The sequence below is a fragment of the Dreissena polymorpha genome, chromosome 2, assembly GCF_020536995.1.
Source record: "Dreissena polymorpha isolate Duluth1 chromosome 2, UMN_Dpol_1.0, whole genome shotgun sequence".
In the NCBI taxonomy this organism is placed as follows: Eukaryota; Metazoa; Mollusca; class Bivalvia; order Myida; family Dreissenidae; genus Dreissena; species Dreissena polymorpha.
The window spans coordinates 40,370,091-40,431,038 of NC_068356.1; the positions used below are offsets into that span (position 1 = coordinate 40,370,091).

General features: G+C 35.7%; 2 protein-coding genes across 5 annotated transcripts; one reads left to right on the top strand and one right to left on the bottom strand.

Moving 5' to 3' along the window:
* Positions 1-11,804: 11,804 nt before the first annotated feature.
* LOC127866723 (proliferating cell nuclear antigen-like) lies at positions 11,805-28,600 on the bottom strand. The gene is made up of 6 exons (XM_052407485.1): positions 28,215-28,600; positions 24,412-24,509; positions 15,437-15,504; positions 15,087-15,231; positions 12,927-13,100; positions 11,805-12,132 (listed from the first exon to the last, which is right to left on the bottom strand). The coding sequence occupies exons 1-6, from the start codon at positions 28,433-28,435 to the stop codon at positions 12,056-12,058; spliced, it is 783 nt and encodes a 260-aa protein (XP_052263445.1). The 5' UTR covers positions 28,436-28,600; the 3' UTR covers positions 11,805-12,055.
* LOC127866719 (calcium uptake protein 1, mitochondrial-like) lies at positions 27,710-60,708 on the top strand. 4 transcript variants are annotated; one of them, XM_052407475.1, is made up of 13 exons: positions 27,710-27,731; positions 31,725-32,122; positions 32,729-32,879; positions 33,876-34,038; positions 34,921-34,958; positions 37,921-37,938; positions 44,733-44,841; positions 45,643-45,725; positions 48,207-48,395; positions 53,602-53,748; positions 54,791-54,899; positions 56,485-56,574; positions 58,099-60,708. In XM_052407475.1, the coding sequence occupies exons 2-13, from the start codon at positions 31,773-31,775 to the stop codon at positions 58,248-58,250; spliced, it is 1,599 nt and encodes a 532-aa protein (XP_052263435.1). In that variant the 5' UTR covers positions 27,710-27,731; positions 31,725-31,772; the 3' UTR covers positions 58,251-60,708. The 4 variants fall into 4 exon arrangements, with proteins under 4 accessions (XP_052263435.1, XP_052263434.1, XP_052263436.1 ...); XM_052407474.1 differs by lacking the exon at positions 27,710-27,731 and adding an exon at positions 28,633-28,740; XM_052407476.1 differs by lacking the exons at positions 27,710-27,731; positions 37,921-37,938 and adding exons at positions 28,633-28,740; positions 42,320-42,331.
* Positions 60,709-60,948: the final 240 nt, after the last annotated feature.

The window sequence follows — 60,948 nt, forward strand, 5'->3', positions numbered from 1 at the left end:
ACAGATAATTAATAATTAATTACGAGAATTAAGTCGCCTTCGCCATAATGGTCGAGGTCGACTTAACTCTGCAAAACTGGATTTCGGCTTCGCCCAACGGTCGCGATAGTATTTATATATATATATATATATATATTATAGGGGATGACTGTTAACAACCCATTTTGCAAGAACACTTGAAAATACCGAAAAAACTGTATTTTTTCAATAGATTGTGTATTTATAAAATAGTTTTTGCATAATTAAATACAATATGTTGAATTATCATATATCAAAGTCAGTTATAAAACCGTAAATGAGTATGATAATATGTACTAGAAATTCAAAATTGATCGTTCATCGTACAAAACTTCACTTGATCTTCCTCATGTGTGCAATTGTAGAAGTAAACACACACAAGACATTGGGCAATGTATCATATAATTAAAACAACTGTCAAAGTACTTGCAATTTAAATGCACAAAAAATCTGTAGCATAAATACATTATTTTTGCAAAAACAACTTTTCTTTTTCACCAAACAGTTTTGTGTGCTTCTTATATGTGATAAATTGTTGTTGTTGTTTTCCAACCAAATTGTTCACATTTTTGACAAAGTGTTTTTAAACAACTGGAACAATTTTCGGACTCCCCAACAATGATATTTCCAGTTGAAACAACGATAAAACCTGCTGAAATCACATATCTTTGATAATCACACGCAAACTACTGACTGCAAACTGTAGGCCAAAAACGTTTCAAGTGTAATCTATCTTATAAATGTAGACCTAAAACGTTTCAAGTTATAATCTATCTTATGAAACGCGTGCATCTGTTATCAAGACAAAGGTCTTTGGTGGAAGTGCCCAGTTAATTGGGGCCAATATCCAGGACTGAGGAGTGTTTTATAGAGAGTAGGATAAGTGAATGAAAGGTCAAATAAGATTCATTTCTAACTATTATTGTAATTGGTTTTACCACTATTTTGAATTTCTGCAAAAATATAGACAAAAATCTGAAGAGATGGCAATAATTAATTTGACTCATCCAATAATTAATTTATAATAGGATATTTGGGTTGTGGTTTATGTTTCTGAATTCAGTACCAGTATCATCATCATTGTCCACCAACATCCGCATTACAACTAGAATGTTACCATGGTTTTAATAAAGTCATGTTAGGAAAATTGCCGCTACTACCCTGGCGGCCATGTTTTAACGAACCGTAACCACTTTCGAACTCAGCAAAGCCAAGAAAAAATCTTCGGACCAAGTTACATGAAGATTGGACTATTAACGTGACTTCTGGAGTGTTAACAAGGTTTTACTATAGCCATATAAGGAGAACTGCCCAGCCCGCTGGCGGCCATATTTTTCAACGGACCGGAACCATTTCAAACTCAACTGAGCTATCAACGAGACAAATAATATGAAAAGTTTCATGACGATTTGACCATAAATAAGATTTCTAGAGTGTTAACAAGGTTTTACTACAGCCATTTAATTAAAACTACCCTGCCCCTTGACGGCCATGTTTTTCGATGAACCGGAATGATTTTAGAAATCAATCGAGATATCATTAGAAAAAAAATGTTTTGACTAAGTTTCATAAAGATTGGACTAAAAATAAGACTTCTAGTGTTTACAAGGTTTACTATAGCCAAATAAGCTAAACTTCCCCGCCCCCTAGCGGCCATGTTTTTTTAACTGACCGGAACCATTTTCGAACTCAGCCGAGATATTATTGGAACAATGTTCTGACAAAGTTGCATGAAGATTTGACAATAAATGTGACTACTAGTGTTAACAAGCTTTTTCTTTAATTTAACATAGTTTTTGACCTCACGCGACCCAGAATCGAACTCGACCAAGATATCATTGGGACAAATCTCCTGAAAAAGTATCCTGAAAATCAGACAATAAATGTGGCCACAAGGGTTAACTAGGCAAAAAGTTGACGACGAACAAAAGCTCACCATGAGAACGTTGTGTGCAGGTGAGCTAAACAAGAGGGCCTGAAAGGCCCAAAGTCGCTCACCTGAGATAAAAATGACCAGTTTTTTGCAGCCCAAGATAGCAATGGAACAAATTTTCTTACAAAGTTTCATGAAAAATGAACAACAAATGTCCCTTGGCGGTCATGTTTTTCAACAGACCTGAACCATTTTTGAACTCGTCCAAGATATCATTGGGACAAATCTTCTGACAAAGTTTCATGAAGATCCGACAATAAATGTGCCCGCAACAGTGTTAACAAAGCAATTATTCATGACGCACAACAGAAGACAGACAATTGACAAAAGGTGATCACAAAATTTCACCATGAGCAATTTGTTTGTCAGAAACACAGTGCCCCCTTCTGCGCCGCTTTGAAGCCATATTTTTGACCTTTCACCACTCAAAATGTGCAGCTTCACGAGATACACATGCATGCCAAATATCAAGTTGCTATCTGAAGCGACATAGAAGTTATGAGCATTTTTCGAAACCTAAACGCTAAGTGTGACAGACAGATAAAGGTTCGATCACTATATGCACTCCTTTAGGGGCATAAAAATATTGTGCTATTAAAGATTGTCACCATGTTTGAAGATGATATTATTAAAACTAATTGAGTAAACTAAATCAAAATATAACAATTGCACTCAGCAAGTGTCATTCAGATTGAACTAAAAAAATGACTTTAAGTATTCCCAATGTTTCACTATAGCAACTATAGACATACAAAAAACTACCACCCCCTGAGAGCCTTGTTTATAAACAAACATTTACTATTTTCAGACTCACCTTGCAATTATATTTCCAATTAAAAAATCAATAAATCCGTTTTAAAACAAATCTTTTATAATGTGGGTTATTAAACAATAAAACCAAATTTATTTTAGCAGAAGTGTCGACCCTTCAAGGGAGAGTATCTTGAGCATACTAGTATGTTGATGAATAGAGTGGTCATTATCTACTGCACTAATTATATAAAGGTAAGCCGGTGCATTTAACTGGAGTCAATGTTGCCATGGAAACAGTTTCATAGCACAGTAGTCTGCTATGAATATTGATTTTCCCAATCCAATTGATCTTAGATGTTCAATCAATACACCAAAACACAGTTGGTTAACTTGGCTTATCAGGCAAGATCAAAGATAAGGCTTTACAGTGCATTAGTTCAAGTACAGTTATAGACGCAATAGGTTTATTAAGTGAACGCAAACTACTGTCTTTATGCACACCACATTTTATGAAGGAAGTCCCAGGTTTATACAAGGGAGTTCACTACATGTATTAGAAAGTATGTACAGGTTATCTTCCTTTAACATTATTGCTTATAGACTGTTCACATGTTTCACTATTTACATATAGAGAAAACTGCCCCACCACCTGGTGGCCATGTTTTTCCACCCATCATGACCATTTTCGAACTCGTCCGAGATATCTATAAAATTGATGTTTAGAAAATTTGTTATGACGATTATGCAAAAAATGTGACTTCTTGTGTTCACAAGCTTTTTTTACTATATAAATATAAGGAAAATGACCCCCCCCCCCCCCACTGGCGACCATGCTTTTTTTACCGATCCGAACCATTTTCGAACTCAACCGTCATATCCAGAAAACATGTTCTGACCAAATTTCATGAAGATTGGACCAAAAATGTGACTTCTAGTGTTCACATTTTTACACTATATCTGTGCATTTACTAAGTTGTTTTGTGTTAACTACATTTCATTTTGACATGTAGAAACATCATTTCGTTCTGTACATTTTTCATTATGCTATGTGCATTTGCAATTCGTTTTGTACTAACAACATTTTGTTAGGTGCATATATCATTTCGTTCTGTGCATTCGTCATTATGTTGTGCGCATTTACCAACCCGTTTTGTTCTAACGATATTTTGTTTGGTGCATACATCATTTCGTTGTGTGCATTTGTCATTATGTTGTGTGCATTTACTAAATCGTTCTGAATTAACGACATTTTATTTAGTGCATACTACATTATTCCGGTGTGTGCATTTGTCATTATGTTGTGTGCATTTGTCATTATGTTGTGTGCATTTGTCATTATGCTGTGTACATGTGTCAATAAGTTGTGTGCATTTGTCTTATGTAATGTGCATTTGTCGTTATGTTGTTTGCATTTGTCATTATGTTGTGTGCATTTGTCATTATGTTGTGTGCATTTGTCATTATGTTATGTGCATTAAGTAACTTGTTCTGTACTAACGATAGTTCGTTCTGTGAATTTGTCATTGTGCATTTACTAATTCGTTCTGTACAAACAACATTATGTTTTGTGCATACATCATTTTATTATGTGCCAACGTCGTTATCATGTTCGGATACATTACACTGGGCAATAAAAGAGATAACACCGGTGCGAAAAAAATTGCGGAAAATGTAACCACGTTGGAAGGCGCTCTCGAAGCTGTTGGCCTTTGCGCCATTTAACTGAGATTTATAGTGAAAAGCTTGATTTCAAGATAATGAAAGAAACGTCTGATCATGAATTTAGTAGAATCGGAGTGGAGACCGTTGTGGATCGCTTATGGTTGCGAAAAATAGCGCCCGATGGTAGTGATACAGTTCATACAAGCCACAGAAGCACGCCAGCACCATCAGCAACATTACAGGTAATTGTAATCAAGATACATTTTACGAAGAAAATTCGGTGTTAAGAAGTTGTTTTTTCAATAATCATAATATCTGAAGATCAAATTTAAATTTTCTTCGTATAATTTATCTTTATTACAATTACCTGTTGCTGATAATTCTGGCGTGCTACTGTGGCTTGTATGAACTGTATCACTACCATCAGTAGCTATTTGTCGCAACCTTAAAGGGGCCGTCCAACAGATTTTGGCATGTATTGAAGCATGTCATTAAATGCTTTATATTGATAAATTTAAACATTTGACTCAAAATTCCCCAGTAAAAAAAAACAAGCATACAATTTAAAAAAAGTAACCTTCAACGGGGCTCGAACAACTGACCCCTGGAGTCCTGGAGTAGTCTTCCGCCTAGACCACTCGACCATTCATGCTCATGCTTAGAGCAGATGTATTTTTTACCTATATAAGCAATCCTCGTAGTTTCCTAAAATATAACTACAACAACAGAACTTTCCAAATTATTCAATCGTTTCACGTCCCACGTCGCTTTATAATTTTCAGGTTTTCAAATCGTCAAAAGATGCATATAATGGATATTTAAGAGCATGGTAAATAGTCAGCATTACTATTTCCTCAAAAATATTATAACAAAAACGAAAATTTGCGAATCTTAAACAACTTTTTTTTTTAATTTTGTCAATTTATCAATCTGTTGGACGGCCCCTTTAAGCGATCCCAAATCGTCTCCAGTCCGATTCTAATACATTCACGATCAGACATTTTTTCATTATCTTAAAATCAATCTTTTCGCTTATCAATCTCGGTAATATGGCGCTAAGGCCAACAGCTCCGATAGCGCCTTCCAGGTCTCAATATACTAAATAATTTCCCTTCGTAAGTCAATGTAAAAGCAAAACTTTAAGCAAAAATAAATGCAACATTTTGCACATAGAGACCCACATAACCATACCATTTTCTTAAAGGCCATTATAAGCGGAATCGATTTATGCAATAAAAAGATATGTCATGTGCAAACCAAGAAAGAACTTGACAAGAATCAAAATCGACTGTTTTTGCAACTTTTTTTCGGTCGTTTCTTAGTGGAATATAACATTTATCAGTGCAATGCTTTACTATAGTCTTCAAGTTTATCATATTTCAGGGATTCAGTATCTCCGAAAGATAAAACCCAAACAATAGTTTGAAGTGTAAAACATGACTTCCTGTCAACTATGATATTTATTTAGAGTACAGCCCTATATGAAACGATTATTTAGTATACTCAACGTGGTTAATTTTCCGCATTTTTTCGCATCGGTGTTATCTCTTTTATTGCCCAGTGTAATGTATCCGAACATGATAACAACGTATGCACATTTCGTTCATAACAAAATGATGTATGCACACAACATGACAAATGCACACAACAACATGACAAATGCACAAAACATAATGACAAACGCACACAACATAATGCCACATGCACACAACGAAATGATGTATGCACTAAATGAAATGTCGTTATCACAGAACGAGTTAGTATATGCACACAACATATGACAACTGCACACAACAAAATGATGTATGCACCTAACAAAATGTTGTTAGTACAAAACGGGTTGGTAAATGCACACAACATAATAACAAATGCACAGAACGAAATGATGTATGCACCTAACAAAAAGTCGTTAGTACAAATGCACATAGCATAATGAACAAGAGGGCCTGAAAGGCCCAAAGTCGCTCACCTGAGATAAAAAGAAATGACCTGTTCTTTTCAGCCCAAGATATCAATGTTCTAACCAAGTAACTGTATCATGAAGAATGAACAACAAATGGCCCCTTGGCAGCCATGTTCTTTTAACAGACCTGAACCATTTTTTAACTCTTCCAAAATATGTCCAAATTTCATGAAGATTGGAGGAAAATGTGTCTTCTAGACTGTTCACATGTTGTCACTATATACATATAAAGAAAACTGCCCCACTCCCTGGCAACCATGTTTTTCACTGATCATGACCATTTTCAAACTCCTCTGAGACATCCTCATAACTAATGTTTTGACAAAATTTCACAATGATGAGGCAAAACATGTGACCTAATAGTGTTCACAAACTTTTTTACTATATAAATATAAGGAAAAAGACCCCCCCCTGACGGCCATGTTTTTACCGATCCAAACCATTATCGAACTCAACTGTCCTATCCAGGTGTGGTCTCCTTAACTTACGCAAATGAAACGGTCACAGGACGGTTACAAGTTATGTAACTTTGTGAGCACTTATGTAATGCAGAAATATTTATTTGACGAACTCTTATTTCCCGTCAGGATGACTATACTGACTGGTTGTTATTCAATTTACTAAAGGAGTTCAGTCAGGGACGCCTAAATACACAACAATTTATTTATAAGTGAAAACCGAGGCAGCTTTAACAAAAATAACTAATTTTTATTCCAAGAACTCGTAAATGAAGAACAGATACAAGCAAAGTCTAAAGAATCTAAGTATCGTTACAAAAATGAACAACATGCAGCAAATACCTGAATGTATGTAAAAAGAAGTTCAAAATCTGTCAAAAAAAAACTTGATATAAATATAAGTTACTGTTAGTCTAGAAAGTGCTTCAAAAATCTAGTTTACAAAATAGGTCTAATTTAATCTAAAGAACAATATTTATGAAGATTAGGAAACTTCAGTAAATCAAATGTAAAAATAAGAAAAAATTACTAAAGTTATTGAAATAAAATAGTCTTTCTAATTTAGAAAATGCCAAATAAAAATTATCTAAACAATAAGAATAATTTAGAAAATAATGCCAAAATGTCTTGATGCTGGTGTTAAAAATAATTTAGAGTTTAATCATTTCAAAATTCCAACCTTTTTCAAGAGCTGTTAACTTATCAAGAAAGCATCAAGGTGTTTTAATCAGCCAAAACAGCTTATTTTATACAGTTCAGAACAGATCAATGGCAGAGTAGTCAATTTTCCCTCAGAACAGTGCATTTATCAATGATCAATATCTTCCCAACTTCCAGAGCAGAACTAAAAATAGATTACTGAACCAGGTTAAACAAGGGAGATAAATACTGGATAAATACTGCAAAATCATGTACATGTTGTCTTTTTTTGAGTAAAGGCTCATCATAAGTGTTAATGACTAAAACAGTTATGTTAACTATGAAAATTCTGTGTTATGAAAGATAACACAATACAGTTAATTTTACATAATATTGACATAACAAGAGTTCCGCGGTCGGAGATGACCGCATTGAAGCCGGATTTTTGATTTAAATGACAGGAAAGTACCTTTCGTGTTTTTGTCAATGCAATACTTAAAGTCACAGTGACCTCGACCTTCAAATGAATGACCTTGAAATGACCAGTGGTCATCTAAGTGTGCTTGCAAACCTTTACGTCAAGTTTGAGATTCTAGGTCCAAGCATACCAAAGTTACAACAATTTTAACATTTTAACATTTAAGTTCACAGTGACCTTGACCTTCAAATGAATGACATTGAAATGAATGACCTTGAAATGACCAGTGGTCATCTAAGTGTGCTTGCAAACCTTTACGTCAAGTTTGAGATTCTAGGTCCAAGCATACCAAAGTTATAACAATTTTAACATTTTAACATTGAAGGTCACAGTGACCTTGACCTTCAAATGAATGACATTGAAATGAGCAGTGGTGATCTTCTAGTACTGGCCAACCTTTATGTCAAGTTTGAAGACTCTAGGTACAAGCATACCAAAGTTATAACATGGAATAAGAACTTTAACATTTTTACCTACCAAAGTTATAAGAACTTTAACATTTTTACATTCAAGGTCACAGTGACCTTGACCTTAGAATGAATGACCTTGAAATGACCAGTGGTCATCTAAGTGTGCTTGCAAACCTTCATGTCAAGTTTGAAGACTCTATGTCCAAGCATACCAAAGTTATAACAATTTTAACATTTAAGGTCACAGTGACCTTGACCTTCAAATGAATGACATTTAAATGACCAGTGGTCATCTTCTAGTACTGGCCAATCTTTATTTCAAGTTTGAAGACTCTATGTACAAGCATACCAAAGTTATAACATGAAATAAGAACTTTAACATTTTTACATTCAAGGTCACAGTGACCTTGACCTTCAAATGAATGACCTTGAAATGTCCAGTGGTTACTTACTAGTTCTGGCCAACCTTCATGTCAAGTTTCAAGACTCTAGGTCCAAGCATACCAAAGTTATAACAACTTTAACATTTTTATATTGAAGGTCACAGTGACCTTCACCTTCAAATGAATGACCTTGAAATGACCAGTGGTCATCTGTTAATCCTGGCCAACCTTCATGTCAAGTTTGAAGACTCTAGGTCCAAGCATACCAAAGTTATACCATGAAATAAGAACTTTAACATTTTTACATTCAAGGTCACAGTGACCTTGACCTTCAAATGAATGACCTTGAAATGACCAGTGGTTACTAACTAGTTATGGCCAATCTTCATGTCAAGTTTCAAGACTCTAGGTCCAAGCATACCAAAGTTATAAGAACTTTAACATTTTTTATATTGAAGGTCACAGTGACCTTGACCTTCAAATGAATGACCTTGAAATGACCAGTGGTCATCTGTTAATCCTGGCCAACCTTCATGTCAAGTTTGAAGACTCTAGGTCCAAGCATACCAAAGTTATACCATGAAATAAGAACTTTAACATTTTCGAGCACGCCGCCACCCCGCCCGCCCGACAACATCAATCTATAAGCCGAGATTTTTTCGAAAAAAATCCGGCTAATAAAACCAAACTTTACTACACAGGAAACAAAGTTTCTGACCAAATTTTATGAAGATTGAGCAAACTAGAAAGTTAACAAGATTTTACTTTAGCCATATATAGCCATATAAGGAAAAATGCCCCGCCCCTTGGCAGCCATGTTGTTCAAGCCAAGGTTACCATTTTTGAACTCATCCAAGATATCATTGGGACAAATCATCTGAGCAAGTTTCATGAAGATCGGAAAATAAATGTGGCCTCTATAGAGTGTTAACAAGGTTTTACTATAGCCATATAAGGAAAAATGCCCCGCTCCCTGGTGGCCATGTTTTTCAACCAACCGACATCATTTTCGAACTTGTCCAAGATATCATTGGGATGAATCTTCTGACCATGTTTCAGGAGGATCGGACAAAAAATGTGGCCTCTAGAGTGTTAACAAGATTTTGCTATAGCCATATAAGGAAAAATGCCCTGCCCCTTGGCAGCCATGTTTTTCAAGCAAACGTAACCATTTTTGAACTCATCCAAGATATCATTGAAACCAATCTTCTGACCAAAATTTCATGAAGATTGGACAATAAATGTGGCCTCTTGAGAGTGAACAAGGCAAATGTTGACGTCGCACAACGCACAAAAGGCGATCACAAAAACTCACCATGAGCACGTTGTGCTCAGGCGAGCTAAAAATGTACATAACAAAATGATGTTTCTACAGCCTCAGGACAGGTAGTAGTTTACACAAAATAACTTAGTAAATGCACAGAACATAAAAGACCGGTGCCATCAGAAGGCAGCATTGGCGTTCCATTACAAAAGCTTCACCATGAGCACATTGTGCTCAGGGAAGCTTTTTTGAGTTTGCGCGCGTGATTAAGGGCTGTGTAACCTTTCTACATGCGGAGTTATCGTTCCCTGCTCTCACATACACAAATCATGGTGAATTTATTGAACCAACGTGAAATAGATTGGCAGCTATTTTCATGAATCCAGTCTTATTCATGAACGCAGAAATAAATTTCCTGTCTGGAAATGTACATGTCTTGAAATATTTCTACAAATGCTGTCAAATTTTAAGAAAAAACAAGATACACAACTCGTGTGACCTACTTGACAGCGATCAGACCCCCGATTCATGAATAAAATCTTCAGGTGTATGACGCACCTTCGCATTGGACCAATATAATCACTCTTATTTAAAATGCCTGTTTATTTGAAATGTATTTAATCAATGGTTTCAAACGGCGCTGGACAGTTAGTTTTGATGCATAATGTAACGTGCTTGCTGCAAGCACAGTTTTAATGTTTTTTCATACGTTTTATCGCATTATCGTATGGAGGTCCGTGAACTTTGCATGGAAAATGCCCTTTACTCCATGAAGATTTCAGTCTTACAGCGTGTCTGATCGACAAGTAGGTCACGCAAGTTGTGTATCGTTTTTTTCTTAAAATTTGGCCCAGCATTTGTAAAAATCTAAGATATGCACATTTCCAGAAAGGAATTCATTTTTGCGTTGAAAAAGACAAATTTAATGAAAATCGCAGCACAATTGAAGTTATTGCTGTTCAAAGCGATGCACCTCGTTTTCGGGTCATTTTGAGTTGAATACATTGTTATAATATTTGATAGCGAATTGTTTTCCCAGAAAAGTTGAATTTTCGTTATAATTTATCATTCAAAATGATGTTCTCACTATTTAATATCATAGCCACACATTAACCACCTGCGAGTACAGCAGTTTTTCGAGGTGTTCAATGGAATTCTGCTTGATTTTGTTCCAAAATTTCTCACGACCTTAATCCTTTAGTGATTATTGACTGTCCTGCTCATAAAAGTACTCTGCACTGATCAGTTGTATCATATGATGGTATATCTTGGTTCAGCTCACCTAAGCCAGCTGTGATACAGTTAAAAGCTATGCATCACAGCAACATAGGTGGCTTATCCAATACTTCGGTCCAGTCCTCCGCAACTTGCATGGCAACTTCTTAACTCTTGTACATTGTAGCACTTTTATTTATGAGAATGTTATCTGGTAGTGTTCAGATTCTTCTGTATAAGAACCTGGCCGTCGTCCTATTTAAAACAGCATCTCTTCATGAAGCTATTCAATGGTTTTCTAAAAATGTTTACTCCTACGGCATATCTTCACCCAAGCCCTGTTTTACGGCGCACAAGCGTCCTTACACAGCATTCAAACATACCTGGTTTTTGTAAAGCATCATCCACAGAGGCACATGAAATACACATCTTGGAGAAATATGAAAAGCAAGCTCATCAAAGCAGGCTGTGATATGATTTAAACAACACACCAACAACCACTTTGATGACCAGCACTTTCAAGTTTTATTCATAAATTATTTTTAATATTTTTTATTAAATATGGAGTCCATTTTCTACAGATCAATAATTAACGTTGTGAAATCAAGGAATACATCAACAGACTGAGTGAAATTCCAATAATTTATGCACAATAGACAACAAAACATTACATGTTACTCTGAATTGTTCATGATTGGCAAAACATCATATTTACACAGAATGTCGCATGCCAATAATTGCAAGTGAACAATCTGATTTGTTAATAGCACTTGTAAGACATTTCATCAAAAGTATCGATTAGTCCCTTATTGGATCAAGTTCAAACTTAAATAATGAAGTCAACTGAAACAGTTGTGTTCATCCATGGCCGACAGGTGCTCAGTCGTCTGCATCCTCCATCTTGGGGGCCAGGTAGAAGCGGAGGTAGCCCATATCTGCAACCTTGTACTCCACAACTGAAATACAAAAGTGCCTTACTGGGTGAAAACGAGGCTTGATGCATTTGCGTTAAGTGTCGTTCCAGATTAGCTCCAGCAGTCTGCACTGGCCTATCAAGGACAATGTTTCTCCACTAAAATAAATTTTCATCATGTAGGGCTACATCCTCTCAAACAATTCCTTCAACATAATGTTTGTTAACCCCCCCCCCATAAAACTTATTCCTCAGAGTTCATTTCTTTAACATTTTATGTGGCATGAAAACGATCCCTCAGTCCAGTTTCATTTGCTCTTCTCACTATATTCAAGTACAAGGAACCATTTACCTAAACTTTAGCAAAACAACATGTAAACATAGCACCCACCATTGTCTGTGGGAACCTATGCCCACAAATCATCATTCAAGAGGGGCATCAGGGTGGACGGAAAAGGAGAAAGGAGCTGGAGGGCCCTGCTATATCATGCAAGATATTTCCCTACTTGGTAAAACAAAGTAGCAGCTTATATAAATTGTTGAATTCCAAATACAAGTTCTGGATGCTGTAGGTACAGAGATTTATATTTGTGCTACAAATCTTTATACCAGTGAGTTTTTAGAGTAAGTCCTTTAAAATTGCACATACACAACTTTTAATCACAATTCTAGCAAATTTGATTTGAGTTTAAGAGTACAAGTGTAGGCTCATCTACAGACAGAATGATGCACATCCATGGTGATCAGATATCCGTTCTTTACTTTTGACGGGGGTTATAGTAACTAATATTGTGACTGAAACAAGCAGTAAGTAAATGCAACCCCTTGTCCACTTACCTAAAGGTACATCAGCAGACATGGATAGTGTCACTTGTCCAGATATGGGAGTAGCCTTGGTGAAGAAATTCAGATAGCGCAAGGCAAAGGTAAGTGTTACAGCCTGGTTCATCTCGATTATGACTGCTTCTTCTTCCTTGTCAGCACTGGAGTTTTGTGCAAGTTTGATATTTCCTGCAAATAAAACAATATATTATAAATATAAGAATCCCATGTTATTTCCATGTTTGCACCAAATGCAAAAGTTGCAGCCAGTTCTTTTCAAAATTGAACTCCTTAGAGTTTACTAATACAAAAAAAAAAAAAAGTGCGATCCTTGAACCCGATTAATTTGGGTAAAATAACACCGAAGATTTAAATCATAGGGCTGTTTCCAGTTCCAGTTATTTTTGTTTGTACTGACACTAGTCATAAACGTTAATACTATGCGAAACAAGAGATTATTGTGTTTCTCAGAAACACAATGCTCCCTACTGCGCCGCTTTGAAGCCATATATGGCCTATTACAGTGTTTGTTTTTGAAGACAAAATAACAAATAAAAACATGTTTTTTTTGTAAAACCACTTATTTAAGCATGATAAAATTCCCAAATTGACCGTTTCATTGACTCGAAAATTCCCAAAATGGACAATTTTGTTGATAAAAATTCCCAATTTGGTCAGACTCCTTTTCCCAAAATAGGCAGAAAATTCCCTGTTGAAGGATGACCTTGACCTTTCACCACTCAAAATGTGCAGCTCCATGAGATACACGTGCATGCCAAATATCAAGTTGCTATCTTCAATATTGCAAAAGTACTCATAAAATGAGCGATTTTGTCCACATAATTTTGGCCTGACCTTGAGGATGACCTTGACCTTTCACCACTCAAAATGTGCAGCTCCATGAGATACACATGCATGCCAAACATCAAGTTGCTATCTTGAATATTGAAATACTGCAAAAGTGTACATTAAATGAGCGATTTTGACCCATGTATTTGACCTTGACGGATGACCTTGACCTTTCACCACTCAAAATGTGCAGCTCCATGAGATACATATGCATGCCAAATATCAAGTTGCCATCTTCAATATTGCAAATGTTAAAGTTGGCGCAAACCAACCAACAGACAGGGCAAAAACAATATGTCCCCCACTACTATAGTGGGGGGCATAAAAATCCCCCAAAAAGGGAAACGCCGCGAAAATTCCCCCTCCTAAAGACTGCAGACCCCTTCCCCCAAAGTAGTGAGGGCCCTGCCAACCCTGGGGCGCCCCTGGTTCAAACATGCGGCGTGGGGATACGCGTCGGCCTCTGCCCCGCCATTTCTAGTTAAATGTTATTTTACATTAACTTCTTTATTTCTACACAGATTAACTTCAAATTCATACTGAACCTCTCTTATGACAATACGGTCAATCTCAACTATGCATGCCCCAATACCAACCCTGGGGCGCCCCACCCACACAAAATTGCTTTTTACTGTAATTTCTTCATTTTTACACAGATTCACTTCACATTGATACTGAACCTCTCTTATGACAATACGGTCAATCTCAACTTTGCATGGCCCCATTACCAACCCTGGGGCGCCCCGCCCACATAGGCCACACCCACCCAAAATTGCCTTCTACTACAACTTATCCATTTCTACACCGATTCACTTCCTATCAATACTGAACTTCTCTAATGACAATACGGTCAATCTAAACTATGCAAGGCCTCATTAGCAACCCTTGGGTGCCCAAGTCAAACATGTGGCGTAGGGATACGCATCGACCTCTGCCGCGCCATTTCTAGTTCACATTATTGTAATTTAAAGCATCCCACCACAGCAAGATGTTTAACTTAAACCAGAGCACCGTATAGCGGCAGCCAATGCTCGGCTGTGCGTGCAGTTTTGAATAAATGAAAGTCTGTCAGAACTTATTAGAGGTCACAGTGACCTTTGACAGTGACCCGAAAATGGGTGTGGCATGTAAAACTCGTCCCGGTGCATCTGCATATGAAGTTTCAAAGTTGTAGGTGGAAGCACTTTGATTTTAGAGCAAATGTCAAGGTTTTAGCACGATACAGACGGCGGTTGCCGAACAACGAGCTGGCTATACAATACCTCGGGTTTTCTCCAAAAACAGTTGAGCTAAAAAGAAAATTCATCAAGCGAAAATAAAACAAACCTGTTCCAAGATCACCAGTTGCAGAAAATTTGACACCCTCCTTGGTACAGCATATTACAACCGATTCTCCAATCTGACTCAGGTCTCTACATATGCGTTGAAATTCAGCCGAGGGCATCTTCACAACACAGCTGTACTCAGTTTCCTAAATGGAACATTTATAATGCAGATTTACAAGAATTTCATGCAATTTTTATGTTTAAAACAATAGATCTTTACATATATAGTTAAATGCATGATTTGTAAAGAGGTCATGTTCAAACCATAATCAACACAAAATGACCAACGCAGATCAGAGCCTCTACACTACTGAACCATCGTTATTTACCATGCAAAACATGAAAACTCACTGGAATACCAAGATGTTCGGTGTCCAGATCTAGTAGCCTGATCTCGTAATCAGACACTTTTTCATTATCTGAAAGGAACAGAAATAGAATTGTCATTTTATTGTTGCCAGCTAGAAAAACAAGAAACCGTCGGAGAGTGGTGAAGCTCCCCAAAGTTGTTTTTTGTCACAATATTGCACTATATATTTAGATAAAAGGAAACGTCTTGTGGGGCATAACTTGACAAAATAAAATGATTGATGGTTGAGCAACTTAAAAATTTCAAAGGGCCATAACTCTCTAAATAAATCATCTTACCAGAACCCACAAATAACATGTGCATCTCCTCAAGGTAGTTAAGCTTCCCATGCACATTGATAACATTATAAGGAAAATCATTTGATAAAATTGAAAGCATCTGCCGCGGCTTATGTATTGATGGAAGCTAGTCAAAACTATATTGATGACCGAGACTTATTTGTATCTGTTTAAATAACGATTGTGAATCTTGGTTAAAGTGATATTGTGGTCCCTTTATATATATTTTTTTTTAATTTAAATGCATATTCATTACGCATATTCATGATTCAAACTTTGTATGTAGTCTTATAATTTATGCTTTGTGAAAAAATGTGAAAAAATAAAATAGCCTGTTTACATTTCTTACAAAAGAACTGTTGTTCAATGTATACCTAATGTTTCAGATCAAATGACAACCTCCCAGGGAGATCATCATGCACTGGCGATGGTCAGGCTCACAAAACATGAAAATTATCATGAAGAAGGAATTTTCCTCTTCAGATATTGAGAGAATTATTGACATTTTCAAGAGTAAAATGAGTTCTAAAGCTGTCAAGTCCAGAACATGTCTGAGTTATGAGCCCTTGAAATGTTCTATGTTTATAAATGTTATTCCTGTGGTAAAGAAGTGTTGGGACAAGGTATTTTAGTTGCATTTGGTACAAGAATGTTTTGCAAATCAGATATATCAGTGCTTTCCACAGGATTTTTGTCAGGCGCTCCGGGGCTGCTAGGGGTGGTTCGGAAGGGGTGTCCCCTCCCGACGTTGATTTTTTTTATTTATTTAACGTGTCAATTCACGTTCTGTGGTGCATTACAGCTTCAAAAGACGTCATTTCTAGGTTGGCACTAAGGAAAAAAATTAGTAGCCAAATTTCAGCACTACGATGACGACCCACATTACAACCTTTTTTGCTCAATGAACGACATTATCATTATCATGCATCTATAGGTATCAATAACGATTGTATTAAATTATCAATGAAGTCGCATTTAAATAAATTATTTGTTACGTGAAATCAAATAATTTCATGTTTTTATTTTTATTTTTCATTTATATTTATTTTCATGCACTGGCATAAACGTTATACAATGTTAGAACTTTCAGATATGCACTGGTCTTTGATTGGGTGGGTCTTGCGTAACTCCTTTTCGCCCCCCCCTTCTCCCAATAATTTTTGCCGTAGTCTGGTGCTTCTTGATTCTTGCAAAATACATTTACTGCAATGTATTCTTGAATTGACATATTTTTCCATAGTTGCAATATATAATTTATTCAAACGTACCGGTAAATTTGTAAGTCTTAAATACTGCATGTACTGAGCGGCTAGACTATATTTAGTCACACATCGTCTGTTTTTAAAAATGCATGCTTTGCATGCGTAGAACTTGGCATTGCAGACGACAGCAATAATTTCTCGCTCTTTCTCGGGTTCTACATGGCATACCAGTATTAATGCATAGTGAATAGTTATTATCACGTGGCTGTAGAAAAACGGTGTATATCAGTGCTACAAATAGACATGATAAAATATACATGCACTGGATTTAATTTGTTACCGCATCAAATTATTAACGTGTTTTGTTTTTCACAACTTACTCGCCGTAAGTAAATTTACACTGCTCACCAATTGCAATTAACTTCACATAATTAATGATTGTTTACAGTACGGTAAATAGGTGTGATGATGATGCCCGAAACCGCCTTTACAGGGGTTTTTTTTAGAGAAAGGGGAAGACGCTGGACGCTGGGTGAAGGGGGAAAAAAAGAGTGCGAAAGAGACACATTAGGGGAAAAAATAAAAACTGTTCATTTCAATGTCCATAACTCATCAAAAGAGGCTTGTCTCGTCCTTTTTGTTCTTAAACACATTTAACACGTATTAAAGTCAAAGTCCTTAATTAAGTTGCAGGTGTAGATCTAATTATGGGAAATGTTTTCAACTATATTTCTGTACTGGGGCCGGGGGACGATGTCAATTTTGTGATTTCAATTTCATGATGAATGGGTTGACGATCTTGATCTGCTACAGTATTGGAAGGGAAAGGAGCAGCAGCTGCCGATTGTCTACTTTCACTTTCACAATGTTCTATGTTGATTACCTCAGAATCCTGATGGGTTATAACGGTTTTCGATGATTCTTTCTTAAAAAATGCCTTAAAAAATGCCTCGATGCGTTCAGTATCTTCCAATTCCGAATGTTTTATTTTGTTTGTGTAAAAACGCCAATTGTGAGACATTTTTTTCTGTTTTCACGTTTATATCTTGGCTTGCACATAGCCCGGATGAAAATTCGACTGCTTTCTGGTAATTTATTGACGAAACACCCTTCTTGCGCAAGACCGGTATCCAGTTAAATAGTCACATGATTATTACGATTAGTTGCCCAGTTTACATAACGTTATTTAAGAGCTATATTTAGAATAACTGGGATTCCCAGATTTTTTGTGTTCGTCTGGAGAGAGAGAGAAAGATCGTTGTACATGGTGCAAATTGGATAATTGTCGAATGCCCAAAGGAAAAATAAACATTTCTTTGAGAGAAAATATTATATTTTGGTGAAAAATGATATTTTTGGTGGGGAAATTGTATTTTGAGGGGAAAAATTCTGGTAGGGGAAGACGCCGAATATCGGCGTCACTTTCTTAGTAAAAAAAACCCCTGCTTTAATGTACTGCTTTATTTACCGGTTTTGTATCACGTGATAATGCTACAACTGTGATTCATTGTTAATAAACCTGCGATAAACGCTTACTACACGAGTAACCGACGTCAATCAAAAATAATAATCGCTATATAACTCCGCTTCCATAAACATTCTCGTAACCGATTGGACGTTAAATATCACAGTTTGGCGACTGGAAAGTTACCCGAAAATTTCCTGTGATGCATCTGTCAGCATACATGACTGTGTAGTGTGTTATGTGGCTTGAATATACGATAAGGGCATCCGGTTATCTCTTATCAGTGGACTATCTATTACCACCTGGAGCTTTTATGGCGATTACATGTGGAAATCGGTACCGAGTTCTCTTTAAAAGTATGGAATATTATATACTTATAGAGAAATATCAGGGTTTTTTGCAATCGCCATTTTCATTCACATTTTAAACTTTAATCGCCAGCTGAAAGATTCAATCGCCTTTGGCGATTTTGGCGATCGGAAACGCTAACATAGCATTTGGTGTGCTAGGACTCTTCAAAAAAAAAAACCCAGTCATTTATTTTATTTTTTATATATTTTGTTTAATTGTTTTAAAACCTTCCCGCACAGATAGTAAAATCCCGACTCGAACGATTGCCCAATACATCCGTTTCAACCCGACTATTACTGTATACTTACTACTTTTCAAGTTTCTATTTATTACCCGATAATCCCGTTTTTATCAATCACTTTCTGGTAAATATTTACGATAAAAGGTCTCAATTATTTCTTTAACACAAACCTTGCCATTTTTTAAGTGACTATTTATAGATTTGATGAAATATTGCCTCTGAATATGCGTCAATCCCCTGACCTGTTGTGTGCTTGTTAAAACGCTCAATACACGCACGCTTTTGTATGCAAATGACGCGACGTTGTACATGCTGCATAATTTTCGCGCTCTTTTTAATTGAGAAAAAGATTCGACACAAAATAAATTTGCACTGCTAATTTGAAGCAAAAATATTTAACGTTGCGGTAACATTTACATTCGGAAGTGTGTTTCGGATTAAAAACACGTTAACATCGACTTACGGGAATAGGTTTCGGATTACAAATTTAATTATTCCCATTTGAGATTTCAACAAATATTAACCGTTGCGTTATAAAGTCAACGACAATTTGTTTAAACACTTTAATACGAGTTGAATAAATGTTTTGACAGAATTATGCATGAAATTCACGTTGTCCACGAGGATCACGGCCGGTTGCCATGATCAGTCTTCTTCCTATCGATTATCGGGCTAAACATTTACAAGTGTGCGTAATTAATTCAACGAAAATTTGTTAAAGCGCATTACGTTTCGAATAAATGTCAGAAAAACGAGATGAATCAGTTCTATAAATGGACATGATGAAATATACATGTACTGGAATTAAATTGTGATCACATAATTGTAACCGGGAGTCATTTGCACAACTTACTCGCTATAATAATTAATTGTTTACCACTTGCAATTAATTTCTCGTATTAATTTTGAGTCATAGGTAACACTTGTTTACAGTAAAAAGGTGTGATGATGCCCAAAACCGTCTTTAATGTACTGTACTGTACTAATTACCGGTTTTATTTTACGTAAATGGTACAACTTCTTGCTAATCAAGCTGGGATAAACTCTTACTTCCTGCCCGACGTCAATCAAAAATAATGGTCGATAGTTAACCCCGACCTCATAAGCATTCGCTTAACTGATTGGACGATGGCTATTCTCTTATCAGTGGATTATCCATTACCCCATGTGGTGTTTATGGCGATTACTTGTGAAAGTAGGTACCGAGTGCTCTTTTAAAACGCTTACAGGGAATTTTGATACACTGATAGAGAAACCTTGATTTTTTTTTGACAATCTCCACTTTCTTTTACTGAAAAATACACTGATCGGAAAATTTCAAGCGCCCCGGGGACTCTGATTTCGAAATTCAAGCGCCCCGGCAAGGGGCGCTTAAATGGCCTGGGGAAAACCCTGATATATGTATATGTGTTGTTATTGTATCAAATACAGTATTCATAGAAGGAAAATATGCCTTTATTGCATTATTTAAGGAAATTTTGATAATATTCAAGTGTTTAACATGCTTTAATTATACTAATGTATTGAACTTTGAATTTCAAAATTTTAAGAAGTTCGCGACTCGTTTTTTTTCCACAATTTTAAGAAGTTTGCGACTCATTTTTTCACAATTTTTAAAAAGTTAGCGACTCAATTTTTCACAATTTTGACAAGTTCGCGACTCATTTTTGCACAAAGTGAGGGGCCAGGGTCGCTTCACAAAGTCAGGAAAAAAAGCCCTGTTATTGCATGTTTAAGTATGCATAAGCATAATTTGGCAATCTCAAAACACGCCATTATCCTCCCTTATTGAAGTATGTGTTATATCCATATGTTATTCATTGGTATAAAACAAAACATTATTCCATGTATTTTCAAATGCGTATAATTAAATTTGTAATCCGAAAACAATTGCCAAGTTTTATTGTTCAAGAAAGCATGCACAAATTAGACCCCATGTACAAAATCATCAACAATGACGTCATCTTATCGTAATGGAAAGCATGGGCTTTAATAGTGGTGCATTTTGACAAACTGAGGCAGCATTGCCTCTCAATTAAAAGCAAGTAGTTTACACTGTATCTAACGCGCAAAGATTGTTGAGATAGGTCAGAATTGGCTTGACATTTACAGTTAATACTTGTATACACCTTCATGTGTGCACTGGTGCGTTTCAGCAGTTCAAAGCAATTTCAAGAGAGAATGTCAACACCCCAAATGACCTGATGTTTGGCAAGTGGAGTTATTGTATATCGCAGTACACAGGTGTTACATTGATGTACAATGAATGTCGGATTAAACAGAAAATTAAAGTGGGTGACAAAAGGGTAAAATACTAGCTTGTACCCGATTTTATCTCAGCAAATTCTCAGATTAAACCATGTTATTTGGGGATTATGCTTGTCACATTTTTGGGAGCCATAACCATAGCCGATTTGTGATATATTGGACAACACAATATAACGGACAGTGATATATTAGGCCTAAATTAAAATTAAGTTTGTTTGCCCTTTACCGACCGACCCACTTTTTACCCCCCGACCCAAAAATTTTTATTGCGATTTCTGAAAACATATTTTTTTTCTCGTTTTTTCGCCAATCATAAAAGAGCCGAATGCAATATTTATTTCTGCGCATATTTATATCCCTGTCCATTCTTATCGCCCCTGACCAATCTAGGTCGCTCCGATGGTTGGAATTTCATAAACCCAGAATAGACAGTAATGCAAGCGTCTATAACCAGCATCGCGATCGGCGGTGTTCCGTGAAAATGGCCAAACGACATTATACTTAATTATTGGTTCGCGAAAGTAGTCTTATTGAATACTAACTATCGAATTTACAATGGACATCATATAATTAGTATGGATTAATGAAAAGAAAGTGTCATTCTACGATGAAGCATACGTTTTAGATACAAATAAAACTCTTTTTTTTGAAAATGTATGAACTGAATGTCACAGAACAAGTGTTTGAAAATTGAAATGCAGTCTACTCCTATAGAAAAATACATCTAACAGTTACAGGATTATTGTTCGAAAATGCAAAATAAAAGGCAAACATGATTAGATTTATATGCAAGTGGATCTGTGTTTAATCAGATTCATGTGCATATTCTGCTTTATTATGCTTGCCACTCTAAACAGTTTACTGTAATGGCATGTTAGTGAAATGTATATTTAAAGGTAAACTTATTTTATATATTAATGTCTATTAGCTAAATGCATCGACAACACTCAAGTATATATGTTTCAAGCGTTAATATATCCACAAACTGAAACTAACACGCTTAATTTATTTCCCCAAATCAAGTTTTCATGCTAATGTTAGTTGCAATAATACAACTCCCAGCTATTGACCTTCTGAGCTATACGAATGTACTCATTAAAGCTCAGAGCATTCAAGAAGAACTAATGCTTATGTTCAGTTTGCCTTTCCGTGAATTTACTTTGCCATGCCAAGACTATACACTAACCGGTCAAACACTTTAAATTGAGGCCTGTAAAAATTTCAACTGGCCTGTGAATTGTTTCTCCTGGTAGGCAAGTCTGGCCTGTTAAATGTGACGGTCTTTCGCAATGTCTGAATTTTTCCATTAAAGGCTTTGGGCTGTCTTTCTACACTCCTTCAATGCTTGTTGCATGCTAATTAAGCCCAATTGAAGGGAAAGGTTGAAGTTAAAAATAAAAGCTGTCTGGCAGTTAAATAATGACAAATGCATTTGAGTAATTAACATCATATTATAATGAACACGTATTTGATGTTATAACACACAAGCATGCATTTGATATTGATATATGCAAGAAACAGCAAACAAGATAATGTAAAGCTACATAGGGCTTCGTACACTGCAACAGTGCTTTAATAACGCTCGATTGGTCATTGTCGGCTCGGGTACTACTTACATGTACCCCGGGTACTCTTAAGTATACTTACATGTACCCCGGGTACGATAAATATACTTAATCGTACCCGGAAAATTTGACGCTAAATCGGTCGTTGTCGGCTATTTTTTTTTTAATTTTAATTATATTGACATTTCAGGTTTTTTTTCCACTTTTTGGGAAGATAGCCCATGGCTTTGGAATTGGGAATTTTATCGGCATTTTCATGAAATTGGGAAAATAAATTCATTAGCATTTTTTTCCACACGAAAAGTCCACTGATTAGGGAAACACTAAATTTGATATAACCCCGATTACAATCATTCAAATTAAAAGAACAAAATCATATAATACTTTGTTAGATGTAATTGAATTAAAATTGAGATAAAATATACATTAGACATCTTAAAAAAAAAAAAAAAAAAAAAAAAAAATTTTTTTTTTTTTTTTTTTTTTTGGTAATTGGGAATTTTTTGCCACATTTTGGGAAAAAAAGTAAACTTTTCGGGATTGGGAACATAGCCGAATTTCGGCTATAAAATCGGGCCAAAAAAAAACCTGCATTTATATCAATTTTCTGTAAAATGGCCTTCTATATTATCGAAACTCATACTCAAAAAGCATGTTGATGCAGTTTTTTTTAAAGAGAAGTTTGTTTAAGCTAATCGAAAGCGCGTTTTACAACATCGGATTTGGGGAGGAAATACTACTCGGGTACAGTCTAATATCGACTTAAATATTAAGTATATTAACCGTACCCGGGGTACATGTAAGTATACTAAAGAGTACCCGGGGTACATGTAAGTAGTACCCGAGCCGACAATGACCAATCGAGCTTTAATAACAGTGTTTTAAATATTCATAGACTATTAGTGTATTAAAAATATAATTTCTCAAATAAAATAAAATAATTTTCCTACCTACCTACCCACCTGTAAAATTTAGCGTCGGTAAAGGGAAAACCAACAATATTTTTATTGTGGCCTTAGAGTTAATTTTCAACTATAAATCAGCGATTTTTTTTCCTCATTTTCTGAGGGGTGAAAAAAAATCAGTTTTGGGGGATTTTTTTTATACTTTTCAGGTGGGGGACTGCCGTCGAAAATAGATTGAGAGCCCTGAGTGGAAACAAAGTTTTCTCTCAATAGAGATTATCTAGTTAACTTGTTTTTGACATGCATAACCAGGATCCTAACTAAAGTCTTGAAAATTTCAATACAAACATGCCAACAAAGTTTCTACAACAAATCACCTTTTAGGATGCAGTTGACCCAATCTTAACCTAGACAAAGTTTAATAAAGATTTGATGAAAAACACTGGAAGGGCACTGAACTAAAAGTTGATGACACACCAAATGAAATAGACATAGGGCAATAACAATAGCTCACTTTGAACACGCTCTTTACTAATAAAGTTTGCAAACATTTTTCTTCTGTTTAATTTTTTTAAGCAGTCATTGTTTTACATGCTCAACTGCCAACTTCTGCTTCACAAAAGGACAAATTCTCTGGTATCATTATGAAGGTCACAATCATTCTAAGCAAGTGATACATACTTGGAGATTCAAACACAAAAGTAACAGTGTCTGCATCGTCGCCAGTCTTCAATGTTATAACATCATCATTTCCAGCACACCGAATAATCTTAGCCATGCTGAAAAAAAGAAAAAGAAATCTTTTTTATATAAGAAAATATGACAGAAAAAGTACAGAGTCACTGTCTACAGGGGTGTCAATTGTCCCAAATGTGAAATTTTGGATAATTACACAGGGATTTCAATAGACGCAGAATCCTGCGTTTTGACGCGAGCAAATTAAAAATGACTCGTTTTTGACGCAACACTTTTTTCTGCCGTGCGTCATTTTGACGCATCAAAAATTTGACCCATGCATCAGTCAGTTAATATCTCGAGTTCCATGGTAATAAATCCCACTGTGCTCCTAATTGAAATTAATGTTTCAGTATTTGAAACTCTGTCTATAATTGAGGGAATACCCCGGGCGTTGTTTATCTTACCTCATCTCCTTTAATACACGTCACCTTCTAAATAGTGCGTGTGCACTAACTGGGTAATTAGCAGCAGCGATAACGTGATAATTGATTGACCATCTGATAATTTCAGGTTTTTTTTGCAGACTTGCAGACGGCACGGTTAAAATAAGTCGGCAAAAGTAATTTAAGAAAAAACAAAATTGATCAAAGGTCTATTAATTACATAGATCCACTAGTAAGTCCAGCGAGTTTTGTCAGTTTGTTAATCCAGCGATAATTACCAGTAACACCCATCTTATATAAACATGAATCACAGTTAATTTTTTATACTAACATATTTCGGACATGTGTAGTATTTGGATAAACAGTAATAGATATACTAGATGTTCCATGCCTTTTGTGTTTTGTTAGAAAAGCTATCATAGGGATGATGATAATATAATGACGATAAATATGTGATGAAAAGGTGCTACCGGTACATATCTTACAGTGATTTTTTTTGCATTTATTTGTTACAGCCTGTGCCATTTGAATTGGGAAAATTAGCGCGATAAACCGTGAAATTGGGAAAAATAGCGCGATAAACCATGAAATTGGGAAAAATTAAGTATTATAAATATTATTATAAGTAACAGAATTAATATTGTTTTTAAGTGCATATTCAGAGGGTTTTCTAGCCATTTTGGGAAAAGGAGTCTGGTCAAATAGGGATTTTTTTTTAATCAATAAAAGTGGCAAATTTGGGAATTATTTATGACAAAAAGGACTAAATTAAGGTTAAATACTTTGTAGGATGTTTAAAAAATAAAGTTGAGATCTAGAGTTAAGAAATCATAATTAAGTCATGAGACTTTAAAAAAAAAAAAAATGTTTTTTTTTTGAAAATTGGGCTTTTTTTGGGGACATTTTTGTCAGATTTTTGGGAAAAAACGTGGAATTTTGCGATTGGGAAGAAGCCGAAAATCGGTGGTAATTTTGGGCAAAAAAAATCACTGTCTTAAATTACTTAAATGCGTTAAGACTTAATTGTTTTAAAAGGAAGTAGATTTTAATGTACCTATTCATTAAAATATGTTGTGTTTTTTATCATGGTATTGTTATTTAATAAAGCAATATAACTTTTTAAGATATTATGTTACTCTTAGAGCATATTTTTATCTAAAAAAATTAATCATACAGACAAAAACACAATTGACGCGCTTCAAAATTGACCCCAGCATTTTTCAATTTGACTCCTCAAAATTTCAGTCCAGGGGTCATTGACTCCTGGTTTTTAAAATCTATTGAAATCCCTGAACATAAAATATAATATTTGGTGTATTTTCTACTTTTTCTGAGTATTTTTATTGTGCCGTTACCAAAGAACGACGTAGTTCGATGGCAAACTGAGTAAATGACAAACGTATGTGGAGTTTATAGCAAAGTTCTTGTTTAAGTGTGAACAATCGACCGAAAATCGCCTTCATTCATTACTGACAGCTGGACGTCTGCAATTACACACTTTCATTTTGGGGTGCTATTTGTGAAACTTTTGGCTGTTTTGGACATACCCGGACGATTTTCATCAAATAAAAGGTGTTTTATCATAGATGGACCCTTCCTGCTGGCAATCTCAACCACATAAGTGTGCATTGTATGATCGTTTATGCTGTTGCATTGTGTTATTCAATACACCTGTGAAATCATCGTTGGATACCTTTACTCTTATTATATATGAAAGGACCAAAAAAAATTCAAGTACCTGTGACCACATCGTTATCGACTTTTTGGCTCCAACACAACGCGGCGTACAAAATATTGGTGTAATGCGACCTGACCTATATAGAGCTGCAACGATTCACCAACAGCTCGATTCGATTCGATTTCGATTTCAGACACTCCGATACCGATTTTTTCGATTCGATTCATCTTTAAACCTAGTTTTATCATATATTCACTCTTATGCCTCAAAATTAACATTTCTGTTCAAATGTGAATTCAATAAAACACATTAAAAAGAAAAACGAATTAGGAATTTTAATATAAAAACTTCTGACTAGAAGATTGTGTTAATTACACAATAATATAAAAAATAAATAAATAATCATAAGAACGTATCTGGAATCAGTTGAATGGTAGTACTATCACATAATACTTTTACCCAAAACCGCAATAAGCATGTCTGCCATTGTGACATGACAGCATCACCTGTTACCTGTAGGACAAATCACATTCTCTGATAAACTTAACAAAATTCCAACAGAAATAGAACTACTTTTCTGGCTCGCGACTTCAGAAGTTGCACTTGTGCGACCTCTTAGTCCTGCTAAATCAACGTTATGTTTTTGTTTGACATGTTGCATTAGATTAGTGGTTAAGCCGGACTTTGCGTACGCCACATCCGTGAAGTACAGTTTACACTTTGCTTTATCAGTAGGGCTACCAAACCCAAAATATTGCCACACTTAGGCGCATCTGATAATTTCAATTTGTCGGAAACAACTTGTTCAGCCATTTTGACGCTTTTTCCGAAAGTAGACCGTAACGCGCTTATTGATTGGATGACTAAAGTAATAAGCAACCAATCGCGCAGGTCCTAATTACAGGTAAACATAAAACCTTCACCTTCCCGTATCAACAGTCAGAATACAGCGTTCTTTACGTATTTATGTATATATGTATATATTTTAAAGAATCGAATCTGGTAGGTTTGGTATCGTAATCGAATCGAAGCATTTCGAATCGATTTTCGATGAATCGGATCGAATCTTTGCAGCTCTAGACCTATATTGGGTCAATTTTCCAATATGGCTGATACAGCGTACAAAACAATACCTTAGTCAATACAAATCAATTATTTCTTGCTTCAATGGTACCATTTGGATGAGTTTGTGGTTAAGATAAGTAAACTTTAATAAGTTCTTGCAGTTTCAGTGTTCCTTAACCCTTGCATGTTTGATAACATTTTGCACCCATGGACAAGAGACAGCGCATTGTAACTCAGCCTAAGCTGAGAGTTGAATTATTGCAACTAGTCACAATACCAGACGAATTCATAAGCATTAAATTTAAATAACTATGGAAGAATAGCTTGCAAACGAAGGTTGTGCTGGCACTTTTACACACGATTAAAATTGAGGCGCGTTACGTTACTTGCAAGAGAACGTCACGAAAGGTCCAAGGAATAGTAAGACACTGAACAAATATCCGAAATATATTCGGACGTTAGTGAATGGTTGTCTCATTGACATGCTTATTCATAACTACATCAAGTATTCGAAGGCGTTGTTAGTTTACACTAACATCGGTCGTAACAAACGAATATTCTATAAATGTTAGATACATTAAACAAGTAAACAATATTAAATATGGCGGGAAAATTGCTACCTTCCTAAATTGATTCCCATGGAAAGATTTCTGTCGCAGCGGTAGGTGTCAAATCCTTCGCTCCTCAAATTCAACGACACTAAGCTTACATGAGAACTGTCCATCGCTTGCAATGTGATACCACTCGCGTTGCAATCCCATTTTGCTTCTTGAAGTAAGTCTTTGACGGCATCTATGATTTTCTTCCACAGGGAACCCTGCACTAATCTGGCTTCGAACATTTTTTATAGTTTAATAACCGTAAAAACTATCAACAAAATTGTGAAAAATTCACTTCCAAACAATAGTCCCAATAAATAGATACGTTACAAACTTTCGATGTAAAACGATGATTAAAGATTTCTTTGTCCCTATATGTTTCGGCTGACCTACGCAGAAATAATAATGACCGATTCCCGCCACCTATTTTTAGGCGCCAACAATCAATATCATTATTTGATTGGATAAAACAACAAGCACTTGTTCTCGCGATATTTGACGAGTGTACATTCGGATAATTTCGGGTTTCTACATTGTTCTTTGAAAGGTAAACATAATGAAATTAGTTGTTGCTCAATTTAGGAAGTTTCGTCAAATTTATACCAAGTTTGGTCGGCAAAGTTATTTAATAACATGTATTCATTTGATAACTGCACGTGTTCATTTAATAAACTAGCCACGGACATATATCAGAACTTATAAATTTAATAATAATTTCGGATAGTATATTTTCGGACCAGTTAATGAAGCCCTGTTTAAACGTTTAGTGTTGTATGCAGACGTGCACAACAGATTTAATTTGGAATACATATTTATAGTGCAGAATGCCACTACGTCATGAACAGTGCGATGTGTTTATTTTGCTGCTCGACTATTTTGGAATATGGAAGTTTTATAGCCCTATTCGTCTGAGTCAAGAATTTGATGCAAACGTGCACAACAGATTGAATACACACTAATATCCTACCGCAACCCAAATTCGACGACACCTAAATTCGATGATGTTCTATTTGTATTGATTAAATGGATGATCATTTCAAAGAAATACAGCCGAGTTTGAAATTATTATTTTGTACTATTAAACATTTCATTTTTTCTTTCATTATTTGCTAAATATTGCTTCATGTAACAGTTACATCGTCGAATTTGGGTCACACTGGGATACAATTGTCAATAGTGCAGATTGTGTAACTTCTATTTACATGCGTCTATAAAGTTTGTATTCCCCCGGATTGAATGATCGGGGGTATATTGTTTTTGGCTTGACTGCCTGTCATTCTTTCTGTCTGTCTGTCATTCTGTCCCAAAACTTTAACCTTGGTCATAACTTTTTCAATATTGAAGATAGCAAGCAACTTGATATTTGGCATGCATGTGTACCTCCTAGAGCTGCACATTTTGAGTGGTGAAAGGTCAAGGTCATCCTTCAAGGTCAAACGTCAAAAATATGGATTCAAAGCGGTGCAGTAGGGGGCATTGTGTTTCACAAACACAGCTCTTGTTTTATATAGCTGTTATAGCATTGGGGAACTAATGAGCATCTATAAATCTGCATCCAGATAATATTCACATCATGCTTATAAAGTTAAACACGGGTTTATAAGTTATTGGACCCTATTGATCTGTGCTCAGTTTAGTTACATTGACATGCTTTTAAACTGTCGTAATTGCATTATAGTGCTCATTGAAACCAATCAATCTGCTTCAACACATGTAGTGAGCTTCTTACCTATTTACTGCATCAAATAACTGATGGACTTTTATTTATCTGCAATATTCGCTTGTTCTTACATGGGTAGTATATCGTTGGGAACTAATAAGCCCCAATTTAATAATTATCTGTGTCCAGAAAATGTTTTTTACATCGTGCGTTATGGTAATATGGTTATATTCGGGTTAAAAAATTATATATATGGAAAAATCCCAAACATCATCAGCATTTTTCCCCCTTTGACCGCTTTGGCAGTTGGGGGATATGAGGGATGAGAATGCAGAAAGCCTACTAAAGTTAGGTCTGTTTTGTGCTGCTGAGAGAAATTCATCAATGGGAAGGGATGTCCACTCTTTTACTTTTTCCATCCAGCTTTTCTTTTTTCAGCCTTGATGTCAAACTCACTCTTGCATGTCCTGCAGAACAGTAGAAATCCTGATTTTAACCGTATAAGTGCCCTGTGAAGGCTGTCAACGCATGCAGATTAATAGAGCTTATTAGTTTTCAGTCGCATTTTAAAACCATAATTTCCCCGTTTAAATTAGAATAAACCCATTTAAGAATCTGATGAGATAAGGCATCTAGATTTATAGGGCTACATTGGTTGTTCGTCGCAATCATTTAAACCAATATAAAACCTAAGAAATGCCATGTGAAGGTTATCTCACCCATGCAGGTAGATAGGGCTTCAGTAGTTATCCGTCGCATGAAACCAATTACAGAACCTGCTAAAACTTTTTGGACGCAGATGGTTAGGCTTCACTATGTATTAATTAAATACAGATTGGATAAGCAACCTCTATGTGTCAATACAATGAAGATTGACATGAGGTACATTAATTATTTCATGCACTTGAGATCTGATAAGCACATGTTAACTGCAATTAGCTGCAAAATCAGCCTCATATAAGAACCTTCTAAGATTCATACAACGCAGATAGAAAGGGGTGCATTAGTTATAATGTAATCTCTTTCAATAATTCATTTAAAACTTGAATCTAGTAAGAAAGGTCTTTAATTAAGTTGAACTTTCTTTTTTATGGGACTACAAATGCATGAAAATAAGTATATAAGTGGTAAAGGGTTAATTTTATCGCATACATGTGTTTTCAGTTTAACCAAAATTTGAACACATATTTATTGGGAGTCTGTCCAGGAATACTATTGTCCTAACATTCCCACACGTAGTGTCAGTAGCTTGGCTAAAATGTTGACTATAGCAAATGTTTGAGTCAGCGGCAGTCCTGAGTGAGCTTAAGAAGCATATTATGAATCCCAAAGTCTTGCAGTGCAGCCAGCTCATGTTTAAATGCCCTATTACACTGAAAACAGTATGAACCCTTTACGGTAAAGGGTAAAGTTTACCACTTAAGATAGTTTTTTGCGCATTTGTCGTCCCATAGAAATTTAAATTTAATTAAAAACTTTTAATATTACTAAACTCAAGTTTTAAAGGCTTTATTTCCAACCCTTTGATACATATGTACTGATGAGCAGCAAACAGCGTAAAAACTGAACAGAATATGAGTTTTTCGCAGGCTTTTCTGGTTTTATGCTGTTTGCAAATAGCCATTTTCACTTTTCTTCTAAGTGGGAAATGGTTAGGTTTATATAGAGAATTTTAATTGTGAATTTGATTTTACAGTGAATTTAGCTTAGTTATAAAAAAGTAAAAGACAGTTTGTTTTTTATTTATTAGAAGAATGGTGAAGCCTTGCAGCTGAACTTGTAAAATGTAATAGAATGCTAATACAATTCCTCATAATGGAAGTATTTTCTAATAACCAATTCAAAAGCTTCTCTTTCATTTATATTTTCAGGTTTTAGAAAGTGATAACTGATTGAAAATAATTCAAAGTCCTACGAAAATGCTGTTTCAAAGATGTTGTCCATCACGGGCTGTTCTTTGTGGCAAACTTTGGACTGTTCCACTATTTGGAAGCCGAAATGTGTCCATCGTGTGCACATCAGTCTCTGTTAGAGATAATGTTTGGCGATTTAACTATAGAGAAGGTGGCAAGTACAGACACATTCTGCTAAGGACACCCTTTTCCGTGGATTGTTTGCAAGCGTCCCAAAGATCTGTCAGTCGTGGACATGGATATAGTAACTTTGGTCACAAGTATCGCCCACTGGACAACCAAATGAAATTTATGGTGTTTTTGATGTTCTTCTGGGTAGTGTTTTCTATAGGGTTTAGTTGGGCTTTTACGGAAGTGTAAGTTGAGCTTCACAATAATATAAGTGCTATGTAAATTATATTCCTCATATTTGGAAAAATATATATTGTATTTGTATTACAAAGCAATTAACCTTTGAATTAACATTAGTACTGAGATTCATATTTTTGTTTTACAAGTTCAGGTATTTTAAGTAAAACATTACATGTGGGATGTTCTTATTAATTTTCCTGAATTGGAAAAGAAGCATTGAGTAAAAAGTGTAGTTTATTAACAGAGCTGTAATACCACTAGTCATGTTCATCATGTACTCGGAAAAAGGCCATCAGTATCCATTAGCATCATCGGATTCTGAATTGAGCCGCTTTCTGGGGAAACCAGACTTAAAACATGTACATGTGTGTCATCCCAGATAAGCATGTGCAGTCCACACAAGCTAAATCAGGAACAACACTTTCAACTATGCGGGCTTCTTTTATGGAATTTTTCAATAAAAAAAGTATCATGTAAACAAAAATTCCAATATAGACTGAAAGTGTCATTTCAGATAAGCCTGTGCAGACTGCACAGGATAATCTGGGACAACACTAAGCTAATGCATTAGGCCCAGTTTTCCCAGAACTCTTCTCAAATTATATCACCAGTGACGCCACTTCTGAGGGAGTGGAGGCTGACAAAGAACAGTCCTCTTTGGCAAGGGTCGATGAAGAGAAGAAGGACATGGTAGCCACTGCTGATGAGGAGGAGAATAAAGAGAAAAAAAAGAAGAAACGCATCGGCTTCCATGACAAAAGAGTAGGCCGCGGCAGGCTTTAGTGTTGAATGCTCATTTTATATACAACTTGTAACTTGATGATTGAAGGCCTTTGGCAGGGCTCTCGGAAACGCTTAATCAAGCGTATTTGTACGCATAAATTTGAAAAAAGACGCCTATTTGAAACCAATTGAGAGTCCCCAGGACACACCTTTTTGAATAACTGGGATCTTCAAGTCAATCCATTAACAAACAAAACCTGTAGGGCAACCTCCTATTTAAACTCAAGCCAACACAATTTATTTCCTCAAACCTGTTTAAAATCGAATAAATCAAGTGCAGTAATGTTTCTAAATTATTCCATAGTTTTCACACATCCCATCCTCTAGGTAGCTAAGCCCTGATGCTTTATCTGACAATATGAGTATGCTTCTAGTAATGTAGTATAACTGTATTCATTAATGCTGTTTGTAATGGCCACTTGCTGATGTGTTACAAATGTACAATTTTAACTTCCTAGAAACTTGCCCCTCAAAAACCTTTGATGTCTGCCAACACCATTCACAACTTTCAGTATTTCTCAGGCATTGGTTTAATTGATGTCATCTGGTAACACTGTTGTGATTGTCAAAGACTTTTGTATTTAACTGGTTTTATTGTTGTTTCAAATGGAAATATCATTGAAGGGTAATGATGTTTTGTTTACAAAAAAGTAAATGTATATAAGTTGGGTGTGTATGTAAATATATGAAGCACTTTTATGCACACTTGCCTTAAAAGAGTTGTATATTTTATTTTGTTATGCCTCCGGTAGGGTAACCTTTATACAGATGTGTTAATATCTAAGCTATTCAAGCAATACATTTTGATATACTTAATTTATTGTGCATGCTTTGAAATTATGTTTGTGATATTATTGTTAATTTATCTTGTCGTCATTGACCAGAAAGTCTGATTTTAATTATTCACCTTGCCATGAATTTCCCTTACTTATATAGATTGTCTGTATTAATGTTGAAAATTGTATTTGTATTCAGATGATAGAGTATGAGAACCGTATCCGTGCCTACTCCACTCCAGACAAGATATTCAGATACTTTGCCACATTGAAAGTACAGAATGAGAGTGGTGAATGGGAGGTCTTTATGACCCCAGAAGATTTTGTTCGCTCCATTACACCAGGAATGCTGCAACCAGAAGGTTTGACTTGTGCATTATTTATTTTTTCGACTGATTTTCAAAATAGAACTTATGGCCTTGTTCTGGGTTTCAAAATAGAACTTATGGCCTTGTTCTGGGAAAATAGCGCTTAACCCGTTGCATGCTGGGTAATTTGTCGTCTGCTAAAATGTTGTCTGCTAAATTTCTAAAATTAGCATTTTCTTCGATATTTTTTCAAAAAATACTATCAGAATAGCAAACAGTTTGGATCCTGATGAGACGCCACGTTCTGTGGCGTCTCATCTGGATCCAAACTGTTTGCAAAGGCCTTCGAAATTCCGTTCCAGCGCTTTAAGGGTTAATACATGCACGTAAAGTGTTGTCTCAGAATACACTGTGCACTCACACAGGCTAATCAGAGAAGACACTTTCAGCTTTCATGGAATTCTTTTGTTAAAAGGAAGTATATTCTGAACAAAGTTCCAGTTGATGTTGTCACTGATAAGCCGGTGTCTACTGCACAGGCTAATCTGAGATGACATTCCGTGCACATGCATTATACCCAGTTTCACAGAATGAGGCTGATATAAATCATATTTGTTTGTTTCATGAAGTTAAATAACTTGATATGCGTTCAGTTTATGTCAGTAAGAATTTTATACTGTTGTTAACATATAATAACTTTCAATACAGCAATGGTAATAAAGTGAACTAATCAGTTGAGAAGAAAAGAATAATTTATAAGAAATACTCATTCTTAAAATGTAAATACACAATTTCAATATGTGTTCACATAAAGTAAAAAAATGAGGGTTGGTTCAATTGTTCACATCACAATATTTAGATTTGATACAAAGAATAAGAGTGTCTGTAAATAAATACAGTGTCAAAAGTTAATAAATTTCTTGGTTTCCTTTTCAGGCCTTGGTTTGGACAAGTTTAAGAAGTTTGATCCTCAGGTAAGCCAAGTGTGCATGCTCCTGCAGCGATTTTTTTTCCCAACTGGGTAAAGGACTGGTACCGAACCAATTGGGAAAAATTAGCCGGAAAAAACACGAAAACGAGAAAATTTCTGCTTTAAAATCTTCAGATTGGGATTATGGGTCTTTTTAATTGCTTGGTATTAATTGCACAAATCAATTAAAATATTCTTGAATATGCATTTTGGCTTGAAATGTTCAGGTTCAGTGCACATTTAAATTGTTCACTTGCAGATAATGCATGTGAAGAACGATATTGAAAAAATGGACCTTCTTTTTTGGAATTTTGCAGACTGCAAATGGCAATTTTGTAGTTTTTTTCTCAATTGGGCTTGTACACATACTTTATAAAGAAGGAAATAAATTGCATTCTTGTTTAGCCAGTGGACATCCAAATCATGTAATCTGATTAAAGTAATTTTCACCGTTTTTGTTGCTATTGCTCATGTGTATGCCAGACAGTAAATTCCTCAAGAGTGTTCCAGGCAGTATTTTGTTACCTTATAAATTGGATCATTTAAGATTTAAAATTGTTCTGTTGATTGTTTTCTTTGTAAAAGGTATGTATTAATTTGCAATAAGGTTGCGGTGGCGTAGTGAATATGGTGTCCACCTATTGAATGGGAGGTTGCGGGTGGATCCCCACAGTGGAGCTCTCTTTTGAGCTCCCCCATAGACACCAAGTACTGGCTCTAGTCCCAAGAAACAGACCCAAGAGGGTTTCAAATAAGCCTTATGCTTTCTATGCCATCAATCTCAAATCAATAGGTTTTAACTGATTTGCAATTCATTGTGGAACATTTGCGTATACTGGTATATTTATGCCAATCATTTATTATGTGCATGCAATTATTGCAAGTACTTTGAATGTTGCAAAATAAGGGCCTTAATGTTCATTCATTCTTAAGATTTCCATGTCATTTATTTGTGTTGGATAAGGCAGACTTTATTTACTGTTTTTATTTCATTTTATTAGCGAGGCTATTTTCAAAGAAAACCCGAGCTATTGTCATAGCCAGCTCGTCCAACGTGCGAAGTCCACCGTAGGCGTCGTGATAAAACCTTAACATTGGCTCTTAAATCAAAGTACTTCCACCACAACTTTGAAACTTCATATGTAGATGCACCTTGATGAGTTCTTCACGTCACACCCATTTTTGGGTCACTAGGTCAAAGGTCAAGATCACTGTGACCTCTAATATCAAACTTTAACATAGGCTGTAAAATCAAAGTGCTTCCACCTACAACTTTGAAACTTCATATGTAGTTGCACCTTGATGAGTTCTACATGCCACACCCATTTTTGGGTCACTAGGTCAAGGTCACTGTGACCTCTAATATAAAACTTTAACAAAAACCTTAACATTGCCTCTAAAATCAAAGTGCTTCTACCTAAAACTTTGAAATTTCATATGTAGATGCACCTTGATGAGTTCTACACGCCACACCCATTTTGGGTCACTAGGTCGAAGGTCAAGGTCACTGTGACCTCTAAAAAAAAATCACACCAAGTTGTAGAAGATCATGAACCATGTAAACAATATATTGGATATGAGTCTAAATAACGTTAATCTGATTCTTACTGCTTTCAAGTTGATTGGCTTATAAGCATCAGTGGGTCAAACATGAGTCTCATTAGAAACAGATCACATGAACATTGTTTAGCTCAATTTATAACACTTTTAACCAATGGAAATCAAAGCTCAGCTGTTACAATTATTTTGATTAGATAATGTGAGCTGTACAAGCAATCTTATTGGTCAATATTTTAAATTAAGTCTTAGTTTGAGATTGTCAGTTGAGAATGTTCTAAGTCATAGGGATTGTGTGAGACATACTGCCTGAAGTCCAGATCCCATGTTTACTAAAGGACTTTAGTTTTCACATAAAACTTGTACAGTTGTGTAATTTGTGCCTGTGCATTTTATTAGACCAATCTTTAACATTGAATGTGGATCAAGTCCAACAAATTCTGGCTTGGTCCAGCAAAATTTTAAAGTTAACTGAACCGCTTTAACTTATTTTCTCGTGCTTGCTGTAGTCTTTGTGGATGGATTATAGGGAATATAAACTGTGAAACGACTGAGCTTGTACTTTTGATCATTATACATGTATTGCCTTAAAAAATTGGTGGACTGCTTATCCAGTTAAATTACAAATTTTTCTCGACCAATGAAAAATGAAAACAGGTGGATTTTGTCCACTGCCAACCGCATAATGTCAAAAACTGCTTGTTGTTTAACAAAACTATATTTACCTAATTTTATTGTGTTCATTTTATATATTTAACCAGGTTTTCCGAAGGAAAAAACTGGTTATTAGATTGGCGAATGCGGGCGGGCTGGCGGGCGGGCGAAACAAGCTTGTCCGGCCCATAACTATGTCGTTCATTGTCAGATTTTAAAATCATTTGGCACATTTGTTCACCATCATTGGACGGTGTGTCGCGCGAAATAATTACGTCGATATCTCCAAGGTCAAGGTCACACTTTGAGTTCAAAGGTCAAAAATGGCCATAAATTAGCTTGTCCTGGCCATAACTATGTCATTCATTGTGAGATTTTAAAATCATTTGGCACATTTGTTCACCATCATGGGACGGTGTGTCGCACGAAAGAATCACGTCAATATCTCCAATGTCAAGGTCGCCAAGACTAAAAATAGATTTAAAAAAAAAAATAAAATACAAAGGGGGTTAATTTTGTTTGTTCATTTCAAAAGTTCAGTTTGAGTTTTCTCCCTTTATCAGATTTTTTTTTCACAATGAAAACCTGCTTTTGTGACAATTTTGTCCCTTGTTTATTGTTGCATTATATTGTGGTCGTTTATTGGAAAGGGGACATTTAACTTTTTGCTGAGATTTTATTGTCATTAATAAATAAAATATCACACTTGTGTTTAAAAGTTATTTATTAAATTCAATTTTGCACTACTTGAAAAGGATAATCTCAATGATCTGGTAAGTCAGAGCTTGCTTAATAAACCTCAATTTAGAGTTGTTTTGGCGCATTCTTCTGATGCCCATGTCCAATTTATTGAAAGTGTTTTCCTTTATTTCCTTTATGTCATGTAAAAACAACAACAACTTAGCCATTGAATAAAGGTGCACTTTTAATGGTGTTCCCTACATGGCATCCGAAACCTGAATCACACAGTTTTGCATTTTGGCAGATTAATAATAATGTTTATCCCTATCTAATTTTTTGCATGTTTCTTTAAATCTTGATCAAACTTTCTTAGAATGTTCTCAATTCTTTTTATTTAGACAATTTTCTGCATATTGTATGCGTTATTTTAAATGAATATTTTAATATTTAAATAAATAATTATTTTAAATTATCTAACACTTACACAATGAAATATTTATAATAATTTCTAAAAATAATTTTAATGAATAAAATTATATAGTTTTGCTGGTTGAAAACGTGCCAGATTTTACAATTCTTGTTAAGCCATTAAAACTAGTTATTATGGGAACTGAAATACTAAGCTGTATTGAAACTATTTTTTAAGCTCCACTGGCCAGAGGCCAGCAGGTCTTATGTCATGGTGCTGTGTCTGTCGTGCGTGCGTCCGTCCGTGCGTTAACTTTTTCTTTAAATATCTTCTTCTCCTAAACTACAAGTCCAATTCTGATAAAACTTCTCACAAATGTTCCTGGGGTGAACCTCTTTCAAATTGTTCAAATTATGCCCCTGGGGTCAAATTTGATCCCCCCAGGGGTCAATAAATTGAATGTATGCTTATATAAAGCCTATTTTGTGCAAACTTTAAAAATCTTATTGTCCATAACCATTGGGCCTATTTCTACCACATTTAATATGCAGTGACATTTAATAGATCTCTACTTTGTTTGTTCAAATTATGCCCCTGGGGTTAAATTTGACCCTGCCCCGGGGGTCACAAAAATGAACAAATGATTATATAAAGCCTATTTTGTGCAAACTTTAAAAATCTTTTTGTCCATAACCGTAGGGCTTAGGACTACTTAATTCGGTATGTAGTGACATCTTATAGTCCTCTACCAAGTTTGTTCAAATTATGCCCCTGGGATCAAATTTGACCCTTCCCCAGGGATCACAAAAATTAACATACGCTTAAAAAAGGCCTATTTTGTTCAAATAAAAAAAAATTATCTTGTCCATTACCGTATGGCATAGGGCTACCAAATTTGGTATGTAGTGACATCTAATAGTCCTCTATCCAGTTTGTTCAAATTAAGCCCCTGGGATCAAATTTGACCGTTCCCCAGGGGTCACAAAATTGAACATATGCTTATATTGGACCTATTTTGTGCAAACTTTAAAAATCTTCTTGTCCATAACCGTTTGGCCTATTTCTACCAAATTTGGTATGTATTAAAATCTTAAAGTTCTCTACCAAGTTTTTTTTCAAATTATGCCCCTGGGGTCAAATTTGACCCTGCCCCGGGGTTAACAAAAATGAACTTATGCTTATGCTTATTGATCATCAGCATCTCAAAATATATGAAATAGAAAGAACAACAATATATTTTGGAGAGATACATGTACCTAGGTTATAAGCAAAGGACCTGTGCAACAATTCCTGGGCTTTTTAGTCTGTTTAGTTAACACTGTAGTAACGTTTTCCATAAATAAAAATGCTCACCCTTCCAACTTTAAGCGTCCAGTGGGAAGAGGGATAGAAAGAGAGAGTCCCATGCTTGAGTACATTTCAACCCATGCGCATTGCACGCTTTTTTTGCATAAAAAAACAGTGGAGCGATACAGGGCCATCATTGCCCTCTTGTTAACTTTTATCTCTAATATTATCACATGCAATCAAATAAATTATTTGATTAAAGCATGAATAGATTCACATATGGTTTAATCCTGTTCATTTTTATGCTCCCCCCCCCCCCCCCAAAAAAAAAATGGGTGGAGCATATAGTCGCCGCTTTGTCTGTCCGTGTGTGTGTCCGGCCATGCACAATTTTAGTCCAGGCTATTTCTCAGCAACTAATGACCAGAATTCAATGAAACTATGGGAAGCTTCACTACCAAGAGGAGATGTGCATATTATCAGCAGTTCTTGTCGGATGATTTTTCACAGAGTAATGGCCCTTTGAAATTTTCCATTAACTGTACATATAGTGCAATTCTTGTCCCCCCAACTACTAGACGTTTCCTTTTATCTGAATATATAGTGCAATATTGTGACAAAAAAAACTTTGGGGAGCATCACCCGTCTCCGACGGTTTCTTGTTAGCTTTAGTGAACGCCTTTTTTCCATGGTGCATCATTTGGTGTCAACATTTGCTTAGTTAACACTATAGAGGCAACATTTATTGTCTGATCTTCATGAAATTTGGTCAATATTTGTGCCAATCATATCTTGGACCAATTAGAAAATGGTTCCAGTTGGTTGATAAACATGGCCACCAGGGGGCGGGCATTTTTCCTTCTATGGCTATAGTAAAACATTGTTAACACTATAGAGGCCTCATTTATTGTCCGATCATCAGGAAACTTGGTTAGAACATTTGGTCTAATGATATCTTGGAGGAGTTTGAAAATGGTTGCGGTCTACTAAAAAAACAACATGGCCACCAAGGAGCAGGGCATTTTTACTTATATGGTTGTTGTAAAACCTTGTTAACACTCTTGAAGTCACATTTATTGTCCAATCTTTATGAAACTTAGTCATAATATTTGTTCTAATGATATCCTGGATGAGTTCGAAAATGGTTCCCTTTTGTTTAAAAACATGGCCGCCATGGGGCAGGGCATTTTTTTCTTATATGGCTGTTGTAAAACATCATTAACACTCTAGTCTAGAAGTCGCATTTATTGTCCAATCTTCATGAAACTTAGTCAGAACATTTGTTCAAATGATAGCTCGGCTAAGTTCAAAAATGGTTATGGTTCTTTAAAAAAATATAGCCGCCAGGGGGTGGGGCATTTTTCCTTATTTTGCTAACATAAACCTTGTTAACACTCTAGTAGTCTCTTTTATAGTCCAATCTTCATGAAACTTGATCAGAACATTTGTTCAAATGATATCTGGGCTTAGTTCAAAAATTGTTCCCGTCTGTTGAAAAACATGGCTGCCAGGGGGCAGGGCATTCTATCTTATATGGCCATAGTTATACCTTGTTCACTCTCTAGATGAATTTTGGCCAAGTTTGAACATGGTTTCATAAACAGCTCAAAAGTTGCTTAGAGCAGTTCTGTACCCTGAAGTTTCAGGTGAGCAACCGTGGGTCTATAGCCCTCTTATTTAAATCTTTGACAGGTTTTTATTTTTTTTAGCTGGACTATTATATATGAAATATATATAGTGGAGCTATCCTTCTCACCCCGGCGTTGCTGTTCCCGTGTCCGTTGGCTGGCAAATGTTAAAGTTTGCGAACTACCTCAAATATTTTCAATGTCCTTTGACATATTGCTTTCATATTTTGCATACTTGTTTGCCATCATGACCCCAACCTATAAACAAGAGCAGACAACTGTATCAAGCATTTTGATAGAATTATGGCCCCTTTTATACTTAGAATATGCATATTATTGATAAATCTATGTTAAAGTTTGCGTACTACCCCAAATAATTCCTGTGTCCCTTGACATATTGCTTTCATATTTAGCATACTTGTTTACCATCATGACCACAACCTATAAACAAGAGCAGACAACTGTATCAAGCATTTTGACAGAATTATTGCCCCTTTTATACTTAGAATATGCATATTATTGATAAATCTATGTTAAAGTTTGCGTTCTACCCCAAATATTTCCTGTGTCCCTTGACATAGTGCTTTTATATTTTGCATACTTGTTTACCAACATGACCCCAACCTATAAACAAGAGCAGACAACTGTATCAAGCATTTTTACTGAATTATGGCCCCTTTAATACTTAGAATATGCATATTATTGATAAATCTATGTTAAAGTTTGACAAACAACACTTTCCTTACATACCACAATGCACTCCACCCAAACCATCCGCCACGCCCCCCCCCCCCCACCCCCCCAAAAAAATATTATTAATTTTTTCTTATTTTGGAAAGATCATCTATTAAATGATCACACATCCACATTATACCCCCCCTCTCCATGATGGCTTACGTTATACTGTCAAGCACTCGAATAGTCGAGCGCCCTGTCCTCTGACAGCTCTTGTTTTGGTTTTTAATAACAAATTATGTTAAAAAAATATGCTAGCATTCAATCACAGAGTCTTAAGCAAAGATATTTTGGCAGAATCGCCTAAAAATACTGTATTTCATTTGTTGTATATGTCAATGCCAGTATAAATACATATATCAAAATGTATTTATTAGTTTCAATACATTTGATTTGTTAACATTATTTTCACAGAAGAAAGCGAGGGTAGGTGTTTTGTTGACAACATGTTCACTGTTGAGCTTGGTTTGTTATTTTGTTCACCCAAGCAGGAAATTTCACCTGCAGGCTTTTGTTATCTCCCTGCAATTGTTTACCTTTTATCCCTGCTTGGTATTGATAAATATAAAGAGTAGAAAAACTGACAATTATTATTTAAAAAAATCAATAAACAAAAAAATTAAAAAATGTTAAAATATAATAACCAAGACCACAAAGTGTGTAAGTGTGTGTTTGTGTGTACAGTCCAACCTGCCCGAGCGACCGCCTGTTAATAGCGACCAACAGTCAATAAGACCACACCAATTTCCTCCCGAATGATTTCGCTATATATTGAACCTGCGAATAAAGCCCACCTGCGAACAAAGACCAAAGACTGCCCTTTTACATTCCCAAAAGTCCATTTAGATAGCTTGCAACGACCACTGCAATCATAAAAATCAACGATTTTGCAACTTTAAAAAAAAAATGGCCGCCATGACGCTGTGTAGTCAGGTGAAACACATTTTACCAGCGGACTCGTCGGTCGCTATGGAAATATTGGAAAGTGACAGTTTATTGCACTCGATAGCAGTTGCTTATTTATTTAACACACATTGCTGTGGGGAAAGCAGGAGTACCTGAGGAAACCCTACCTGTCTGGTATGGTGACCACAGAGTACCTGTAGGAAACCCCACCTGTCTGGTATGGTGACCACAGAGTACCTGTAGGAAACCCCACCTGTCTGGTATGGTGACCACAGAGTACCTTTAGGAAACCCCACCTGTCTGGTATGGTGACCACAAACCTCATGTGCAGTGACAGGGGATTGAACATTGGTGGCATAGGTACGAAACGCTTTTACCAATCCATGTGCTTACGAGACTGGCAGGAGGCCTCAGTGTTTGCATCTTGTAAGACATATTAGGCCAGAGTTGGTTGTTTGCTGAATAGTCTGTAAATAATAGCCAAGGTGCCTGGTTCAAAAGCTGCATCATGTTCTACTTTTAATAAATGTCTCTTAAAATAAAGAGTACATAATAAAAAAGGAAGCATTTAAAGGAAAAGCATTAACATGCTGAAACAAAATATTAACCCTTTCAGTGCTGGAACCGAATTTTAAAGGCCTTTGCAAACAGTTTGGATCCAGATGAGACGCCACAAAACGTGGCGTCTCATCAGGATCCAAACTGTTTGGTATTCTGATAGTATTCTTTGAAAAAAATAGAAGAAAATGCTAGTTTTAGAAATTCTGCAGACGACATTTTAGCAGACGACAAGTTTCCCAGCATGCAAAGGGTTAACTCACCTGGGCACACAGTATTCACTGAGAGATTCTAGGATACCCTGATGTCCCCTGACCATCCCGTTCATGCCTAAATTGTGTTTTTCTTCTTACAACATTTTTTCTTGAACCACTGGGCCAATTTTAACAAAACATATTAGGGATGATCCTTGGGTCTACCTCTTTAAAAGTCATTCAAATCTTTCATGTCCTCTGCATTTTAAAGCGGAAAATTATATTATTGTATCTGAAACCGCAAAGCTAAGAGGTTATATATTTGGCACCATTGTTTAGTGGTCCTGTACAAAGTTTGTTCAAATAAGTAATGGTCCTGAGCTCCATATTGGCCCACCCTGGGATTGTCTCTTTCTTCTCATATGAATAAAGGGAAAACTTAAAAATGTTCTCTTCCAAGTTTATTCTAAATGAAAATCCAGTCGAGTTGAAAAAGTCAACCCAGAGAAGTCTGTGGAGACAATTTACACTCAGTTTTTGCAGAACTCGGCTCATTTGAAAGGGATGGGTGTGCGCAAGAGTGAGAGGGGAATATTAGGCTATTGGCTCCAGCACTTACGGGTTTCACAGACCCTGTTCTTTGCATGGCTTGAAAACCTTAAGCACTCTCTCCATGTTTTTATGTCTGTTGTTCTAGGCATCTGAAAGAACTGGCATAGTACTAAAATATTCCAAAATCCTTTTTAACACTTATATAATATGCTTTTCTGAGTTTATAATTCTTCATGCAACATAGAACAGTTTGTTGTTGTATTTCTTTTTGTCTACATTTTACTTTGGCACTGAAACAATTCTTTTTATGGCATGTTTACAGTTAAATATGAATCTTGTATTTTACTTATCAAATATTGAAAATCAATTCAATTTTTTGTAAATACAAACAAATTTATTGTACATGTATTTTTTATTAGTTTTACATTGTTGAACAATATAAGTTGCTGGTATTTTTATTAACTTATTATTTGCAGAGAAAAATATGGATTTAAAGTAGCATTTCAACTGCACAAGAATTTCTTCATTTTTAGATCAAAGATATTGCATATTCTAAAACAAATTAACATCTGGTGTCCTGATAAGTACAGCAATCGATAATCACGTTTGTTTTACAGAAGGATAAAATAGAGCTGGATCTAGAACCTGACAGCATCTTTTACAAGCTTGGGGAATGCGGAATTATTGGATTCTCCGACTATGTTTTCCTTCTTACTGTTCTCTCAAGTACGTATGCTAAATGGATCAGCCTTTTATTTCTACCCTTAATCAGGGTGATTGTTGTTTTGAATATGTTGGTATGTTTTGTTGTTGTAGTTAGCATTAAAAAGATTTTACAGTGTTGTTATTAATGCCATAATATGAAATGTAAGCCATGCAAAGTCTTAAATGATACTCACGATTGAGAGATGGGACAAAGGGGGTAATAATCACTGGGAATTATAATGTTAAATAAGGGTTATCCCACTTGAACTTCAGTGGAAAAGGTAAGAAATCTTTTGAGTGTTGTTTTGTTGTTGTTTTTCGTTTTATTTGTTTTAGTATGGATGACAAGACATGTCACAAGAATATGTTTTTTATGCCATTATGTGGGGCAGTCTAATCAGGTTCTACCTTGTCCCTATAAAGTAATGCAATAAGCCCCATATCCACATGATGCTCTACTCTATATTAATGGCTCAGTATTATGCTTAAGAATGTTGCATTGGTGACACTGGCTGTCACATTGTAGCCGCAATTCAACTTAATATGGGTTTTGCTCTGTGAAAAGGGGGTTTAATGCATGTGCGTTAAGTATCGTCCCAGCTAATCAGGGATGACACTTTCCGCCTAAACTGGATTTTTGCTAAGTAGAGACTTTCTTTAAGCAGAAAATATCATAAAAGCGGAAAGTGTCCTGCCAAATTAGCCTGTGTGAACTGCACAGGCTAATATGTGATGACACATTACTTACATGCATTAAACCCCCTTTTCACAGAGCATGGCCCATATCATTCATTATTCATTAGTTTATCATATTTATTACAGCACCACCTCGTAACTTTGAGATCGCTTTTCGCATGTTTGACATCAATGGAGATGGGGATGTCGATCATTTGGAGTTTGCCAAGGTATGGACCCTTTGACCTTTAACAAAAAGGAATCTGAGCCTTGATCTGCATAAAAGGGGATTTAATGCTTCTAAACTTGATTTTGACTAAAAAGACTGTCTTATAAAATAAAACCATATTAACCCTTTGCATGCTGGGAAATTTGTCATCTGCTAAAATGTTGTCTGCTAAATTTCTTAAATAAGCATTTTCTTCGATTTTTTAGCTCATCTATTTTTTGAAAAAAAATTATGAGCTATTGTCATCACCTTGGCGTCGGCGTCTCTGTAGGCGTCCGCGTCCGGTTAAGTTTTGCGTTTAGGTCCACTTTTCTCAGAAAGTATCAATGCTATTGCATTCAAACTTGGTACACTTACTTACTATCATGAGGGGACTGGGCAGGCAAAGTTAGATAACTCTGGCGTGCATTTTGACTGAATTATGTGCCCTTTTTATACTTAGAAAATTGAAAATTTTGGTTAAGTTTTGCGTTTAGGTCCACTTTTTTCAGAAAGTATCAATGCTATTGCATTCAAACTTGGTACACTTACTTACTATCATGAGGGGACTGAGTAGACAAAGTTAGATAACTCTGGCGTGCATTTTGACAGAATTATGTGCCCTTTTTATACTTAGAAAATTGAAAATTTTGGTCAAGTTTTGTGTTTAGGTCCATTTTATTCCTTAAGTATCAAAGCTATTGCTTTCATACTTGCAACACTTACTAACTATCATAAGGGGACTGTGCAGGCAAAGTAATGTAACTCTGACTGGCATTTTGACAGAATTATGTGCCCTTTTTATACTTAGAAAATTAAAAATTTGGTTGTTTTGTGTTTAGGTCCACTTTATTCCTACAGTATCAAAGCTATTGCTTTCATACTTGCAACACTTATTAACTATCGTATGGGGACTGTGCAGGCAAAGTTATGTAACTCTGACTGGCATTTGGACGGAATTATGGGCCCTTTATACTTAGAAAATTGAAAGTTTGGTTAAGTTTTGTGTTTTGGTCCACTTTACCCCTAAAGTATCATAGATATTGCTTTCATACTTGGAACACTCGCAAACTATCATAAGGGTACAGTAAAAGGACAAGTTGCATAACTCTGGATGTCATTTTTACGGAATTATGGCCCTTTTTTGACTTAGTAACTTTGAATATAATGGTTAAATTTTGTGTTTCGATCCACTTTACTTCTTAAGTATCAAGGCTATTGCTTTCAAACTATAAATACTTTCATGCTATCATGAGGATACTGTACCTGGCAAGTTGAATTTTACCTTGACCTTTGAATGACCTTGACTCTCCCCACCCCACCCCCTCCCCAATTTTTTTTTTTTTTTTTTTTAACGGTTAAAAAACAAAACTATTTATTTTGATTATTTTATGTTTGAAATACCGTCCAACCATCGCACCCAAGAATCCCCCCCACCCCCCCTTCCCCCCCCCCCCCCCCCCCCCCCCCCCCGAATCCCCCCACCCCCCTAATTTTTTTTTTTTTTTTTAAAGATCATCTCACAAATTACCACCACACCCTCACACTATACCCCCCACCTCACCCCCCCCCCATTTTTTTTTTGAAACGGTTAAAAAACACAAATATTTATTTTTATTATTTTATGTTTGAAATACCGTCCAACCATCGCACCCAAGAATCCCCCACCCCCACCCCCCATTTTTTTTTTTCCTTTTTTTCGCATTTTTGGAAGATAATGTAATAAATGTCCACACCCCCACACAATGCACCCCTCCCCCCTCTTCACTCCACCCCTCCCTCCTTTGTGATTGAAAATGAGAGTCCCTTCACCTTTAAAAAGAAAATAGATGAGCGGTCTGCACCCGCAAGGCGGTGCTCTTGTTTCAAAGAATACTATCAGAATAGCAAACAGTTTGGATCCTGATGAGACCCAACGTTCTGTGGCGTCTCATCTGGATCCAAACTGTTTGCACAGGCCTTCAAAATTCGGTTCCCACACTGAAAGAGTTAGTGAAAAGTACTGTCCCTGTTTAGACTGTGCAGATTCCACAAGGTAATCTGGGACGACACTTTACCCACAAGCATTAAGCCCTGTTATTCCAGAAAAAGATTCATTTATAAACACAGTAGTTTAAACATCAATTTTCACAAATCCTCTTGTGTGTCCTGTCGCTCATGCCCTCCCCTTTACACAATTGAGGTGTTTTAAACAATTAATTATGAATTAATATAAAGAACTCACATTAGACGCCACAAAGTTGACTTATTTTGAAATTGAAAGGTAACAGTACTGAACTTTTTTAATATTGTAGCTAATTACAAAGGAAGTCTGTTCAGTCACAAAGGGATTACCGGTTTTTGTATTCCAAATGTCTACGTTCTGTAATGGATTGTCTAAATTGGCATGTCTAGAAAACAGGTAGTGAGTATGCTTCTACTATTGCTCAAGAAAAGTTTACATGAGTGTTAGTCCTTGTTGAGATTCCCAATCACTACCTTCCATTTCAACTGTTGCTTGTAGATCAGCGACATTCTACGCAACCAGACAAGTGTGGGAAAGCGTCACAGAGACCACAAGAATAATGTTGTCAAGGAGATTGGCTCAGCACTGACCACATACTTCTTTAGGGCAGATAACTCCAAGAAGCTAACAGTGCAGCAGTTTATCACCTTCCAGGAAGAGCTGCAGAGGGAGGTGTTGAGACTCGAGGTATTGTGGAGGTGTACATAACCTCGTATATTCACATATAACTGTTTCTATTACTTTTATTCAATTGAAACTTCACACATGATCGGGGTTGTTTTATTAGGTCACTGTCAATGTTCCATAACCGTCACCAAAAATATAGCAGAGTTTTGTGCCCCTTTTTTGTACTTTTAAAATTGTTTAACCCATTCATGCCTAGCGTCCTGAAAAAAGGACATTGCAAACAGCGTAAACCCAGATGAGACGCCGCATGATGCGGCGTCGCATCTGGGTCTACGCTGTTTGCTTAAAGGAATTTTTGTAAGAATTGTTCTAAATATAGAAATAAATATGCTAGACATCCCTAATTTTGGAAATAAATTGATCCAACTTAGAAAGATGGGAGAGTCCACTAGGCATAAATGGGTTAAGGTAAATGTGATATATCTCCATATCGCCTTTTCTACTTCATGTATCCGCGTCAAACTTCACACATGTGGTCATTATATGTTACATAGAAGTTTTGGGACAGCTCTTGGTATGCTTCTCAAAAAGAAAGCTTGAAGATAAAAACATTTGATCTGGTTTTGTGCATTTGATTGGATATACAAGTTTTAATGCATTAAAATGTAATAATGGAAACAGGTTCTTGTCAATTGAATTTCAAGAAAATAGTTGGATATAATGTGAGAAAAGATACATGCTTATTTTCATAAAATTGGTTAACTTCAATTTAAAAAACTAACACATGTATAGAAACTGCATCATATATTTGTATAGCATGTTCAAAAATGTGCTTGTCTATATATTTAGAACTGTTTGTGTTTTATACTAGCATGAACATTCAAAAATTTACACCTGAAGGTGTGTCATGACTATTGGTTTACACCGTTATTTTGAACATTGATAAACCAAATTGCTTGTTTTTTCAAAGTATATGTGTTTTTTTAGTTTTTAGCTCACCTGATTGCTCAGGTGAGCATTTGTGACCGGTCTTTGTCCGTCGTATGTCCGTCCGTCTGTCCGTCCGTAAACATTTGCTCGTAAACACTCTAGAGGCCACATTTCTTGTCCCATCTTCATGAAACTTGGTCAGAAGCTTTGTCCCAATGAAATCTCGGCCAAGTTCAAAACTGGGTTGTGCCCGGTCAAAAACCAGGTCACTAGGTCAAAAAAAAAGAAAAACCTTGCAAACACTGTAGAAGTCACATTTCATGCCAATCTTCATGTAACTTTGTCAAAATGTTTGTCTTAATGATATCTTGGTTGAGTTCAAAAGTGGTTCCGATCCGTTGAAAAACATGGCTGCCAGTGGGCGGGGCAGTTTTGCTTATTTGGCTATAGTGAAACCTTGTAAACACTCTAGAAGTCACAAGTTTTGCCCAATCATCATGAAAGTTGGTCAAAACATTGGTTCAATTGATGTCTCGGACGAGTTTGAAAATGGTCGAGATCAGTGAAAAAACATGGCCGCCAGTGTGCGGTGCATTTTTCTCTATATGTATATAGTGGCAGTTTTCCCTATTTGGCTATAGAGAAAGCTTGTAAACACTCTAGAAGTCACAATTTTTGCCCAATCATCATGAAAACTGGTCAAAACATTGGTTATTTTGATATCTCGGACGAGTTTGAAAATGGTCGGGATCGGTGAAAAAACATGGCCGCCAGTGGGCGGGGCATTTTCTCTATATGTTTATAGTGAAAACATGTGAACACAGTAGAAGTCATATTTTTGGCCCAATTTTCATGAAATTTGCTCAGAACATTTGTTTCCTTGATACGAGAGTTGTGTTAAAAATGGTTCCGGTCACTTGAATAACATGGCTGCTGGGAGGGGGGGCAGTTTTCTCATTATGCCCCCCCCCCCACCCCCCCCCCCTTTTGAAGAAGAGGGGGTATATTGTTTTGCTCATGTCGGTCCGTCCGTCCACCAGATGGTTTCCAGATGATAACTCAAGAACGCTTATGCCAAGGATCATGAAAATTCATAGGTACATTGATCATGACTCGCAGATGACCCCTATTGATTTTCAGGTCACTAGGTCAAAGGTCAAGGTCACGATGACCCAAAATAGTAAAATGGTTTCCGGATGATAACTCAAGAACACTTATGCCTAGGATCATGAAACTTCATAGATACATTGATCATGACTCGCAGATGACCCCTATTGATTTTCAGGTCACTAGGTCAAAGGTCAAGGTCATGGTGACCCAAAGCAGTAAAATGGTTTCCGGATGATAACTCAAGAATGCTTATGCCTAGGATCATGAAACTTCATAGATACATTGATCATGACTCGCAGATAACCCCTATTGATTTTCAGGTCACTAGGTAAAAGGTCAAGGTCACGATGACCCGAAATAGTAAAATGGTTTCCGGATGATAACTCAAGAATGCTTAGGCCTAGGATCATGAAACTTCATAGGTACATTGATCATAACTCGTAGATGACCCTATTGATTTTCAGGTCACTAGGTCAAAGGTCAAGGTCACGATGACCCGAAATGGTAAAATGGTTTCCGGATGATAACTCAAGAACGCTTAGGCCTAGGATCATGAAACTTCATAGTTACATTGATCATGACTGGTAAGTGACCCCTATTGATTTTTAGGTCACTAGGTCAAAGGTCAAGGTAACGGTGACCCGAAATAGTAAAATGGTTTCTGGATGATAACTCAAGAACGCTTATGCCTAGGATCATGAAACTTCATAGGTACAATGATCATGACTGGCAGATGAGCCCTTTTGATTTTCAGGTCACTAGGTCAAAGGTCAAGGTAACGGTGACTTGAAATAGTAAAATGGTTTCTGGATGATAACTCAAGAACGCTTATGCCTAGGTTCATGAAACTTCATAGGTATATTGATCATGACTCGCAGATGACCCCTATTCATTATCAGGTCACTAGGTCAAAGGTCAATGTCACAGTGCCAAAAAACGTATTCACACAATGGCTGTCAAGGTCATGGTGACTTAACTTCAAAAAATGATTTCCGGGTGATAACTCAAGAATGCTTACGCCTAGGATCATGAAACTTCATAGGTAAATTGATCTTGACTAGCAGATGAAATAATGATGAAACTTGACCAGGATGTTTGTCTGGACAATATCTAGGTCAAGTTTGACATTTGGTAAAGATTGAATGAACCGACTCTTCTCAGGTGAACGAACTAGGGCCATCTTGGCCCTCTTGTTTTTTTGTATAGTTTTGTTAGGTTTTTATCAATTGAATATTTGATGTGCTATTATTAAATCATCCTGTTGTTAACAATAGTTTTTGTTGACTCTTGATTCCCTAAGTTTGTTTATTCATTTAAGCGTGACATTTAAGTACTTTTAATAGCTTGCTTAGTAAATATTGTTGACAAAATATTGTTTAAGGTGTATACAAACAAGTTGAACTTTATCGTTTTAAAAATTTAAGAAATTGTATGCATATAATAATAATAATATTGATGCAACTACTTCTAATAATAATAAATTCTGATGATAATTATAATGATAATAATATTAATTATAATAATAATAATGAAAAACATTTTGTTTATAGACATTCTTATTGCCCAATCACATTTTGTTGAAAGGTCACTAACACAGTTATAATGGTATGATTTGTATGATGTAGAAATGTTTTATTCGTAAATAATCCATTGCAGACACTTCAAAATAATGCAGTTCAACTGTAGCAATCCTCAGGTTAGCAACCTAATAAGTCTTCATTAAATAGCATTAAAGTCAGCTTGAACAATGACACATCTAGAAGTACAAACCCATACATGTTCAACTGGTGTTCACTATGCGTATGTAGCCACAGGTTCAGGGGTATTACCATGAAAAAGTCAACATAAAAATCAGTAACCCATACAACAGTTTACCACCAGTATTATATTTATACCTCCATTACTGGTAATGGGGGCTATATAGGAGTAAATTTGTTGGTCTGTTTGTCCCGAAAATTTAGTGCGTTTTAAACTGAAAGTTTTTCCAGACCATAACTATGTCATTTATAGTTAGATTTTAAAATGACTTGGTACATTTGTTCACCATCATGGGACGGTGTGTCACATGAAAGAAGTACGTCAATATCTCAAAGGTCAAGGTCACACTTTGAGTTCAAAGGTAAAATGCTTGTCTGATCCATAACTTTGTCGTTTATTGTGAGATTTTAAAATTATTTGGCACATTTGTTCACCATCATTGGACGGTTTGTCGCGCGAAAGAATTACGTTGATATCTCCAAGGTCAATGTCACACTTTGAGTTCAAAAGTCAAAAATAGCCATAAATTAGCTTGTCCGGGCCATAACTATGTTGTTCATTGTGAGATTTTAAATCATTTGGCACTTTTGTTCACCATCATTAGACGGTGTGTCGTGCAAAAGAATTACGTCGATATCTCAAACGTCAAGGTAACTATGAATTCAAGGGTAAAAAATGGCCATAAATGAGCTTGTCCGGGTCATAACTATATCCTTCATTGTGATATTTTTAAATCGTTTGGCACATTTGTTCACCATTATTGGACAGTGTGTCGTGCGAAAGAATTACGTCGATATCTCCAAGGTCAAGGTCACACTTTGAGTTCAAAGGTAAAAAATGGCTATAAATGAGCTTGTCCGGGCCATAACTATGTTGTTCATCGTGAGATTTTAAAATCATTTAGCACATTTGTTCACCATCATTGGACGGTGTGTCACACGAAAGAATAACGTCGATATCTCCTAGGTCAAGGTCACTCTGAGTTCAAAGGTCAAAAATGGCCATAAATGAGCTTGTCCGGGCCATAACTATGTCGTTCATTGTGAGATTTTTAAATCATTCGTTCACCATCATTGAACGGTGTGTCACACGAAAGATATGTCGATATCTCCAAGGTTAAGGTCACACTTTGAGTTCAAAGGTAAAAAATGGCCATAAAAAATCTTGTCCGGGCCATAACTATGTCATTCATTGTGAGATTTCAAAATGACTGTGTACATTTATTTTGTTCACAGTCATTGACCGGTGTGTCATGCGAAAGAATTCAAGAGTTCAAAGGTCAAAATGGCCATAAATGATAATGGCATAATGATTCTTAAAAATCGCCATAAATTAGCTTCTCTTGTTTTGTGAAGACATCATGTAAAATATTCTGTGTCAATGAAGCATGTGGGGGTATACGACACGTCTGTGACAAAGCTCTAGTTTGAAAAGGTATTTATTAAGCATTCATGATATCTGCCCCCAGTTCCAGCGGTACGACCCTGAAGATGGCAAGATCACGGAGAAGGACTTCGCCTCCCTGCTCCTCACATATGCAGGCTTCCCAGATAAGAAGAAGGCCCTGATGATCCGACGAGTGAAGAAGGCATACAAGGAGGAGGAGAATGCCAAGGTACCCAACCATCTGTGTTGCTTGCAGTTTAGACCTATATTATTTTAGCCTGCTGTTGGCATCCAAAGTCTATGGTTTATTGAAACGCTCTTGAGTCATTTCCTTGGGTAAAACCAGTTTTTTGTGGCTATGGTGGAGATCTACGGAACACTCTCACAGTGGGAATCAAACCCTTCACCTCCCAGTTGCTAGGCAGAACACTATATCCACTACGCCACGGTGACTCTTGTGTGGGTTTCTCATCATATATAAAGTAAATTACTCCTAAACTTAGTGCAAAACCACCTATAGTTAGTAGTAAACACTATATTCATTATAGAATATGTAGTAAGTGACTCACAACCTTGTTGTTATGCAAGCCCTGGTTCACTTATGTAAAAAACACCACATTGCACTGTGAGGGAACAAATTATGTTCTTGTAATGGAGATGGTGTCCACCTAGAGGTGTTGGACAATCTAGGTTTAATCTTAACTCGAACAAAGTGTTCAAAATTCCTTTAAAGACGTTAAGTACTGGTTCTACCCAGGAAACAGACTAAAGGATGTCTAAGTAAGCCTGAGGCTTTCTATACAAATTAGCTAGATGAAATATTAACAAACTAGGAATAAATATACATATGGCTCTATTAACAACATTTGTTTTATCTGTTCTTTAGCTTTAGTTATAAAGCTTATTTTAATATTCAAATAATAATTAAGGTTAGCACATGTCTAAACAAATCAAACAGTAAAGCAAAGGTAATATGTTATTCAAAGTGCTTCAGAGTGTTTGAAAAATATATTTCTTGATATTATCCACTATTGACAGATGTAAATACAAAAAGCGTGTATTATTGAAAGACTGACATTAAAAATAAATTAAACATGTTCTTGGGTACATCAGCATAACATAGCAGTAACGTTCTTGTACGTGTTTTGATATATGTATGTATTTATAGCGTATACTTATTAATGTATTTAGTTCAAAATTAAGAGCAAACTCATTATTTCTGGTTGCTCAAAAACATGGTTTCATATCATTGGTTTGTAATCTCTCTTCAGGGTATAACATTTCAAGAGTATGAGAACTTCTGGAAGTTTCTTCAGAATATCACAGATGTGGACACTGCCTTGAGCTTCTACCACCTGGCTGGGGTGTCCATAGACCAGGGTGAGAACTGGGGGCTGTTACATCTGTCTACATTCAAGCCACACTCTGAGAAAACAAGGCTTAATGCATGTGCATAAAGTGTTCTCCCACATTAGCCTGTGCAGTCGGCATAGGCTAATCAGGGAAACACTTTCAACCTACACTTGATTTTTGTTTGAAGAGAGACTTTCTTTAAATGATAAATTTCATAAAATTAAAGTGTAGCCTGTGCAGTCTGAGATGACACTTTAAGCTCATGCATTAAGCCCTGTTTTCCCAGAATGAGGCTCATTCATTCAGGCTGTCTTGTTGTTTGTGATGGAAAAATGAACTGAAATACGTAACAAACTGACTGAATAATGAATCATTTGAGCTGCAAAAGAAATAAAATGAGCTGCATTATGAGAAAACTGGGCTTAATATATGTGTGTAAAATGTCATCCCAGATAAGCCTATGCAGTCTGAACAGGCTAATCAGTGATAACACTTTTCGTCTAACTGGACCTTTCTTTAGAACAAACTTCCTTTAAATGAAATATTTGATTAAAGTTGAATGTGTTGTCCCTGATAAACGGTTGCAGACTTAACAGGTTAATCTTAAATGACATTTTACGGACATGTATGAACCCTTTCGGCGCTGGAACCAAATTTTAAAGGCCTTTGCAAACAGATTGGATCCAGATGAGACGCCACAGAACGTGGCGTCTCATCAGGATCCGAACTGTTTGCTATTCTGATAGTATTCTTTGAAAAAAAATCGAAGAAAATGCTAATTTTAGAAATTCAGCACACGACATTTTAGAAGACGACAAATTTCCCAGCATGCAAAGGGTTAAGCCCAGTTTTCCCAGGATAAGACAAATGGTTACATACAAGTATTCTTCAGTTCAAGGTACTCAAAATGAATGTTATAACTTTGATTGCCATTTGATTACCATTCTTCTGACATTTAAAATTTATATTTAGAATCTAATATTACCCTAAAGAATGTTCATGGACATTTTGGGAAGAAATCTTTAAACAGGCGATACTTGTAAAAGTAAAACAAATTGTTAAAAGCGACCTACAGTGTATGTTTATACCTATGATTTTGTTAAATGACATTTTACGGACATGTATGAACCCTTTCGGCGCTGGAACCAAATTTTAAAGGCCTTTGCAAACAGATTGGATCCAGATGAGACGCCACAGAACGTGGCGTCTCATCAGGATCCGAACTGTTTGCTATTCTGATAGTATTCTTTGAAAAAAAATCGAAGAAAATGCTAATTTTAGAAATTCAGCACACGACATTTTAGAAGACGACAAATTTCCCAGTTTTCCAGCATGCAAAGGGTTAAGCCCAGTTTTCCCAGGATAAGACAAATGGTTACATACAAGTATTCTTCAGTTCAAGGTACTCAAAATGAATGTTATAACTTTGATTGCCATTTGATTACCATTCTTCTGACATTTAAAATTTATATTTAGAATCTAATATTACCCTAAAGAATGTTCATGGACATTTTGGGAAGAAATCTTTAAACAGGCGATACTTGTAAAAGTAAAACAAATTGTTAAAAGCGACCTACAGTGTATGTTTATACCTATGATTTTGTTATTTCAGAAACATTGAAGCATGTATCCAACACAGTTGTCCATGTTGCTTTGTCGGACCATGTTGTGGAAGTAGTGTTCACTCTCTTCGATGAAAATGGTAGGTCTGCGTTTGTTCCTTAATTATAGTTTATGATTATCCAAGAAGATGAAGATTCCTGAAGATAATTAAAATTTGTGAATGAATATTAATTTGGAGTGATGCCGTTTGTATAATGCATGTTGCTATATAATTGTTAAGTAGGTGAACATAGTTGCTAAATTTTATTACTAAATTCAACTAGATAGACACTTAAACTTGTTTGTTAATGATGTTTACCAAAACAACTGGCAATTTGTTGTATCATTGTGGTCATTGAATATTCCCAAAGAACATAATCATTAATGTATTATATTATTCAGGGAAATTGAAATGCAGCAATTATTTACTTATCCATGTACAATATCGTCCAATAGACCAACTATTCTGCTAGCAACTGTCAATAATTCAAACTAAAACAAACATTAAACAGTATTTGTCATTAGACTAGAAAACTGGTAAAATAACTTGCCCAACATTATAATAACCATGGTCAGACATGTTTGGTCATTGGATATTTCACAACCTGGACTGAGTTGCTCAAAACTAGAACGACCCGTTAAGCTAACAACAGTTAACTTTTGGATCAATTTATTAAGGTTAATTAAGTTTTAAAACTTTTAACTCTATGTTCATTGTAAACAAATAGTTAAGATGAAATAATATGTATATTATTGATTGCAGGTTCCCTTTTATATTGATTATATTTATTTCATAAGTTAAGAGGTTGTTATATTTAAATGTGTAGACTAGTTTATTAGCTCGGCTGATTTTGGAGAATGTTTTCCGATTTCCGCCGTCTGCCGTAGATGTCGTGCTAAAACCTTAACATTGGCTCTAAAATCAAAGTGCTTCCACCTACAACTTTGAAACTTCATATGTACATGCACCTTGATGAGTTCTACAAGCAACACCCATTTTTGGGTCACTAGGTCAAAGGTCAAGGTCACTGTGAACTCTAATATCAAACTTTAACATAGGCTCTAAAATCAAAATGCTTCCACCTACAACTTTGAAACTAAATATGTAGATGCACCTTCATGAGTTCTACACGCCACACCCATTTTTGGGTCACTAGGTCAAAGGTCAATGTCACTGTGACCTCTAATATAAATATTTAACATAAACCTTAACATTCGCTCTAAAATCAAAGTGCTTCCACCTACAACTTTGAAACTTCATATGTAGATGCACCTTGATGAGTTCTACACGCCACACCCATTTTGGGTCACTAGGTCAAAGGTCAAACTCACTGTGACCTCTAAAAAAAAAAAATTCTGACAAGCTTTTGATGCCAAGAGTGGCACCCGTTATGCGGTGCTCTTGTTATTCTTATCTTAATTACTCATTATTGCATTATGTATGAATGTGTAAAAATATTAACTTATTATCGCAATGAGCTGTAATATGCTTATGTTAATAAAATATTTAATCTGTTCTGTTATCTTAAAATGCAGATTAAGTTATGAGCAACCATGCCCAGAGCATTATTGTTGATCTTTGTCTTCTGCATATCTACCTGTTATAATCGTATGTTTTCCACAGAGGATGGTCAGCTGTCCAATCGTGAGTTCGTGTCTGTGATGAAGCGCCGTCTGATGCGAGGACTCGAGAAACCCAAGGATATCGGCTTCACTAAGCTCATCAACTCTGTCTGGACTTGCACTAAATCTCAAACAAAGAGCTTCTTTGACTAAAAGCACAAAGATAGTTAAGTGTTCTTTGTGAGGAGCCTCAATATGTAAGCCTGGTTTAATGCATGTACATAAAGTTCTGTCCCACTTTAGCCTGTGTGGACTTCACTTTTCACCTCAACTGGATTTTTTCTTAAAGGATACTGTCATGAAACCAAAAATATCACAAAAGCAAGAAGTTTTGTCCCAGATTAGCCTTTGGGGAATAGTACACAGGGGTGGTATTACAGAAACATCTTAAGTCATTTCTTAAATATTTTCACTTAAGTTAAAAATTACAATGTTTTGTATTTTTTACTCAATAAAGACATGCATGTTTTTTTGGTATTCCTCAAATAACATTGACATAATGATGTTATTTTGATGTAATTTTCGATGCCTAACTATTGCAGTATGAAATAAAACACTTAAGAAAAATTCCCAATTTAAGGATAAAAATAAAATTTATCTTAAGATGCTTCTGGAATACCACCCCTGGTTAATCTTGGACAACACTTTACACTCATGCATTTAGCATGGTTCACCCAGACAGAAGCTCATTTCTTTGTAAGGTATGGTCTGCATTTACCAAATCTAAAATCAGGAGCTTTGTTTGAATTTGAAACTTGTTAAATCTTTACCTTTCTTTTTCATGCGACACAGGTTGTTGTATACATTGAGCCCCCTTACTCAATTTTAACCCTTTCAGTGCTGGAACCGAATTTTGAAGGCCTTTGCAAACAGTTTGGATCCAGATGAGACGCCACAAAACGTGGCGTCTCATCAGGATCCAAAGTGTTTGCTATTCTGATGGTATTTTTTGAAAAAAAATGGAAGAAAATGCTAATTTTAGAAATTCAGCAGACAACATTTTAGCAGACGACAAATTTCCCAGCATTCAAAGGGTTAAACAAGGAGCATCTGTTTACTTCTTTATACTTTATGATTCTTTTTCAAACTATTCAAAACTCATGGTTTTCTTAATGCACCTTGAATCTCTGTGGCCTTTGTTACAGCCTCATTTGATAGAATAGTTTAAATGGCGTTTGATATATAACATGTTAAGTTGGAAACCCTCATGTTATAAAAAAGGCTACAAACACTTGATATGTACTGTCCCTAAATTGACTCCCATACATGTATAGCAATTTTAATTGTTAAAATCCTTGTACAGAAGTAATGAGGCTTGTTATTATTTTCTACTTCAGGATTAAATATCCCACTAAAAGATTGTTTTATGTAAACACTTTAGTCCTACTTCATCCTTCTTTGTGTGTGTTTCTTTGTTGTTGTTGTTGTTTATGTTAAGTTTTGAACTACAAGCTAAATTATTATAAGACCCTGAAAACATGTTGTTAGTTGAGGGAATATTTTGAGTGATACCAAGTGCATTTTTTATTACTTTGTGCTGTGATAATTGTTAATGATCTAGTGTAGTAAATATCTCTATAGACAGTAGGAGGTTTTTCTTGTTGTTTGGTTTGGATTGTATTTATGAGAATGACTTACTGCAAAACCTGAAGACTTTCAATGTCACAATAGCACAAACAATTGTTTATTTATAGATTGATACATATATTATGGTAACCAAACATCTATAAACACCAAGGTGAATAGAAACTGCATAATTTAATTGCTAAGATTGTGTACATTTTGTAAATAAATGTAAATTTCCCCTGCACATTCCTTTTGTGAACAATTTTTCTTTGCTCCCTGTGAAATTCTAAGTGACTTATTTCTGCAGTTGAGTTTGGTAATTTTAAATATTTTGTCATTGAGACTTTTTGTGATAGTATTTCATCATTTATTGTAATGCGAAAATGGGTCTTATACCTCATGCAGCCAGCGTAGCTGAAGACCAGCCTGCACATTCACACAGTCTGTCCATGCACTACCCTGTCTGCTATTAAGTCAAGCAACATTTTCGGGTCTCATTACAGACAGGGTAGCTACTTACCAGACTGCGCAACTTTTTGCAGTCTGGTTTTGAGCTGTATATTTTGGTGTATGAAGTACAATTATAAATTGATTGGCATGTGTTACATATTATATAATATTATAAAATATACATTTTTAGTAGATAGTTCATAAAACTTATTTTATAAGTAAATGGGCATTATGGTTATTTTTTAATATTCTGTCTAATTCATTTTATTGCATGGGACATTTCAAAAGATGTGTTGGTAGTGAATAATCAACCTCTTATGAATATATCGCCCAAATGGTGCAAAAAAGTACCATTTGCCATTTAATTTCAATGTCACATGGTACCTTTTTGATTCAAGGGGGCGATATTGATTTTAAAGTATACCCATCATAACTGTTTGTCAGGAAAAATGAAAGCAAAGAAAGCATAAACTCTGGTCAGTCCAAATAGACACAGTACACACAATTATATTCACATTTGTAATGATTTAGTGTTTCTTTATTTTATTTATGTATTTTATTTAATATTATTCTAATAAACCTTTCCATATCTTAATTATTTTCTGTTTTTATTGCAAAGTGAGTTAAAAGCAATTACTTGTTTACATAAAAAGTCATTGGTTTAAAATGCGAGCTGTCTAGACGTCATTAAGAAACCTTTGAAATATTTAAGAGCAGACAAGAATGTATTTCTTCATAGTGACCAAAACTGATAAAAAATTCACAGTACTTGGAATTTTTCTGTCTGACAGCGTTTAAGTTGTTTCATTTAACAAAAACCGAATTTCTCCTACAA

Excerpts from the sequence above, each read along its gene's own strand:
- LOC127866723 (XM_052407485.1), bottom strand. The coding sequence starts at position 28,435 with ATGTTCGAAGCCAGATTAGTGCAGGGTTCCCTGTGGAAGAAAATCATA. Across the intron at positions 24,510-28,214 it reads ATGGGAATCAATTTAGGAAG|CATGGCTAAGATTATTCGGT; the intron begins GTAGCAATTTTC and ends TCTTTTTTTCAG. Across the intron at positions 13,101-15,086 it reads AACTGGTGATCTTGGAACAG|GAAATATCAAACTTGCACAA; the intron begins GTTTGTTTTATT and ends TTTTATTTGCAG.
- LOC127866719 (XM_052407475.1), top strand. The coding sequence starts at position 31,773 with ATGCTGTTTCAAAGATGTTGTCCATCACGGGCTGTTCTTTGTGGCAAA. Across the intron at positions 32,880-33,875 it reads TCGGCTTCCATGACAAAAGA|ATGATAGAGTATGAGAACCG; the intron begins GTAGGCCGCGGC and ends ATTTGTATTCAG. Across the intron at positions 44,842-45,642 it reads CCTTCTTACTGTTCTCTCAA|CACCACCTCGTAACTTTGAG; the intron begins GTACGTATGCTA and ends TATTTATTACAG.